This window comes from Helianthus annuus, chromosome 5 (genome assembly GCF_002127325.2).
Source record: "Helianthus annuus cultivar XRQ/B chromosome 5, HanXRQr2.0-SUNRISE, whole genome shotgun sequence".
In the NCBI taxonomy this organism is placed as follows: Eukaryota; Viridiplantae; Streptophyta; class Magnoliopsida; order Asterales; family Asteraceae; genus Helianthus; species Helianthus annuus.
The window spans coordinates 173657646-173729734 of record NC_035437.2 but is presented as its reverse complement, the minus strand read 5'-3'; the positions used below and the strand labels follow the sequence as shown (position 1 = coordinate 173729734).

General features: G+C 36.7%; 1 protein-coding gene and 2 long non-coding RNA genes across 14 annotated transcripts; 1 reads left to right on the top strand and 2 right to left on the bottom strand.

Moving 5' to 3' along the window:
- Positions 1–46253: 46253 nt before the first annotated feature.
- Positions 46254–48125, bottom strand: LOC118492425. Its single transcript, XR_004893655.1, has 5 exons — positions 47834–48125; positions 47645–47764; positions 47385–47517; positions 46674–46805; positions 46254–46578 (listed from the first exon to the last, which is right to left on the bottom strand). It is a non-coding gene; the product is annotated as an uncharacterized LOC118492425 (long non-coding RNA).
- Positions 48126–48678: 553 nt separating this feature from the next.
- LOC118492424 lies at positions 48679–54621 on the bottom strand. 12 transcript variants are annotated; one of them, XR_004893648.1, is made up of 13 exons: positions 54337–54621; positions 53893–54059; positions 53751–53821; positions 53448–53500; positions 53133–53357; positions 52492–52621; positions 51473–51628; positions 51306–51403; positions 50922–51023; positions 50688–50848; positions 50511–50607; positions 49062–49149; positions 48679–48802 (listed from the first exon to the last, which is right to left on the bottom strand). It is a non-coding gene; the product is annotated as an uncharacterized LOC118492424 (long non-coding RNA). The 12 variants fall into 12 exon arrangements; XR_004893649.1 differs by having other exon boundaries at positions 50688–50773; XR_004893653.1 differs by having other exon boundaries at positions 50688–51023; positions 53448–53568.
- Positions 54622–55825: 1204 nt separating this feature from the next.
- LOC110944152 lies at positions 55826–57662 on the top strand. Its single transcript, XM_035990071.1, has 3 exons — positions 55826–56204; positions 56359–56457; positions 57619–57662. Exons 1-3 carry the CDS (start codon positions 55826–55828, stop codon positions 57660–57662), a joined length of 522 nt encoding a protein of 173 aa, XP_035845964.1.
- The last annotated feature ends 14427 nt before the right edge of the window (positions 57663–72089 follow it).

Here is a 72089-nt window from a genome sequence, read left to right as displayed (position 1 = left end):
GCTAAGCTAGGGGTGAAACCCTAACCTTGGCAGTTATTCCAACTTTAATTTTATCTCGCCAAGGCAATTGACGGACTCCAACGACTCGAACTCACGAGTATGACCTAGAATGCGCATGTATAATGCCCAAGAATCGAGGCAGAAACATGTCCCCTAGAGTCGAAAGTGACGACAAGTCAACTGTGAATAGTTAAATTGCCATGGTTAGTCAAAGTCTAGTAGCCGCAGACAATCCATTTTCCGATTTTGAGTGTTGTTTTGTTGATTTTGTATGAATTACCTGTTTACGTGTTTTGAGATTTGTTGGTTACTCCATTTGTTATCAATCTACGTGACCTTTGTTGATATCCTATCTCGATTCAAATCCCTGTTGATGTGATCTAAACGAAACCAGTGTGCTATGCTACGCTATACGACTAAAATAGACGATACAATGTGATGCTATCCGATACGCAAAACGAACGACACTCGACTTGTGGTTATAGGTTTCTGTTTTCTGACCGCCTCTGTGATAAAAATTGCGTACGTGTTTAGGAAATTAAGTGCTCTACTTGCTTAATTGCTTATGTGCTCTAATTGCTTCTGTGCTTATGTGCCCTATGATTATGTGCTTATGTGACTATGTGTGATACGTGACGAGAAATGCGACGTGATTCTAAGCTTTAGAGATCTAAGAACGTGTGAGACTCAAATTCGTTGTGTTGAGCCTGTGACGATGTCTATTGCAGACCATGTCGTCATCTGGACAACCTAGATCACGCTCGCGTCTTACCCGCCAGGAGAAAAGAGATCGACGTCTGGCCGCTATCATCTCTAAGACCCTGGCAAAAGCCGTCAGCGATGTGTTCGAGAACGCAAGCAAGTCATCTGAGGAATCCCGAACCCTCACGCCCAAAGATCCCAACAAAGCTACTTTTAGCTTCAAACAATTCAAGGCATGTGGGCCAAAAGGGTTTACCGGTGAAGATGGCCCTACGGCTCTATTTCATTGGTTTGACTCGGTAGAAGTCACCCTTCGTCAAAGCGGATGCCCAGATCACCTCCGTACTCTCAATGCTACCGGTGTCTTCCAGTCACGAGCTTTGGACTGGTGGACCGCAGAAAGGAACAAGCGCGGGAACGACGCTGCATACGAGCTGACGTGGAAGGAATTGAAAGCGATCATGATGGACGAGTTCTGTCCTCCCCACGAACGCCAAAAGTTGGAGGATGAGTTCTGGGGTATCAAGCAAAAGGAGGGAGACAATGCTGGTCTCACCGCCCGTTTCAAGCAATTGAGTATCATATGTCCCGACCAGGTCAAGACTTCTGACATGACCATCAAGAAATACATCCGTGCTCTTCCGGATTGTGTCGCAGATTTTGTTCACGCCGCCAAGCCCGCAACGATCGAGGAAACCTACCTACTCGCTGCCGAGATTAACGACAAGCGAGTTAAGGCTGGCGTCTGGGATAAGCCATCCAAATCGCTGCATCAAGTTACTGCCGCATCGACCGATAACACCACTGCCCAAACCTCCAAGTCTTCGAGAAGAAGAAAGAAGAACAAGAATTGCGCCGCCACAACCAATGCTGCTCCTCTTCAGTCAATACCGCCACAACAGCAGCAACCACAGCGTTCAGCGCCAGTGATCAATGCGCCGCCAGCAAAGCGTGCGTACACCGGCCCCCACCCACTCTGTGCTACATGTTCCTATCATCACCCAGTGGGTGTGGCCTGCCGATTCTGTGCTCACTGTAACGTCTACGGGCATTTCACTGCGAGTTGTCGCTATGGTCCCCGTCAAACGCAAGCTCAGGCTGCTGTTAACCAAGCTCTACTCCCTGCTCCTCAAGCTCCTCAAGCTGCACAGGCCCCGGCAAACAATGTTCGGACCTGCTTTGCATGTGGTGACCCTAACCACTTCGCAAACCGATGCCCGAACAGAGTGGTGAAACAAGAAGCTCAACAACCCCAGCAACAACAACAACAGCCTCAACAGCAAGCAGCTCACGCCAGAACCTTCAACATCAATGCACGTCAGGCTCAAGCTGACAACAACGTGGTCAATGGTACGTTCCTTGTGCATGGTATATATGCATCATGTTTGTTTGATACTGGAGCCGATAACTGCTTTGTGTCATTTGAATTTGAGAAGCTTCTTAGACGTAAGCGCTCTTATCTTTCGACGCCTTTCGAAGTAGAAGTCGCTACCGGAAGAACCATTGCTGTCAATTCTGTGCTCCGTGATTGTACTCTCAAGCTCAACAATCATATATTTCCGATTAATCTCATCCCAATGCAACTCGGAAGTTTCGATGTCATAGTAGGCATGGACTTTCTTCGTGAAAACCATGCTGAAGTTGTGTGTGCCGATAAGATGATTCGATTTGTGTTAGCTAGTGGTGATATTCTATGTGTTTATGGTGAAACTACTGCGAAAGATCTCAAGCTCATGTCCTGTCTCCAAGCTCGCAAATATCTCCGCAAGGAATATCGAGCCTTCTTGGCCAACATTGTTGTAGCAGAGACGGACAAGAAAAAGAAAGTTGAAGTCAATGATGTTCCTGTTGTCCGAGAATTTCCTCAGGTGTTCCCTGATGATCTTCCTGGATTACCCCCAAGTCGTGATATCGACTTTCGAATCGACCTTATTCCAGGAGCTAACCCAGTGGCCAAAGCTCCGTATCGACTCGCTCCATCTGAGATGCGAGAACTCTCAAACCAACTCCAAGAGTTACTTGAAAAAGGCTTTATTCGCCCGAGCACTTCTCCTTGGGGCGCACCAGTCCTTTTCGTCAAAAAGAAGGACGGGTCGTTCCGAATGTGCATCGATTACCGGGAATTGAACAAGCTGACCATCAAGAACCGATACCCCTTACCAAGAATAGATGATCTGTTTGACCAACTACAAGGTGCTCAGTGCTTCTCCAAGATTGATCTACGTTCAGGCTATCATCAGCTGCGGATTCAAGAGGAAGACATACCCAAAACCGCTTTTCGAACCCGATACGGCCACTACGAATTTGTTGTCATGCCTTTTGGTCTGACCAACGCACCCGCGGTCTTTATGGATCTGATGAATCGCGTGTGTAAACCGTTCTTAGACCGTTTTGTCATTGTATTTATCGACGATGTCCTGATCTATTCCAGATCGAGGGCCGAACATGCGCAGCATTTGCGATTGGTTCTCGAGTTGCTTCAGGGAAACCAACTCTACGCCAAATTCTCCAAGTGTGAGTTCTGGTTAGAGGAGGTTCAATTTCTGGGTCACATTGTGAATAGTCGAGGTATACACGTTGATCCTGCAAAGATTGAGGCAGTCAAGGGATGGGTTACGCCAAGGAATCCGTCAGAAGTTCGCTCTTTTCTCGGATTGGCTGGTTACTACCGGCGATTCATCGAAGGATTCTCCAAGATTGCTGTACCACTTACCTCCCTTACTCATAAAGACAAGCCTTTTGTGTGGGGAACCGCGCAGGAGACTGCTTTCCAAACCCTCAAACATATGCTGTGCCATGCACCAGTTCTTACACTGCCGGACGGAAGCGATGACTTCGTCGTCTATTGTGATGCTTCAAACCTTGGACTTGGCTGTGTTCTCATGCAACGAGACAAGGTTATAGCTTACGCGTCTCGACAGCTCAAAATCCACGAGAAGAACTATACAACCCATGACCTCGAGCTAGGCGCAGTTGTCTTTGCCTTAAAGATTTGGCGACACTACCTGTATGGTACAAAGTGTACGATCTTCACTGATCACAAGAGCCTACAACATATCTTTAACCAGAGAGAACTCAATATGCGTCAACGCCGATGGGTAGAACTTCTCAATGATTACGACTGTGAGATCCGTTATCACCCAGGCAAGGCGAATGTAGTTGCAGACGCCCTCAGCAGAAAGAATTACGTGATAGGTGTTCGAAACACCCAGGCTCAGTATAACCTCGAAGCTCTCATCCGCGAAGCACAACACGCTTGCTTTAACGAGCGTACGTTGAAGAAGGAACGAATCCATCACGATGGAACTCAGCTCATGAGCAAAGCCAACGGGATATTCTATTATCTGGACCGAATCTGGGTTCCGAGGAGGACAGATTTGCGAAAGATCATCATGAACGAAGCCCACAAATCCCGATATTCCATTCATCCCGGTGCGGACAAAATGTACCAGGACCTTCGCTACAAGTACTGGTGGCCTGGGATGAAAAGGGATATTGCTCTATATGTTGGTAGCTGTTTAACTTGTGCAAGAGTCAAAGCTGAACACCAAAGACCTTCAGGCTTACTCGAACAACCGCCGATACCCGTATGGAAGTGGGAAAGCATAGCTATGGATTTCATAACTAAGCTTCCGACCACGCCATCAGGTCACGACAGTATTTGGGTGATAGTCGACCGTCTAACCAAATCAGCCCACTTTTTGCCAATACGAGAAGACTACAAGGTGGCCAAGCTAGCCCAAATCTACACCGACGAGATCATTAAGAATCATGGTACGCCTCGAGACATCATTTCGGATCGCGATGCTCGGTTTACATCGAGATTGTGGGAAACTTTTCAAGCAGCTCTTGGTACGACGCTGAATCTGAGTACCGCATTCCACCCGCAAACCGACGGGCAGACTGAAAGAACGATTCGTACTATTGAAGACATGCTCCGTGCGTGTGTTATTGATTTTGGTGGTAGTTGGAGCAAACACCTACCATTGGTCGAATTTTCGTACAATAATAGCTATCACTCCAGCATCGAAATGGCACCTTTCGAAGCCTTGTATGGTAGGAGATGTCGCTCGCCTATTGTATGGCACGAGGTCGGTCATTCACAATTGACTGGGCCCGAGATTCTGCAAGAAACGACTGACAAGATCCACCAGATAAGGGAAAATTTGGTAAAGGCCCGGGATAGACAAAAGATGTACGCCGATAAACGACGCAGGCCCCGCGAATTTGCAATTGGCGACTACGTGCTCCTAAAGGTATCACCTTGGAAGGGAGTAGTCCGATTCGGCAAAAGAGGGAAACTTGCGCCTCGATTTGTTGGACCTTTTAAGATTCTGGAAAGGATCGGTAAAGTCGCCTACAAACTCGAATTACCGGAGGAACTCAGCAATGTCCACCCGACTTTCCATATTTCAAACCTTCGGAAATGCGTAGCCGACCACGACGCAATAATACCACTCGACGATCTTCAGGTCAATGAGACGCTACACTACGTGGAAAAGCCTGTCGAAATCATGGACCGACAGACCAAGCAACTCAGACGCTCTCGCATTCCTATTGTAAAAGTACGATGGGAAGGCAAACGAGGCGCGAAGTTCACTTGGGAACTCGAAAGTGACATGAAGGCCAAGTACCCGCAGTTGTTCAGATAGATTTGAAGCATCAAATAGGTAAAATCACACGGCGATGTACGGTTCTCGGCCTAATTTCGGGACGAAATTCCCTAAAGGAGGGGAGACTGTAACACCCCGTGTTTTCCAAAGTCAAAGTCAAAGTCAAGTGTTGACTGTTATTGGAATTAAAGATTAATAAAGATTAATTTCACTTTAGTTTCATTTTGATTTTCGTATTATTTGGAGTAAGTGTTGTATAATCAAACTAATCGACCGATAATCGAACTGTGAATCAACGACCAACTGTGGATGGTAGGAAGTAACAACGCAATAAAGCTAGTCAATCAGTAATCAAGCTAATCAAATCAATCATCGAACTCAAGTGTGGGGATTTTTGTACTTTTTATACGTGTGTGTGTGCCTTATGTGTTACTTGTGCATGTTTACTTTTATGTTAAGGTGTGTGGTGAATCAATCAAATCAATCAAGACTCAAAGGTGAATCAAACCCAATGGAAATCGAACCCGAAATGGTTGTAAGGATGCTTGTATGTAGATATAGTAGTTGGAACTAAAAGTAATTTGATTAGGAATTCTATCATCCTCAAATCATCGTTCATCGAACTCGAAATATCGAAAATCATCGCAAAACACTCAAAAACCAGGCAAGCCGATCGAACAGGGCAACCTGATCGAACAGGCTAGCCGATCGAACAGGCTGTTCGATCGGACAGCTGCTCGATCAGGGATGCTGTTCGATCAGCAGACCCTTTCCTCTTTTGGAAGCCTATAAATAGGGCTGTCCTTGTCAAGCTTTCCACTTTTGGAAAAGCTCTGACCGACCAGCCTCTTCTTCTCACTAAATCTCAGATTTCTCTCAAACCGGTAAGTATTTCGTTCTAATCCTTGTACGTTTTTGTTCATTAATCGATTCTCCATCTTTCTATCTTTCAAAACTTGGATTTCATCCATGAAATCACCAAGATCTAGGTGTTCTTGAGTGATGTCATCATGGTGTTCTTGGTGTTCATCAAGAACTTCATGTTCTTGACTTCATTCAACCATGAATAAGCTAGATCTAACCGATTTCCACATAAATAACCTAAAATCTTCCAAAGATCTTAACATTTCACGGTAGAAAAGGATTGGAAGATGAGTTTTCATCTATCTTTCAACTCTTTTACACTCAAACCGGTGAAAACGAAGCTTGAACCGATTTACAAATCAATCTAAACGAACACATGGTTCAAGATTCGGGTTCTACCGAGAGATATACCGATTCCGGGTTAAACGTTAAACTTGGGTTCCAAACCGTCTCTGACCGAGTTTGGGTGATTCCTGCTCGAGTCAGTAGACTAAATAGGGACTTCAGCTTGGTGGTTCAACTCGTAGTCAAAATATCTCTAAAACATCAACAATTCACGGGAAGAAACAAGTGTTAAGTGATAGGTTAACCAAATCGAGAAGCTGGCCGAACGGCTAGGCTGTTCGATCGAACAGCCCAACCGAACGACTATGCCAGCCGATCGGTTAGGCTAACCGATCGACTAGCACTTAGACCCACCAACTCACCAAAAGTGTAGTATTGACGAGGTACTGTTCGATCGACTACGCCACTCGATTGTAATCATTACTGCTCGGATCATGAGATACTATACTTTAAAACACTTAGACTTTTCGAAACATTGGAATGTCACCCGATCGAACATGCCAACCGATCGAGTGACATATTTGAAAACAATGCAATGCTAACCGATCGGTTGGGCTAACCGATCGAACAGCTGTTCGATCGGCCAACTTGAAAGGTAGTACAAACCATCGTACACAAACACATCCTTCACATCAAAGGAAGAAACAATCCACTTGAAGGAACCAGCCGATCGAGCCAGCCAGCCGATTGAATGGATGTTCGAACGGACCTTCAAACCAATCGAACAGCCCACTCGATCGAACTGCTGTCCGATCGAATGGCCTACTCGATCCAAGTACATTGTTTACTTTTCCGCGTTACTCATCGTTGTGTTATCGAACTATTCAGGCTAACCTATTCTCAGTGCTCCCTTCAATCCACAACCAATCACTGTGAGTATACTCGATCCCTTTTTGCTTTCAGCACTTTTGGGTGTTACATACGTAATCTATCAAAATCACAAGCAACACAAACTATTTGAACGCTAACCTACTTGCATGTATTACTTGTCTAAATGATTGCTGTTTATTATGTTTACACGTGGAGTGCTATCTGCCTGCTTTAGCAACGTAGTACTATAGTTTGGACTCAGCACCCGTTCACACGGGGGTTGCTAAGGACAATTACTTGCATGGATTACGGTGGTAATCATGTATTGCGAACTGTCTCGGACAGTCAACCCGAAGTCATTGGTATCGATGGTCCCATGTTGATAATTTACATGCATCGTTTGCCCTTGTGTACGTGCTTGGTTATGCGTAAACTATTCGAACTCTATATGCTGTATCAAACTTGTGTACTCACCTTTACATTATATGTATTGACTGTTATTTTAACGTATGTGACAGGTGTTTAAGCTACTAGCGTGCTAGGGAAGCGAGGCAATAATAAGCTTCTAGGAGCCAGTGACCTTAGGACAGTGTCCACGTACCTGTTCCAGGGCCATAATTATCTGTAGATCTTGTACTGGCACCTGTAGTCAGTAAGATTTACGGATAAACGTCTAGAGGTCTTAAAACAATATTTACGTTCGGTTTGTAATAATTAAGAATTTGAGTTGTCGGAACAGTTCCCATATTGTTTGGTTGATTTCTATGATAACTTGTTATTATTTGGGACACGGTATGGGACGTGTTATATAACTGAATTGTATGATAGTTGTTGTGGAAACTTCTGAACAATCTGTTTCGCTCAGTGCCGCGCCCCGATGATTCCGCCATCGGTTGGGGTGTGACATACCAGGCTCGTTATCTTAATGTTTTTAACACCCTAGTTTTGTTGGTTTGCGTTTTCCATTCCATATTCTTTTACGACCTATCACATTGGTTCAGTAATATTTCACACTTTCATTATTCGGGTTGCGCTTACTTGGAATATCAAGTATTATACTTTATTCGGCCCGTCCAATATTAAAATAGTTGAACATAACTATCGTAATTCTGTTTTTGCGAAATTTTATTGTCCTTTAGTCATAACTCTCAATCTATGTCTTTTGACTTTTAATTTGCGCCACCGTCTCTTGGTTTACGTATAGATCCGTATCCCTACCCATCTGTTGGGTATTTTACCGAAGTCATTATCAAAGTAGCCATTCCGGCATGTATCAAGACTTTGTTTTGATTTATTCAGTAGTATTAGCGTATTCCGTCGCCCTTATTCCACCAAGTCTTTTATTCTTTCATTCTTCTTGTTTGACTTGTTCGCGTGTACTTCATTGCTTATGATAGTCAAACTTTACCCCTAGTCCCAACATTCTTGTTTATTGGTTTATATTTTTATTTTCCTTAATTCTTATCCCTTCCCTTGGGCTTATTACCTTAATGTAACACACTCCCGTCATCCGGCTTCCGTTTACCTTTATTATCAAGCATTTTGCTTATTTGATCCGAACACCACCTTTCAGTTATTAGCGACCTTTAGATCTGTTTCTTTTACAAATGTTCCGAAGGCCCATTTCTTAAGTCTTATTTAGTAAAATCACTGTTATGGTTATACGGCTTTTGGGGTTTACTTGTTCTTATTCTAAAACTTTCATAAAGTTTTATTTACTAGGCTTTTATATAATCACATTCATCACTGCGATCATCTTTCTTCCTCATGAGGATTTGATTAATAATGTATTACTTGGATGGTTACCCATACCCAAGTTTCTAAATTTGCATTTATTGATACTTTATTATTCATAGTAGCGAATAATACATATCATCTATTTAACTTCTTTTTTCGTGGATATTCTCGGTCTGAGTCTTAATTTCTCATCTTCAACCTTAATCCTATTGTAACAATAACAGAATTAATTCATTTAATTTTATTATTGGTTATCGTGCATGAAATTTGTCTACATCATTTATTGATGTAAATGACGCTCCTACGCGTTTTATTTAGTTCGGCCCCAAGTCTATAACCTTGTCCTCGCTATTTATTATTATTGTAATTTCCGGGTTCGAGTGTAATTACACTCCTTCCCAACACAAAATTTATTCACTTCATTTATTTCCCGGGTTCGAGTGTACACACACTCCTTCCCATTATGACACTTGTCTTTCATTGCTTCTTACAAACAATAGAACTTTTATTATTACCTATTTTTTTTATTTCTCAAAGCATAGGTAATTTCGTTAACGCGAATGTAGGCTGTTGAATAAATCGATATAAAATAAACGATTTATTTGCACTCGTAATAATTAAAAATTCATGCTGAAATTTAATTTACAAAAGTATACCTGAAGCGACATCAGGTTCAGCTTTAGCCTCTGTGGCTGTTATATGAAACAACTTTGTCCTTGATTTCTGGGCATCAGACTTTGTGTCGGTTGTGTCCTTGATTCCAAGCCTCTCTAGACATTTAGACTTCTTATGTCTCGGTTTACCACATGTGCCCTTGTGAATTTTTCCACAAAATTTACACTGATGTACTACACTTCTTGTAACCCCTTTCTTGGGAGCTTTATTAGACTTGGATTTCTTTACGGAACTTGGATTCATATCCAACACCCTCCTATCTTCTATTTCTTGTAATATGCTGTCTTTCAATTCAGCCATCATATCGTCCACCACCGGCACGATTGTGGTTTGTAATCTATCAATATACTGTGATAGACTATTTTCTAGAGCTTTTCCGACTGCCTCGGAAATCTTAGCTTTCATTTGTTCAGTCAATTGAGATGTCGAATCATCTCCGGTTAATCCAGACATTTCTTTAACTGAAACATCCATCATGGTTAATCAATAATCATTTAATTCATTTCCATTTTATTATTCGGAAATTTATATCACTCTCATTTAATCATAAGTAATGTGTTATTCTTTTTTTTTTATTTGGTCAAGTACATACCTTGTCTTACCTTTCTTACTTAGTGTATTTCCCAGGTTCAAGCGTATTTACACACTCCTCCTATACACTTTTCACATATTTCATATCACTTAATTTTAATAATAATTTTTTTTTTATCTAAACTCAATTATAAGTAACTCTTACCGGATGTCTTGAAACTGAAGTGTTTACATCAATTATTAAACATCTCATTTGTAACATAACTTTGTTTGCTTCGGTTTAGCCAAGTTCGTAACTTGTTTTGACCGTTCTCATTTAGTGCACTTTCCGGGTTTGAGTGTATTAACGCACTCTTCCCGTGCACATAAATTTCCATCTCTTTTACTTACATAGGATAAGATCTACTGAAATAAATAATTAATCCTTACCGGAAGATCGATCAAGCTTGAACCAAACACTTTGTTGACAACCTTAAGCTCTGATTACCAACTTGTAACACCCGTATAATTACTATTTGAATTTAATAATAATTCATATGATTTATCTTTTTTTTTAGAGACATCCAATTAAAACATAAGTTCCAAAGGTAAAGTTTTAAAGTAACAAAACATTAGTCAACTACCGACTAATTCAAATATTCATAAGTTGTTTAGCAACTTGTTTACATCCCAAAAAAAAACATAGTCTATTAAAGTTAGATATCGCGGAAGCTTCAAAAGTGTGTTCGATTCTTCAAAAACTTGCTTGATCGTCATCCGCAAGATCCCCATTCTCACCTAAGGTCAAAACCACTAAGAATGTTAGTTTTGACATTGATATAGTACATGTAAACAAGTTCCGACATCGAAACATGAAAAATAAAATAAAATTTCAAAAGTTACCCTGCCGCGTGTCGCGGCAGGTTCTATTCATTATGTCGCGTATTGCGGCACCTGTCGTGTGTTGCGGTGGATCTAAAAGATCCTGCCGCGTGGCGCAGGAGAAACGCTTTTCCAGCAAGTGCAGGTTTGTGACCTGCATTTGTTGCCAGCTCCGGAAATTCAGATTGTCAACTTCGTTTGGCCATAACTTTTGACTCGTAAGTCTGTTTTAGGTGATTCTTTTTCCTATCTGTCTGTAAATTCATTACCGACGTGCCCATTACAATTATCATACCGAAAATTCAATCCACGGGCCGAACGACTAAATGTCACTATGCATTTATTCGACATGTTCTAACTTTACCCTTTTTACTACCATTTCGCTAGTAAGCCTATGGTGCCTTATGCCCATCATCCAGGGGTTAGCATCACTTGCATTTCCTTACCAATCCCATGGTTTAATGCTCTTATGATTAATGTCGCCTTTGCTAACGAATTGAAACACTAATACTACAATTTACAATATTATTCGACCCGTTGGCTCATCTTGTGGGAATGCTCCAATATGATGACTACCAAACGGTTCTTTATCAATTCTAACCCTATTAATTCAAGTAACGATCATGGTCACTAAAATCAACACAACTTCTAATCTACAATGCAACTACACATACTTTAACAACAATTCCTTTAATGTAACGGGTCAAGTTACATATTTGGGTAATTCATCGATATTGGTTTCTAACCATAATTACCCATTCCCGGGCTTGTCAATCTTAGCGTATCACGTCCATTCCATGGATTACGTTTTTATAACTCAATTTTAATAAGTGATGTTTTAATCACTTCAACACTACAAAATTCGATCATTATTTGACCCGTTTGGTTGTTTAATGGGAACCACCATTTTACAACATACCAAACTTGTTCTAACTAACATTTAACACATTTCTTTATCTAGTGAGCTACATCACTTTATTTACATTCCAAAATAACTAATTAGCCATATCGTCAACCAACATACCTACTAACTTTTTGACCCGTTTGGTTCGTCGAGTGAACTTCGTCACTTCTATGACATACCAAACTTACATTCGACACTACAATCTCATCAACATTTCTAAGACTATTTTTTATGCATATTGTAACGAAACCGAAAGTTACGTACCTTCAAAGCGTTCCTTTCAAGCGCGTATCACCACTAGCTTATGTTCCGATTTTCTTGCCTGTAGAGTTCAACCATAGACGTTTAGAACTCTCTTATAGTATATAACGCATAATTTACCACACTAATCAAATATGCGTTTTTAGTCCAATTACTCAACACTTGTCTTCTCTTAGGCATTATATCAAACACCTAATGAGCATGATTTCTTACAATTCAAAGTCAAGTTCTTGACTAACTATTTAACCAAAATTTAAACATTATTTCACATGTTCATGATAATTTTTCATATCAACCAAATCTGGATTTGCTCCATAGAGCTCAAATACACTAAGTTAACAAAGGTAATCCTAGTGTTTAACATAATTCTACAAAACCACTTATCACCTTCAATTGTACTCATGAAATTTACAGAATTTAGGCATGACTTCACATGTTATTGTCTAGGTTTTACTCCTAGACACTATATCATCTCTATTCTATCCAAATAGCAAACATGCAACATCAAATTTCGGATTTCCCAAATTCATGAGAATCTCAAACAGAGAATTAACATCAAATTTTACATACCTTACAACCCCCTTGCAACGAGGATCAGTAATCTACGCTCGATTTTCGATTTTAACTTGGTTTGAGCCTTCAATTTGAGAGATTAGTGAGTTATTAGGGTTTTGGAGAGTGGGGGTCGCCCTTCTCTTGCTTTGATCGAACCAGACACCTTAATGGTGTATTTGGTTTTTATGTTTATTAAACTTAGTAATATAAGTTTAGATTTTAACAACATAGGCCCCTTCACTTCCATTTAGATTATATCCTTGCCATTTCTAATTCATTCATGTTTCAACACGGGACAATTAACTAACTAGGTTATTTATTCCTAGTTAGCTCATTCTCATTTATTTTATACTTTATAATTCTAATATAAAATTTTATATTTTCGGGGTGTTACAGTTTCCCCTCCACGACGCGCGGGGGCACCCTATTTTGGCAAATATTGTTTTATTTGTTATTTTAAACGTGTTTGACCGTTTAACTTAAACACTAATTGTTTTTTGGTGTTTACGATAGGCTTTCTTAAAGGTGGGAGCCGGACGGAGACGAAGCACGCGAAGAACCTAACACTATTAAACCGATATATCTTTGGAGACGTACACGGGAATGTTTTGATCATGCACGACAAAGATCTCAAGTTTTCAAACTTTATTATTTTTAAACTGTAAATTAACTATAATAATCAATTATGTCGGTTCGTTTGGGTTATTAGTTAATCCAGACTTGTAAGATTTTGTTTTAAAAAATCTGGGACCAAATCGTTCGAACATGTAAGATATTCGGTATAAACAGGATAGAGTGTTACACGCGCGTTGTTTCATGCCACACATGCGAGCAAACCTACGGGACCGTGTTGCTCTGATGCGTACACGCCACTTCATCCGCGAGCCTATATGAACATACCACACAGTCGCGCCATATAGAACCCTCTTTGTACGCCACACCCACGCCATCCAAAGGCTGTCACGCAACTACCTTGTCATGCGCCATCTGTACCCGCGTACCACTCGGCATGCCATGTTATCCGCCAACGCTGACACGCTACCTAGTCCATATATTTTCTTTACTGAACGACATGCATGTGATCACAAATATAAAGGCGGCTCTCAAGTGGTTCGCAGTGATGCGCGTGTGCAAGTGCGCCATCAAAGCACCACATTGTGCCCACGCACACACGTGTGTGTGAATGCGAGTTCAGGTTAGGGTACCCCACACCCTTCGCGACTTCACTCGTGTGTGCTTCCATGCAACAATAAGGAAGGAAAGTTCTTATTTATATACACCTCAAGTTTTTTCTCTCCTCCTATGTGGGATAAGTTCCCACTTTCCCTTTCCACTTCAATATTTTAGCATTTTTTGATTCAAACGTTAATCTTTGAGCATCAGTATCTCATTAATGATCATATTAGCTCCGTTTTGGACGTGTTTTAGTTCGTTGCGACACATCAGAGAACATAAACCCACAATGATATGTATATATATAGGATTCAGTTCAATTAAGAACCACCACGAGTTGTGAGAACCTTGAAAACACCTACTTCCCCCACAAGTTGAGCCACCATTTTGTGTAGAAATGTAAATGAAAATGTTATAAACACATTTGTAAAATAAAAAGAACACAAAGATTGTCAAGTCGAGAGTTATGCCTGACGTAAATATTGTGTACGACTGATGTAAATTTGTATACGACGATGTAAATTTTCTACAACTAATGTAAATTTTTGCATGCGACATTTTTTTTAAATTTTTCGATGGAACAAGTGATTTTTTTAAGATTTTTGAGAAAACCTTTTGGAATGCTTAGTTCTAATGGTTCTCACAACTCAAAGTGGTTCATTTTACCCTTTCCAAGGGTAAAATGAAAACTTATACGAGTTTTGAGAACTTAGAGAACTCAGCCTTATGAAATGTTTTTTCAAAAAAAAAATTGTACCAAAATCCTAAAAAATCAACTTTTAAAAAAAAAAAACCTTACGACAACCATAAATGTTGTAAAAAGTGATGTCATGCTTATGTCAGTAGCCTTTTACAGCTGCTGTAATAGGCCGAAAAACACCACTTCGAAAATTTTTTTATTTTTTTTACGGAACTCCTTCTAAACATTTTAGTTTAGGGGTGTGAAAAAATGGGGCAAAACTCACACAGAAAGGCTGAGTTCTCTAAGTTCTCATAACTTGGGAGGGTTTTCCCTTGATCTTGATCATTTTGTTCAATTAAGAACCACCACGAGTTGTTAACCTTGAGAACTCCTACTTCCCGCGCGAGTTGAGCCACCATTTTGTGCACAAACGTAAATGAATATGTTATAAAAAGATCTGTAAAAAAAGAAAAAAATATTGTCAAATCGATAGTTATGCCTTGCGTAAATATTGTGTACGACTAATGTAAATTTGTTTACGGCGATATAAATAATTTTACAACTGATGTAAATTTTTGCATGCGACATTTTTTTATGGAACTACTGATTTTTTTTAAATTTTTGAGAAAACCTTTTGGAATGCTTAGTTCTAATGGTACTCATAACTCAAGGTGGTTCTCATTTTACCCGGCTATTGTACAAATTACCTTAACGTACGATGCGTATGAGATGTAGTATCAACATCGGAATAATGGTTCATAACATGCGAGTTTGGTTTTTATGAACATGCGATTTTCTTTATATAATATGCGAACTTTTTTTTCCTTCATAACATGAGACTTTTTTTTATAACATGCGACCTTTGGTTTTTACAACATGCGAGATTTCTTATATGGAGTGTGAACTTGACTTTGTGTACGCTCGTACGTTAAGGCAAAATGTACAATACACTTTCACTATATATATATAGAGAGAGAGAGGATGAGGATCATTACAGAACACTAATTATTGCGAGAACAAAAGGAACAACTCTAAATCACTAAATTTTGGGATTTAAGGTTCATATTTTTTTAATTATTTTGTTTCTTACATTCATATATAGAGGAAGGTTAAGGTACATTACGGCTTAACGTACATCACGTATGCGACCAAATTACGCATGTTCATTTGAAAATCACGCACGTTATAAACTCAAAAAACCAATATGCGTGATTATTTCATATAACATGCGTGATTATATCAAAATTTCATTTAGCTTGGGTCTGATCAATTTCATCGAATTGGGTTCAAATTTCTTTTCGTTTCACTTCAAACTGGCTATTGTTCGGTTAATTTCATCGAATTGGGTTCAAATTCATCGTTGATTTTGAAATGTTTCATCAAAATATCGACTCTCGAAATCAAACCGTAGAACAGAGGATGAACAAAACATGACCAATCTTTGATTCAGACCTTAGAACAGAGGATGAAGAAACATGACCAAGCTTTGATTCAGACCGTAGAACAGAGAATGCATGAACATGACTAAGCTTTGATTCGATAAGAGTCAGATGGCAGTAACAGTGGTTTCAGATCGTAGAACAGGGATGCGATTTTTGAACTAGGAGGTAGGGCATGCGTGATATAGTGCGTGATTATTTATTTCAACATGCGTGATTAGGTTTTGTTGAGATTATAACGTGCATGATTTCCAACATAACTTGCGTAATTTGGTCGCGTACGTGATGTACGTTAAGCCGTAATGTATTTTACACTTTCTCTCTCTCTCTCTCTCTCTATATATATATATATATATATATATATATATAGGGCAAGGATAAATCGAAACCCACTTGAGTTGAGAAAACCCAAGAAACTCAACATCTACCATTGATTAGAAGAGATGGATGGTTGTGATGTGTTTGGAAATTATCTCTCTTACTTTTTGTTATATTAATCAGTAAATAGTACATGTAAGGGTAAAATGGGGATAGAGTGTTACAAATATGTTCTTGGGAGAATGCAACTACATCTCTGACTTCCTTTGAATATTTCAAATTACATATTAGAAAAAAAGAAAAGAAAAATGTGTCAACTTCTTCATCTGACTTCCTTTGATGAATTCCTTTTCCAATGTGTCATCATGACAAATCCCCTCTTTCTCGTGCATCTTTTTCTTATTAAAAAAACACTAAAACCTGTATATCACTCTTAGTTCCATTCATGAAATGATTGCCTTTTTTTAATTCATATATATTAACGAAAAAAAGTGTCAACTTCTTCATAAAGGTTACATTCTATAAAATGAGCAATAAGTATTACATTATATGTAAGATTTTACAAAAAAAAAGTATAAAAAATAACATTACATTTTCTATATAATTTCAAAAAATGTAAACACCCAGTAAACAAGAAAAATGCTTGTTTTTTTTACCATTTAAAGGATATCCATATACATAAAAGTGTAACGCGTTTTCTTTTCTTTCTCGTCCGACACAAAGTGTTATATTACATCACATTGTTACAAAATTCGGCTTCCTACTAAAAGATGTTACATGTTGGTACGTACACTGCAATTTTTATATGATCAATTTTACGTCACATATGTAACACTTTTTTTGTAACACAAAAAAAATGTAACACTTTGTTTCTGTAACATGCACTTTATTTTTACAATAATCTGAAAAAATAATTAATAACAAACTTAATTTTTACAATAATCTAAAAAAGTGTGACAATGCACTTTATTTTCTGTAACGGGCATTATTTCTGTAACACAAAAAAATGTAACAGACATTTTTGCTTTGATTGATTATTACATTTCTAACACAAAAAAAAATGTAACAACACACTTTGTTTCTCTAATAATCACTTTATTTTTACTATAATCTAGAAAAAAAATGTAACAACACACTTTATTTTTACAACAATCTAAAAAAGTGTAACAATGCACTTTATTTTTAGTAACATGCATAATTTATGTAACACGAAAAAATGTAAAATGCATTTTTTCTTTGATTGTTACATTTCGTAACTAAGACGCAAAAGAATTGTTATGAGAATTGTTACATCAAAAATAAACTTCATTAACAATAATCCAACATAAGTAAAACTAGCAATGTTACAAAATGTATATAAAAAATATAACTTCATTAACAAGAATCCAACAACAATAGATTTTTTAGATTCAATCATAAAATCAGTAATAAAAAAACCACATATCCAAAAAACAAGAACTTAATAACATTCATCTTCTTAAACAAAAAAATAAAAATAAAAAGTTCAAATCTACAAAACACAAAAAAATGAAGATCTACAAAACATAAATTGCAAATCTGAAAATTGCAAATCTGGAGTACCTTTTAGATCTGGAACACAAAAAAATTGCAAATCTGAATATTACAAAAAGTTGGAGATCTACAAAACACAAAAAACTGAAGATCTACAAAAACACAAACATACTTATGGATCTGGAGGATCTTTTAGATCTGGAACATCATGTTCAACATCAAACATCTTTTGGATCATCTTCAACATCGGATTTGTTGACCACCGCCGGATCTTGAAACCACCATCGGATCTATTAAACATTGCCGGATCATGACTCTGACGCACTAGATCTAGTAACCACAGTTGCGATGGTGGTGGTGGTGGGTATTGTTTTTAATCTTGAACAAACTTTTGGTGGTGGTGGGTATTTTTTTTAATCTGGAACAAAAGCCTTTTTATGAAGCTTGATGTAAATTTGGTTGAGATGAGAGAGATAAAGTTTGTCAAAAATGATAATGATGGAGGTAACAGATTTCTTTATGGAGCATATTGAATTCATTAAATGGGATTAAAAAATAGGGTCATTTGTCAACGTACTATACATAAAAAGGTGTCAGACACCAATTTTTAAATTATTACATTAATTGGTGGTTTGATGGTAAATTTCCAGATTTACCCTTTAAGTTATCTTTTTCAAAAAACACGTGGAAGCTTATTGTCCACCTATTTAGGTTTCTTGGGTTTTCTCATTATAATTAGCATATATATATAGTGGAAGGTTCAAATGAGAAGAAATTTTTTATAAGAAGAAAAAAAGAATAAGTTTCAACCAATAAGAAAGTTTCATTTTACATCATTTAATATTTGCATTTAATTTTAATGTAAGGGTATATTTGTAAACATACATAGATCATTAATTTCTAGTCTTCCTTTTTAATAGCTAACTACATTAAATTTGTAACTTATTTTCAAAATATATATTTTTTCAAAAAATAAAAAAAATTAGTTTAGAGTGTAGGACAAATTACTAGTTGTGTAGGATAAACTACAAGTTGTGTAGGATAAATTTAAGTATGTGTAGGATAATTTTCGAAATGTGTAAGATAATTTTTTATGTGTGTAGGCAATGAAAATTAGTGTATAGAATAATAGTCTTTATGAGTAATTAATTACTTAAAGATTGTAATAAATGAGATGAAAGAATAACTATTTGATATTTTACAATTATACCCTTTGTTCTTTTTATTCTCAATTAAATTTTCTTCTCAAATAAACATTCCCCTATATATATATATAGGGTTAGGTTCATTAGTGAACAACTCCCTTGTTTGTGAACCTAGTGAACTAATCTTAGCCATTCATTTATTTTTTAGATAAAAGGATAGGATTGTAATTTAACATTTAATTATTTGTTAATTCATTATTCTTTATTAATGCACAATCAGTTACATGTTACTATAATTAAGCTAATTTAAATTATCTTTTAATTTATTCCAAGAATCTAGTCTTCCTTTTTGAGACAACATTTTCGAAAATTAATTAAAAATCAATTCATAGCAACATAACATGATTGACAATTGTTTTTATATTTCCTTCGTTCCAAAATAGTTCTGTAATCGTACACAAGTGTATAAATTGATTTGTTTCATAAATATTGTTGTTTTATGTGTTCCACTTGGTTTTACACATATGTATCATGTAGCTTCTGTATTAATCGTTGATACACATGTGTACACTTGTTTGGTTTTAATTAATCTCAAAATTTTATATGAATCTACTCGTGTGCATGCATGCATAGTATACTATATGTTGTTAATATGCACAAATGTAACAATTTCTGAATATGATACACAGATGTATAAAAGCTTGTACATATGTGTAAACTAATAGCTGTATATTTTGTATAAACAGATAGTTTGCGAGACTGTACACATGTGTATAAACTAATAGCTGTTATCTTGTGTAAACGGAAACTAGCGAGATTTTAGGGATTTTTCATTATATTGTTTAAACAATGCAATTTATAAATGACAAAAATACCCTCATGTCATTTATTTTAAAAGAAAGTTATAACATTATATTTACAATCTTGCCATTGATAAAAAGCTCTAGATCTTCTAAATGAATGGACAAGATTTGTTCACTTGGTTCACAAATAAACTAGTGTTCACTCTAGAACCCCACCCTATATATATATATATATATATATATATATATATATATATATATCTAGGATTAGATTCAAGAGTGAACACTGGTGTATTTGCGAATTTAGCGAACTAATCCTGGCCATACACGTGTGTAAATCAATGGCCAGGATTTGATGATGAAGTACACTTGTGTATTTTACAATTTGATGATGAAATCCTAGCCATACAAGTGTGTAAATCAATGGCCAGAATTTGTTCACTCAGTTCGCAAATACACTAGTGTTTACTCTGGAACCCTACCATACACACACACACACACACACATATATATATATATATCAACATCTTTTTCCTATATATATTTATAGTAAAAAAAATAGGAAAAACTTATTTCCTATATTTGTGAAATTTTTATTTTCACAAAATTTCCAATAATCTTCTACATGAATGAAGATCGATCTTTACTTACAAGTTTCAACGATATAATTCGATAGTTGAGTATTTCAAGATAGGTAGGTTGTTACCTTTGAACCTTCCATTGTGAAGCATACTTATGGGCTATTTGACAACATCTGGATGGTTAAGTGCTGAACCAGTAAGAGGTCTGAACCACTAAGAGCCAGTATAATGATTAACCACTCAAAGGCAAATGCCTGACTAATTCAGATTAGAGGTCTTAACCATTCAGACTCAGTATATTACTTAACCATTCAGAGGCAAATGTCTGAACCATTCAGAAATCTGTTCGAGAAACAAACGGTCTTAACCATTAAGAGTTGAACTAGTAAGAGGTCTGAATCATTAAGAGTCTCATTAAGAGCTAAACAAACATCCCCTTAGCTTACTAGCGGTTTATAGACTTGGTGTCTTTAAAGATACCCCATTTGTATAAATGATGAAACACTTCACACAACACTCTTCCTACTCTGACCAACCTTTCATTGTTGTGTCCATTATGGTTGTAGAACACTAACTTGGTTCTATGAGAGCTCTAGGATTTGCACACCCCACAAATCCATTCGAAGTGACTCTACTTCTACATAGGTGATTCAAGTGTGTAAAGTGTGTCATCAAAGCTTCACATTATGCCCACGCCACGTGCAAGTGCAGGTGCGGACTTCGCGATTATACTATGTGTGCTTCCATAGAACATTAAAGAAGGAGAGTTCCTACTTATATGGCACCTCCTGTTTTGTCTCTCCTCCTATGAGGGGTAAATTCTCATTTTCCCATTCTACTTCCGTATTCTAGTATTCATAGTTCCAAACACCAATCTTTGAAGATCAATATTCATTCATCTTATCTCTGTTTTGGACGTGCTCCAAACACCAATCTTTGAAGATCAATATTCATTCATCTTATCTCTGTTTTGGACGTGCTCCAAACACCAATCTTTGAAGATCAATATTCATTCATCTTATCTCTGTTTTGGACGTGCTTTAATTCATTACGAAACTCTCACATCATAGAAAATAAACCCACGAAGTATTAACATTAGTTTCCTGTATATATATTTATAGTACAAATAAGGAAAAACTCATTTCTTATGTTTGTGAATATTCTATTTTCATTTATTTCCAACAGACTTTACTAAATTATGATTTAGAATTTAAATATGTAAAATTACGCGTACCAAAAAAAATGTAAAATTATGGGTACCAAAAAGAGTTTGTAATTACTCTAATAGTTATAACTACAATTCACGAACATGGTAAACAGAAAAGAACATCAATATACAAGTATCTCAGATACCTTTACCTTGATTAATCTTTAATTTTTGTAGTATTATTATGCCGTCCAATATGTTATTTTCATTTATGAAAAATTAATATGTGGTACTGAATACTGATTTTACAATGAAAATGTTTCATGTTGGGACAGGTTTTGAAAAACTGAACATTACCCATTACCCATTAAAATAGAAGATAAAACTCGGAAAGACGTGCCTTTTGTGGAGATTATGTGGAAACAAGCGAACGCCTTTTTGTTTCGTGTCAATTCACCCAAACAATCTGGTCCCTTATTGCATAGTGGGTAAAAATCCTCATGTTTTATGCGTTTAGCATAAGGGTCATTCTTGACCTTCACAAATACTTGTCATTATCTGTTGGAAATTTGGTGAAATGGATATTTAGTGAATTATAATTTAATGAAATTATAATTATTAATAAACTCTTTATATGGTGAATTAAAGACTAAACTCTTAAGTAGAGTTTTAATGTCTTTTAATTTGAGTCTTTATGTCTCAAATTAAGTCTATAATTAAGTGAGACTTTTCACTCATCCTCAACTCTTGTATAATAATAGGCTATGTGTCTCATTTGAGAAAAAGAACATCTAGAAAAATACAAGAGAAAATACAAGAAAATTACATGAATATATGGAGAGTTATTGAAAAGAAAAAATACTTGAAGACCCTCACATCTTTATTTGTTCCATAAGTTCAAACACTATAATTACCCGGTGTAACCACGGGCGCGTGGCCATCTTCGGCACTACAGACTGCTTCGGCTGTTGTACCCTGGGAGACAGACGCGTCGTCTTTGGTAGAGGTGTGAAATCTGTTTTAAGGGAAACGTGTTGAACACGTGCCTCAACCAAAATCGTCAACGTCTTAGTGTGCTCTTTGTTGCAGACAAGGAGTATTTTTCAAGACTCAAGACGATGAATACTCGAGTCTAAGATGCTATCAAGTGCGCATGAAGGACCCACCAGAGATGCGGCTTGAATCAAGATTGGTATATATAATTATATTTTATACTCCTTTTATTTAGTTACTGCAACCGGTATTGAACTATGATATTTCCTACGAATAACGAGAGTCTCGTTATTATATATTTTGTAATTATATTTTATAAAAGGTGAACCTAGTTCCTACAAACTTAAAACGGATTTCAGTGAGATTGTTGCTACAATCTTAAAACCTTATTTATAAGGATTTTGGGTTCACAAAAGGATTTATAATAAAAAAAATATTTTTAAATATTATGATCTTATAAATATTTTCTTTTGGGAAATATGTATGTAGTACAACTTGTTGTGTTTGGATTTCTTGAGATACAATCTTAAATGCTATACCGTGGTACAAAATGAATAGTTTTGGTTCAACCGTTTGCTTTTTTAAACGATTTTGGGAATCGTTAATTTTTCTAACTTTTGTGTTAGATCGGGTTTATTAGTGTAAACCATACGTTTTTTGTAAACGTTAAATTCTCTATCATGTGTGTTAGACCGGAATTATTGGTGTAAACCATACATTTTTTGTAAATGATAAATTCTCTTAAGTAGAGTTTTTTTTATGTCTTTAAATAAGAGTTTTATATTACTTGATTAGAGTTTTATGTCTCTAATTAAGCCTCTATTTAAAGTAGACTTTTCATTCACCCATTGATTGATATGAACAAATAAGTCTTATAATGATTTTTATAATCATTTGTCTTCTAACATGTGTGTTAGAAACGTTCTTAAAAAGCGTTAGTTTGGAAGCAATTTTTTTAATTGTTTAGTTTCTAACGTACGTATTAGAAATAACTTATTTATTTGAACCATATATGTGGTTTTAGCAAGTCGAATTAACATTTTGTGGAAATGTTAATATTTCGAACGTGATTGTTAAAAATGGTTAAAATACAAATGCTTTGAATTTTTTTATGTAAACATTTTATATAAGTAATTTGTTGTAGCATTGATTTTAATTCTTTGTATGATTTGAAATAAAAGGTTATACATTGAAGTTGATGTTTGATTGGCTTCAAGAATTAAATCACCATAAAGTGATGGTGTAGTTGTGTGAGATTTATCACCAACTTTAATTTGTGATTTCTAAATCCATTTGAGTGAAATTTTAATTACTAATTAAACTCTTCATATGGTGAAACTCTTGAGTAGAGTTTTAATGATGACATTTGATGAGTTTTATTAGAGTCTAAGTCTATAATTATTGAGACTCTTAACTCTTCATATGGTGAAACTCTTGAGTAGAGTTTTATTGATAACATTTGATGAGTTTTAATGATGACATTTAATGCTTTAATTTGCTCATGTTTTGTATATATAAAATGACTTAAAATTTCTAACACGTGTGTTAGAAAATGTGTATCACGAATACGAGGTTATAGATTGTTCATAATGAACAGAAATGTTTTATGTAAACATTTAATTGCCTATGTGTGCATTAAAAATGATGAGAAATTGTTTATTTTATAAACTATATCTTTGGAAAACGTTTTATGTAAACGTTCGATTCTATAATGTGTTTGTTATAACATTTTTTTTCTAACATGCATGTTAGAAAATGTTTAGTACATGTGTAGTAAGACTAAACAATATAAAACCATTTGATATTTTGGGTTGGATCTATGTTTTCATAACCCTAATTGATATTATTAATATTATATATTGCAAAACTAAGAAACTGTTTTGAATTATTTTTAAAACAAAGTTTTGCATAACATTGATAATTCAAATGGTAGGGCTGGCAATAGATATCTGTATAAGACACGATTAGACCTGCTTACTGAAAAAGTACACAATGTGATTTTTTTACTTTTTTAAAAATAAATAAAATTATGAGGTTAGGATCCATCATTTCTTTTGCTTGGTACATAAAACATAAAACTGTGTTATAGACATGAGATATCAAGTAGTTAAATGAGTTGTATTAATATTTAATACTTGTGTTATACGCGTCATCAGAGACTTGTTAAACCCGATAAGACACGATTTGTCAGCCCTATCAAATGGCTTGCTACTCTTGCTAGAAGTAGCATATGGTGAACAAAGTAACAGTCTGGTGGATGTTATTGGATGAAAAACAACTTGGTGTTGTTGTGAACAAATTTAATTGTTCAAGTTTACTACTTAAATGTAGTATTTGTAACAACTTGGTGTTGTTTTGAGCATAATTGTCCAAGTTTAAAGTTTCAAGATGAAATGAGGAACTTGTACTTACAAGTGCATGGAGTCTTATTGAGGGAGTACCTCAAGACATGCCATGGGACGATATTGTTGAGAAGATTTCGGTCAGATTATAAAGTGTTGAAGATAAAAGCACTTTGCTACTTGATGTCTACATATTGTCTATGCTTCCGTTTAAAGTGTTGAAGATAAAAGCACGTTCCATGCCCTTTGGGTTATTATAGGCACCAAAGGAGGAGATGCGAGAATGTTCAACCTCTGGTGCAAGAGGTTGACCTCCCGGAGACACCCTTCCAGTCCCACCGTTAGATGATTGATACGGTCGACCAATGCTTCTTCCACCCCCGTCATTTCATCAATAGCTTCTCTTAGGGCGTAAACATAGTTTACAAGAGAGTCTTCCGCCGTTGATGACCTCCTCCCCTGTCGGTTGTTCCTTGAGTGCGATGAAGACGTTCCGCTTGTTCTGCTCGCCATTCTGGGAAAACAGACCGAAAAGAGCTCAATTTTTACGAAACAGTCCCTCGGACACGGCCCCGTGTTCAATGAACACGGCCCCGTGTCCAGTCGTCTGCAGGTTTTCAAAGCAAAGGATCTTGGAGTTTTAAATTTTTTTCTTGGTTCATAGGTAAATTTTAAGCATAAATAATTCAAAACAAAGTTGCATAACTTATTTTAAACAAGATCCCTTGAATAATAACCTAACAAACTTCACAATAAAGGTTGGAATCAAGAACCTTCCAAACTTTAATGGAGGTAGTGATTGAAAATTGAGGAAGAAGGCAATGAACAAAAGTGGAAAAGACAAGATGGCTCTTGAGAACCTTCTTTTAGAACATACCTAGGATAGTATGAGTGAAGATCTCAGGAATCTCTGTCTTTTGAAGGGGTCCAAATGAGCAGGAATCCTGCTGTAATTATAGAAAATGACAGCACGCTGGACACGGCCCCGTGTTGGCTGGGCACGGCCCCGTGTGCAGACAGAATCCTGACACATTTTTGTCCGTATTCTGATGAAATCAGAAGAGAATCTTTTGGTGGACACGGGGGCGTGTTGACCTAGGCATGACCCCGTGTCTGGAAGCTGTCTTATGGAAGTTGCCTATTTTTAAGGAACTTATCCGGATCGGGCGGTTCCTTACTGGATGGGACAACCCCAAAGTGCCTAAGATACCTTAATTGCTCTAGATTAAGACGAGAACACAAGAGGTTGTCGGTGAGGGTGATTCCTATGCTAAATGTAGGTGGACAAGTACAACCCTTTTCCGGGCTCTCGTTAAAGAAGGTGTATGCCGAATCGCTCAGGTCTATGTATGCATCGAACGAAGTCGATGGGGAGTCCTTCACGGCACAATCGGCACAGGGACGACTATCGTCCAAGTCTTCGCTAGAGGGGAAGGTATTGTTGGGAGCAACGAGGTTGTTTTTATTTGAATGCGAACCCAACAATTCTTCTTGGTCATCGTCTTGAGATGAATTAAGGAAATCCATCTTAAGTTCTTTTAACCAACTAAGAACTAGATCTTCTAGTTGAAATAGCTCGTCGAGGAGCATTTCTCCTAGAATATCCGGTTGAGCGCATTCGAGGGAGAGATAAGGATTATTTTTACTTTCGCCCCTCTTAAGACTACAGGAAAACGATGGGTCTATATAGTGGGGCTTATAGTTTAGAAAATAGCATTCTAATTCTTTATGACCGCCTCCACATAATTGACACCACGTACCATAAGAGTGCCGAAAGTAAAAAAGTATCAGTATCACTCATGTTTGTGTCAGAAATTACCAACCATCGGGATCTTACGGTTCTGTTTTCAGTAACTGAATCTTGGGCACGGGGGCGTGTTGAGTGGGCACGACCCCGTGTTCAGCTTACTGTCTGACTTAAAACAGGATTGCCAGTTCTAATGATTGGGCACGGGGCGTGTTTAGCGGGCACGGCCCGTGCTGAGTTCTAGAGAAGCTGAAAAACTAAGAAAATCCTAAAAAATAAAAATAAAATAGAAAAAATGATTAGGCCGCTGATTCCTAACTTTCTTAAAATCCTTGTGTCCCCGGCAGCGGCGCCAAATACTTGATGTGCGTTAGGTGTAATATATTTTAGGTGTATATTTTAAGCCCTTTTTACACTTTTTAGCCAAGTTTTAAATTTATAAACACGATATTCACTAACACTAAACACACATATGGGCAAGTGCACCCATCGTGGACGTAGTATAGTGTTGGTAAGATACCGAGGTCGTCCAAGGACACAAGAGCTTTTAGTACCGGTTTATCCTCAACGTCTAATCAAATCAAAATGTTAGAAAACGATTTTTAAACTAGAAAAATAAAACTAACTAAAATGCTGAAAAAGAAAAATAAAAGTAAAAACAGATAGACAAGATGAATCACTTGGATCCGACTCGTGTGTAGTGTAACCTTTGATTATTTTCGCAATTTTGCACTTGTTTAAGAGATTATCTTAGTTATTATAGTGGGCCCCTCTTTTGAAGGAGAAGTTACCCTCAACCCAGTAGTTTGAGTCAGCAAGGATACAATTCTAAAGGGTCGGATTATTGAAAGATAATTAATTAAGTTATTAATGCATAATGTGGTAGGCCCCTCTTTTGAAGGCGACGTTACCCTCGGCTAAGTAGTCTGAGTCAGCAAGGATACAGTCCTAAGTAGCCGGGTTAAAGTTTTAATAGTAGTTTAACTTATGAGGGGATTAAAGAGTTTGGACCCCTGCCATCAAATACCGTTGGGTATTGAAGGAGGTCCTACTAAATTTGACCCAGGTCCTTTGCAGGATCTATACACTGAACAATGGCAAGACTCTTACCAAACCGTTCCCTTAACCCCCGACCAGGTAGCCAACATACCTCCATATAGACCGTGGAGATATGAATGGTGATAATCTTTTATTTTATATAAACAGTAAAATAATGCCAAGACACCACGGACAAACGATAAGGAAGAATCGCCTTCAACATAAGAAACTAGTATTTAAAGTCATTAATACAAAACCAATTAAAAAGTGCAAAATATTAAAAATAAAAAGTATTACACTAAACACTTGTCTTCACCAAGTGATGTAAGAGACTTAGGAAAAATGGCCTTTGATTGTCAAGAACTCTTACGATCAATCTTGGATCCCGAGACGACTCATACACTCTATGATGGACAATGGATGATGGTGGTGGATGATGGTGTTGTGATGGTGGTGGGTGGTGGGTAAAGTGTGAGAGAGGTGGTGTGCCAAGGGATGAGTTGCAAGAGCTCCAAGCACTCCTATTTATAGGCTGAACAGAAGCCTGGGCACGGCCCCGTGTCCACTGGGCACGGCCCCGTGTCCATCCGAGTCTCTCTCTTCATTAATTGCAATTCTCAATTTCATTAAATGCGTCTGCAACAGTTGACCACGCCCCCGTGTCCGCTGAGCACGGGCCCCGTGGTGGGCAGTAGAAGCTTCTATCACTTTGTCTTTTCTGCTAACACTTGGGCACGCCCCCGTGCTCACTGAGCACGGGGCGTGTTCAGCCTTCTATCTTCTTGTTTTGCTTTGGAAAGATGTTGTCGGGGGGTCGGGCATGCCACGTTTGTTCCTTTTCTTGTATTTATGTTAGATTTAGCTGTCTTTTTGCTTCTTTTGTTCATTTGAGCTCATTTAATCCTGAAAATACAAAAGGAAGACAAAAGCACACTTTTTCCAACATTAGTACTAAAAGGGGGTTAGTTTTATGCCACAATTGATGTAATTTATATGTTTCATTTTGTGCACATCAATCTATATGGAGATTTTACCTTCATTTGGGAGAGCATCCTAAATATACATATCTCCTAATGAATAACAATAGATGTGTGCAAATCACTTATGGCAAAATTATGAATGCTATGTTGTTGAGTGTCGATCTAGTTGACTCTATCTCACGCATAATAGTGATTGTAGACGAGAAACACTCATCTTGTTGGTGATGAATGTGTTCACCAAGTGACATGGATTAAGACTTATGTTTAAGTACTTATGAGTCAATGGTAAATTGTTGGAGATCAAAGGTAAACAAGTTATGATCCTTAAATGAATGATGAAATTTAGCTATGTGCTATATAAAATAATTTGTGAGACCTTCCTAAATATTGATGTTTTAGGATTATGAATAAGTCTCTTTATTTTGTCTTAACAAGGGATGAATATTGCAAAGTGAAATTATGATATCCTTAGTGCTGTGAAGAATCAGTGATGTATCTTCTGTTCACATGCTAAAGTATTGTAGTCTAAAGCATGCTAGACTAGTACTTGGTTAATTATGGGTCTTGACGGAGACTAATTAACTCTAAACATTCAAATGTGTATGAACACAAAAAGAATTTGTGTATAGACAAAGCTGAAGGAGACTTTTAATTCATTATAAGGAAAAGACATGTAACTTTTTAAGAGTTTGTTCGAAAAGCTAATGAGGAGAACTCATTGTCTAAGCTTATTCTAGATGTTAAATTAGAATTATTCTAAGTTGGTGACAAACTTATGACAATGGCATGTGTTGGTTTGGTCAGCTTGGAAGCTTATGTAAGCTAATGCAATATGAGTTGAATTCCTTGATACAATGAGTTTGATCTTGTTCAATCATATGTTTATAAATGTCGCCATAAGTGGTGTTACGGAAATGTTGATCAAATGGCAAGAAATGTGGGGGAGGTCTATTTAAGAAACAACCCTTTAAGGGTATGTAGAAATGGTTCTCATTAACCCATCTAGATGTTATCCAATAACACTTAAATGTGGGGGTGTCTTGCATTTGTTTTTGGCAATAAGGGTTTTGTAATCCAATCTAACATTGCAAATAGATGACTAAGTGGAGGACACAAAGGTCGTAGTGCATAATGGAGATGTGTTTGCCTTAAATGATACATGTATCTTACAAAGACATATGTTATAACCAGATTCAGATGGCCACTGAGGTTACAGTCTTAGAAGTTGACAATAGGCAAAATTAACTTATGAGTTAAGAACACATCATGACAACTGATCTCAAATACGCAAAGTTATTTGTTAATGTTATGGATCCAACAACCTGAGGGTTTATTAGAGATCAAGTTGTGGAATGAGACTGAAGCCCGTGGAAAAGGGCGTGTGAAGAAAACCTAACTTAGTTGACTGGAGATCCCAAGATCTAAGTTCAATAGGACAACTAACTCATATGCCTAAGGGTGCTCACTGTGGGGGCATAAATGATATGCATAAGCTAGTATATATGGTTATACGTACCCCCAAAGTATAAAAGGGTGTTTACATACGTCCTAGTCTATTCCCATGATATTTAGTGATAAAGAGTGAGGCTAAGCATAATATGTGGTAAATGATTTGGATAAATCACGATAACCACAATGCTTTTAATGATCTAACGAGAATCACCTATGTTAGAGAGAAGTGGGGTCGCTTCGAATGGAATTGAGGGCACAATTCCTGGAGCTCTCGCAGAACCAGGAAAGTGTTCCACGACCATTATTGGACACGACTATGAGGAGATGACCCGGCTAAGGAGAGTCTTGTGTGAAGCGTATTGTCGTCTACACAAACGGTAGACGAGTTCAAAGACATCGAGATCTACTCAGAGCTAGTGGGCTAAGTGCATTTCATGAGCGAAGGTTCAAAGGGGAACACCTACCTATCGTATGCAAAACTCAACTGTAGAGGTTCCATTGGAAACTTTATATGTTTTGAACAATCTCCATTCATGTGGGGGATTGTTGGAAATTTCGTGAATGGATATTTAGTGAATTATAATTTAATGAAATTATAATTATTAATAAACTCTTCATATGGTGAATTAAAGACTAAACTCTTAAGTAGAGTTTTAATGTCTTTTAATTTAAGTCTGTGTGTCTCTAATTAAGTCTCTAATTAAGTGAGATTTTTCACTCATCCTCAACTCTTGTATAATAATAGGCTATGTGCCTCGTTTGAGAAAAAGAACATCTAGAAAAATACAAGAGAAGATACAAGAAAATTAGGGGTGTGCAAAAAAATCTGAATCCGAAACCCAATCCGAATTATCCGAAAATCCGAATTATCTGGAAATTCGGATATCCGAATTTTCGGATTCGGATTCGGATAGCGATTTTCAAGATTTTCGGATATTTCGGATATCCGATATCCGAAATATTAAATATATAAAATATATTTTCATTCAAAAACCCTAGATCTACACTTCTACTACTCGTTCCTTTTCCGCCCCAACTTCCCATCAACGGATCTGGATCCAAGCCTCCCATCATTCCTTCGAATCTTCGATCTAAGGTTCGAAACTTGAAGTGTTCGACAACAAGTAACCAGTATATCATCGTTCGAGTGTTCAATCTAGGGCTGTATCAATCGACCATCGCTAGGAGCTCGAGTCTCGACATTGTTCAAGCTCCACGATTTTAGTAGTTCAAGTTAGTAGCTATATTTGATCTTATTGAAACTCCACTTTTAGTTGATTCAAAATGTTCGCGAGTGGGACTGTCTGTGATCTTGTACGGGGACCAAGATGAACCATTCATGGGTTTAATTGGTTTTTATTTTGTTAGTTTTAGAGATAGAAAGAAAGATACAGATTTATGGGATTAATTGTTTTTTAATTTTATAATACCATATTTTCATTTGCAGCTTTCAATATGCAAGTTCTTTTGTTTTGAAAGAAATACCATATTTACATTTGCAGGTATCAGTTTGCTTGGAAAAATGATATTGGATATTTTAAGTATTCGAAATTTTCAATGCCATATTAAATATTTTGTTTTTCGGATTGGATATTTGGATGGATAAGAAAGATGGGTTGTGAATTTGTGATAATACTTTTGTTTTGCAACATTTATTTCTTATAACTTTGGATATCCGTTTTATTATCTGAATCCGTATCCGAAATTTAGATATCCGAATTTCAGATATCCAAAATTTCAGATATCCGAAATTTCGGATACGGATTCGGATAGTATAAATTAACTATCCGAATATTTCGGATATCTGAATTTCCGGATATCCGGTTTTGAACACCACTAAAGAAAATTACATGAATATATGGAGAGTTATTGAAAAGAAAAAAATACTTGAAGACCCATGTGTTGGGTACTTAGTGAGATATGTTTTCTCTATTTGATTTCACCACCCTCACATCTTTATTTGTTCCATAAGTTCAAACACTACAATTATCCAGTGTAACCTCGAGCGCGTGGCCATCTTCGGTAGTACAGACTGCTTCGGCTGTTGTACCCTGGGAGACAAACGCGTCGTCTTTGGTAGAGGCGTGAAATCTGTTTTAAGGGAAACATGTTGAACACGTGCCTCAACCAAAATCGTCAACGTCTTAGTGTGCTCTTTGTTGCAGACAACGAGTATTTTTCAAGACTCAAGATAATGAATACTCGAGTCTAAGATGCTATCAAGTGCACGTGAAGGACCCACCAGAGATGCGGCTTGAATCAACATTGGTATATATAATTATATTTTATATTCCTTCTATTTAGTTACTACAACCGGTATTGTACTATGATATTTTCTACGAATAACGAGAGTCTCGTTATTATTATTTTGTAATTATATTTTATAAAAGGTGAACCTAGTTCCTACATTATCTGCAAATAAGAAATGGTGTTTCCAAGCCGTCACCCAAGTAACAATCTGGAGTGTTTGGACTGCTAGGAATAAATTAATTTTTAACGGCACGTATCCCTAGATTTCGACGCTCATGGAGGAAGTAAAGGCCATGAGTTTCTTATGGGTGAGAAATCGCTCTAAAAATCCGGCAATAATCTGGGAAAATTATAGAAGGTTCGAGGGCTTTGGTTGAGTAGTTCTGGTTCAGCTTTGTTTTCAATTTGTTTCATTTTGGAGTGCAGCTTTTAGGCAGTAATGTTTATGTTCCAGGTTTGTTTTTTGTTTTCTTTGGTGGACATGTTGGTGGCTTTGATTTATGTTTGGTGTAGCGACTTGCTAACTAATAAAGAGTTTTTGTTGACCGTTAAAAAATAGAAGACACGGGTAGCATTTTGATCATAAAATTTAACTTTTTCTATGATTACAAAGTTATATATATTTTATCATTACTTTCATAACGTAAGAATTATGACTTTTTAATTATCTTATTATATTTTCATCGCCCATCATCGATGTGTTAAAATTGTATAGCTGGCTACCATAAACTTTGGATGATTTTGTTTTATGCAAAAAAAAAAAAAAAAAAAAAAAAAATTGGGTTTTTGTTTTCTCTTCCTCCATTTCGGTTTATTATATATATAATTTATTAATTTTTTAGCTATAGTAATTTTTGTCTTTTTGTGAATTTTTTTATCTTTCCTTTTTTTTCTATTTTTTAGTTTTTGTTTTTCTTTTTTAAGTTTCAATCGAACTTGTTGTACATGTAACAAACGAACGGTGTAATACTAACCGAATAACGTCAGTACTAGAATTAATATTCGTTTTTATTGTTCCAATTGATGTAAACACATCTCGATATTTTTTTGGTCGAATCATGACCTTTTTTTTTGTTTCTCTTTCGGTAAGTGTTGGTATCTCAATGAACCGAACCAATATCAAACGAATTCCTGTAATTAACTTTATTTTTACTACTGCGTTTACATTTCCATTAAATTTTGGGTCGCCCCGCCACAGAGCATGGTGTAAACCCACTAGTTATATTATATATAGAGTAAACTGCCATTTTGGTCCCTGTGGTTTGGTCACTTTTGCCACTTTAGTTCAAAACTCAAACTTTTTGCATCTGGGTCCCTGTGGTTTCAGTTTTATTGCTATTTTGGTCCATAAATGAAATTAGGTCATATTTGTCTTATAAAATCCTACTATTTTGTCTTTTTCCGCAGGGGCAAAATGATCATTTCTTTTTTATAAATAAATACCATATTTTATAAGACAAATATGACCTGATTTTCCTCTGAGGAAAATGACAAAATTGTAGTATTTTATAAGACAAATATGACCTGATTTCATTTTTGGACTAAAATGGCAATAAAACTGAAACCACAAGGACCCAAATGCAAAAGGCTTGAGTTTAGACTAAAATGGCAAAAGTGACCAAACCTCAGGGACTAAAATGGCAGTTTACTCTTATATATACCTTTATAAAGCAACTTGTTTTTTATTACACCAACACAAAAACATAAATTTTTCTCCTTTCCTATATTAGGTTGCGTTTGGTATGAAGGGCCACGGTCCGTGCAAGTTTTTCGGCCGTAGTGCTAATTTTCCGCATTTCGATCGAAATTTTTTATATATACTATGTTTGGCCCGGGCTTGCCCGGGCTTTTTTTAGTGCCCGTGTCTTTCGGCTCTCTGGCACGTTCAACGGGCAAAATCCGCCACTGATAGAATGTGTAATAGAATGGATCATTCTGATGGAAAGAAAACAAACATGTTTGGTTATAATTTGGTAATGGAATGGAACATTCCAAAGGAATGTAACTCCTTTCAAGTATAACAATTTACATTCTTTGGTAAGGGTGTGTTTTTTTTTTCATTACTTCAAGGAATGGAAAGAAATATATTATTATTATTATTAGAGTTAATTACATAGTTAGTCCCTGTGGTTTGCACAAAATAACATACTTAGGTATTAATAGTTTAAAATCACCTTCCAGAGTATTAACTTTTCATTTTGTAACATTTAGAGGTATTAACTTCTAGGGCATTAACATAGTTAGTCCCTGTGGTTTGCACAAAATAACATACTTAGGTACTAATAGAATGTGATTTTAAACCTACAAATAACGTTAATACCTCCAAACGTTACGAAATGAAAAGTTAATACCCTAGAATGTGATTTTAAACTATTAGTACCTAAGTATGTTACTTTGTGCAAACCACAGGGACTAACTATGTAATTAACTCTTATTATTATTATTATTTACATTTATATTATTAATACTAATATTAATATATATCAAAATTTTATTATTAATTTTTTTACAAATTTTTTATTATTATTATTATTATTATTATTATTATTATTATTGTTAATACAATTGTGTTTCGTTACTTCGTCTTTTTTTGTTTATCAAATTGTATAAAGTAATAAGAAAAAATTACATCGTTGGTCCTTGTGGTTTCTGCTAAATTTCAATGTATGGTACTAGTAATTTTTTGTTGCAAAATCAGGTATTAACTTTCTAATTTGTCACAATGTTGAGTACTAATGCCAAACCTTGTTAACTTTTTTTGTTAAGTCTTAGTAAAATAACTAAAATGCCATTTAATAACTAGAGTGTCTATTTTTTAATTAATTATATTTGACTAAAATAATTTAAAGTTTTATTTATATTTATATGTTTTATATTTTTTGTTTTATTTATATGTTTTATAAAATTAAATGTATTTGAAGTTTATTATTTATAAACTTTGAGTTTATATATAATATTATTTAGACTAAGTTTAAAAGTTTATTATACTAGCATATTATTATATATAAACTCAAAGTTTATAAATAATAAACTTCAAATCCATTTAATTTTATAAAAAAATATAAATAAAACAGAAAAATATAAAAATATAAATAAAACTTTAAATTATTTTAGTCAAATATAATTAATTAAAAAATAGACTCTATAGATATTAAAGGGCATTTTAATCATTTTAGTAAGACTTAACAAAAAAAGTTATCAAGGTTTATCCTTAGTACTCAACATTGTGACAAGATTTGGCCTTAATACTCAACATTGTAACAAATTAAAACACTAATACCTGATTTTGCATCAAAAAACTATTATTACCCGACACTGAAATTTGCAGAAATCACAAGGACAAACGGTGTAATTTTTTCAAGTAATAATTCATTCTATTCACATACGAGTAACCAAACAACACAATGAAATGAAAAGATTCATTTTCATTATCTTTCTTTCCCAATATTCGTTAAAAGAATGTCGATATATTTATAAATATAAATTGTTTTGTTATCTATATTCACATACGATTGTATCGTTTCTATCATTTCCACACATTTGTAACATTAGTGCGGGTGACGTACTAATGTAGTGACAAATCGAACTACAAGTAATTGATAGGGAAAGCGAGTGTTTCAAGAAAACCTGGGTTAATCGGTACATATGAAAGGAATCAGAGAAGAATTGATTGTTTTTAATACATTCAAACTTATTTAGTTACCGGGTTAACCCGAACCTAATTTGTTTCTAAAATCAGGTCAACCATGTTTGATGGTGTTAGGAATTGTCGCCCCAGACCTAGGATAGTTAGAGTTATGAATAGTATTTAGTATTTACTTTTCATTCACATTTTTATGTTGAATACAAATGGTTAGGGATAATAACACAAAAAGATGCCGCAACACAGTGGTTTGTGCAGGCGTTGCTTCCATGAGACCCACTTTCTCGTCCCAAACATACATTGCCACATAAAACAAATGTCGGTGTCATTTTAGGTTAGGGTTTTTTTCTTAGGTGTTGATATTGGTACACCATCCCTTTTTTTCTTGGGTGTACACACATAAATATATAGAGTGAAAATGGGTGTGCAAATAAGATTTTAGGGTGTACCAATAAGATGATCCATTTTCTTTCGGTTATTATAATGAGTGTCGATACTGTAACAAATCGAGCCGATACCGACCGAATTCCTACCACGAAGCAGGAGGTAATCCCACTAGTTATATTATATTCTACTTTAAAATGTCCATATCCAAGTTTGTTTTACTCTATAACAAGTGGAATTCCTCATCACAGTGCGTCAGAAATTCAGTTGGTATTGGTTCTTTTGTTGCGGTACCCGGTATTTGCTATAGCATTTGAAAGAGCAAACCCAAAAAAAATTTGTGATATGCTTAAAAGGATATCGACATGATTTAGTTAGCCACAATACTGATACTCATGTAGTTTAAAGTTGTGATATGTCCAAAAGAATAATACACTTGTTTATGGAAATTAATAATGTTATAAAGAATATGTTTATCTAGCATTTGAAAATAAACTATATAGAAATTTTCAATATTTTATTTTTAATAATTGCAATTTACTTTATAACAAAGAAAGTGCTTGGGAGAAAGCAATACACAACTCTAACCTGTTTGAATATAATATCGATCAAGATTTGTATATATGTATCAAGCTGATCTGTCGCAGAAAAAAGCCATAACGGTTTTTTGTATTATGTGTTTGCTGTCTTTGTCTTCCAGCGACGTGCTGGCTGTGTTGCTCAATGAATGGTTGCCTTAAAAAAAGAAAAAAAGCCATAACAAATTCCAAAAGTAACATTTATATTTATATTTATATTTATATTTATATTTATATTTATATTTATGAAGTTTCGTGAATAGTAGTTCACCTGTTTTGGGCCCAATTATTTTACGATTTTGTCCCTGTTTTAAAATTACGTTTTCGTCATCAGTTTAAAATTAAATTTTTACCTCCAGTTCAAAATAAAATTATGTTTTTGTCTCTAGTTAAAATTTACAATTTTGTCCTCGGCTCAAAATTACGATTTTGCCCCGTTTAAATTTACAGTTTCGCCATTAGTTTTGTTTTGTTTCTCCCAGCTAAATTACGATCTTGCCCTCAATTTAAATTTATTTTTTGTCATCGTTTTTGTTTGCTTTCCCAGTAAAATTATGATTTTGCCCTCAATGTATAACTACAGACACAGGATGGGGGAATAGTGTCAGGAAGCTGCCTAGCACTCCTCCATTGGCCCAACCAATTTACGATTTTATCTCCGCTTAAAAATTACTATTTTGCCATCATTTCAAAATTATGTTTTTACCCCTCAGTTCAAAATAAAATTATGCTTTTGCTCCCATCTAAAAATTACCATTTTGCCCTCGGTTCAAAATTACGATTTTTACCTGTTTAAATTTACAGTTTTGCCATTAGTTATGTTTTTCCCCACCCAGCCAAATTATGATTTTGCCCTCAATTTAAATTTACATTTTTTGCCATCATTTTCATTTGCTTTCCCAATTAAATTACGATTTTGTCCCAGTGTAAAATTACAGCCATGCCATCGTTTTAGGTTTTTTTTTTTTTTTTTTTTTTTTGACAAAACTATAGAAGTGCTTTGTTTTGATTGTTTGACTCAGTGCAATTTTATTCGTGCCAGGGGGCTACCTGGAACACGCTCATTTATTCTGAAAATTTACAATTTTGCCCCCTGCTTAAAATTATTGCTTTTATATCGTTTTTGTTTTTCTTAAGCAAAAGTATGATAGTGTTTAAATTTACTTGGTTGACTCAATGTAATTTTTTTGAGATCACATTATGAGTAGTATATACAAGTAACCGAAACACAGACGTACATGTTATGAGAGAGAAACATTCGTCTTAGTGCCCCGCAACGCGGGCGAGGCAAAATCTAGTTATATATAATATAAAAGTAAAAAACGTGGTTTCTACAGTATTTTTTTATTATTATATTATTATTATAATAATTATTATTTCGTCTTTTAGTTTTTTTTGTCATTTACTGTAAACTTTTATTTGCACCCTATTTAATTTAATTATTATATTTTTTTTCTTTTAATTTAAACAAATTATTTTTATACCCCTAAACATGAATAAAGTTATTATACAACTTCTAAACCGATCGAATTCCTATCGTTTTCTTTTCCGTTTTTACCTTTGTTATTTATTACATTGTTTTATTTTTACTTATTTTTTAGCTTTAAAGCCGAGTTACGACAAAAATATCATAACACATTTAGATATTATTTTCTCATAATGTGCGATATGTTTTGAATTTCAACGACGTCTTTGCACAACACACGGATAACTACCACCCTAGTTGTTTTTTAACATAAAACTAATAATAGGGTCTATATATTACACTTGATTACACGTGGAAAAGAACACGCTATTCCTCAAGACGATGTATGTAACACCCCCAAAATTCCACCTGCGGAAACCCCGCGGGGCGTGTTATGCATCAGAGTTCGAGCCACCAATCACATTAAACCAATAATAAATATTTAAATAAGTCATGACATTAATTACTAAAATAAGATGTCAACATGTTATCAATTCTCAAAAGTTGTGTAGCGGAAGCATGTAATCGTTTAGCAATCGTTTCATAATAATAATCAAAATCAATGCATTGTTTATAAGTGAATCCAAGAGTCTCGATCCATGACCACTCCAGCACTCCCAGATAGCAAATCCATGTTCCAAACGTTAATGACCTACAAGCATGCAAACAAGTGTGTCAGACTACGCTGGTGAGTTCAAGGTTTTGTTAACGTGTTGAGTTACCAGATGTATGTTAATGCGATTCAATGTTGCGTTACGATGTTTCTCATGTTAGATACCCTAGGGAGTGTGCCCATGTGTATCCGGGGAGTGGGTACCCCTTAACGACTGATTGCTATGTTGCCTTCGTTAGATACCCTAAGGAGTGTGCCCATATGTATCCGAGGAGTGTGCCTCTAACAACCATAGCCATACCCAGATAATTAGTTCACGCCCGTCCTTACGGCCCGGTGTGAGGTTTCCCACCTAATAGCGCTATCAACTAATTACCCCATTGCCCTCCAGGCAATAACCAAAACCGATTAAGTTGTTTACCCAATATTTCCCTTCCAAATGTTTACTAGTTGTCCCCAAACCACTGGGACGCATGCTTGAGAAAATGCATTGAACTCACCTGGGGTTGCTCGGTATGATACACGAAAAGGTTCAGTTAAGCTACAATGTGATCAACCACGTCCTAGCATGTTTATCATACAAGTCAGGTTGGGTTCAAGTAAAGCACGTACGATTGCACAGAGTTAACACGTTACATACACGTAGAGATCATGGTAAACACGTATCACATATTAACAGTCAAGTTCATATCATACTAACGCTTATACACACCCAAAGATAAAGCCCGATAACAAGCGGCCCAACCGATTGTGCGATCAGCACAACTTGTGCGATCCACAATGGGTTGTGCGATCAGTCATGTGCCCGGCCCAAATCATATGACCAGCCCAACAACATTCTCGGCCCAAATAAATAACACATGAGTACCTTGTGCGATTCATGCAATTCATATAGTCTTGTGTGATTAGTGTCCTTTGTGTAATAGGTATGTACGGCCCAATACACGGCCCTGACAGATTTTGCCCAAATGTGTGATCCAACAAAGTGGGCCTTGTGCGACTGGACTGCACTTGTGCAATTGGAACTGGTTTGTGCGATTGCACTCCCTTGTGCGATTCTAGTTCTGTTGTGCGATTATTAACTTGTGCGCTTGGGGTGGTTTGTGCGATTGGAACTAGTTCAGCCCAATTTATATGTCCGGCCCAGCAGGTAAACAAACACACAAGATCTGATCTTGTGCGACCAGGAGTCTTGTGCGACCGACAAATTTGGTGATTAGTTAAGACTCCCTAATTTCATGCAATCATTTACCAATTTCCAAATCAATTCGTTTGACCCACAATAACAGTTTCCATTCATGAAAATTCTCGATCAAGCCAAGGTTGTTACAACCAAATCGCATAAACCCTAATCGGATCATAATCATGAACAACTATCATATTAACATTCGATTCACATAATCAATTCAATGATTCCCAATTAACAACAACCCAAGTTCTTGTGTAACATACTTCTGGCAGTAGAATTAATCTAGAAATCATGTATCATCTCCTCATATCATCACACACACATACAACATACGGCCGATTTATCAAGCATTCGGTTTTCATACACCATGAACATTAACAACTACACCTATGAGCCGATTATGTTATCATTAAAATTATATCACCATACATTCGATATCCTTCCAAGGTTATCATGTAAAACATACATATATCGCACATCATGAAATCATACAATCAAAACAATCACAACATCATCTAATATAAATTAGCCGATTATAACATCGACATCACCAAGCATGCAATCGGTAAGCATATACTAACCAGATTAGAGGATTGGAACAAGTAAGGTCTCGAATGAACAAAGGGCTTCTGCCGGCTTCAAGGGGAAAGACTTCGAGAGAGAGAGAGAGGTATTAGGGTTTTTGTGTGTGTCTTATGTTTTGCAACAAGTGTGAAGTGTGACCCTCAATCATGAGGTTATGCGTAGGAGAAGTAGGCCGAACCCATCATGGGCTGCCTATGTGTTCCGAGTTCAAGGAGGAATGGGCCGAGGATTGTATGAGTCAAAGCCCACCGGCTTGTGCGATCAGGTGTGCGTGTGTTGTTGTGCGATCCGGGTTTCAACCAAACATGTATAACACACATTCACATATAATAAAACACAACATTCAATTAACATAGTTCACGTAAGCACGTAACGTTACAGAAAGTAGGTTCAAATTACGAGTTGTCACAGTATCCCCAACTAAAAGAAATTTCGTCCCGAAATTTGGTACGCACTCACTGAGAAAGTTAGATAAGTTAAAGCTAGGTAAGTTATATCGTTTGCTGGTTTTCCTGGGGTGTCACATCCTCCCCAACTTGAAAGAGATTTCGTCCCGAAATTTACCAGTGATATCAAGAGTTGGTTCAATCCCTTGAACAATTGAGAACATTGAAGTTTTAACATATCCTTCCATTCCTATGTGAACTTCAGTCCACGTACTGAAGTTTACCAAGCCCTCACGATTGTCATGCTAGCGAACCTTGACTTCTTAGCCCATGCTTTCGATAGATTCCCTGATATATACAACTGATCCGATGACCTCAAATTCCGGTAAGGATATCACCAGGGTTTCATCGGGCAACCACTGCCTTAAACCTAGGGCATACATACCATTACGATAGTTATCCCGTTTCATCAATTAGCTTGAGTTTGTGAGCCAAGTCACCGTTTGTTCCAGTAATCCGAATGTCTCACGCGTCGTAAAGTAAGCTTGCCATGTTTTCTATAGCATACCGCACCCCCCCCCCAGGGTGATGCTTTCGATTATGACACGTTTGCCTACAACAAACTCCCAGTGTTTCCTAAGCTAATCAGCTTTCCTAGCGCTCATGCGCTGCCATCAAACAATTTCCGATCTAAGCAATGTTCGAGAGTTTTGAGCTCAGGTCCTGGACCTGCGATTACGTTGTCAACTACATTAGTCCAACAAGGAGATTAGAGTTACTGTCCAGGTTATGCCTCAGCATGGGCTGTATGCATACTATCATGGTGCAGCTGCATTAGAGCTTCTCCCCAAGATAAGTGTCCTTCCCAAACGTTTACTAAAGTCAGTTATGCACATACTTACAACATGCCTTCGTGTGCTCAGAGGGTTCGTCACTTTGCTCGATTGTCCTACAGTAATAAGCGAGGTTCATGTCAAGACGTGAGTCAAAGGTGTGCGCCATGCCCGCCTTAAATTAGGTATAGTCCAATAGGTAATAGGAGTTGGCACCTCATGCCTATAATCCGTCTCTTCCAGAGAAATTTTTCACAAGCTGAGAAGACTCATCAGTTCCCTTGACTGCAAGGAGGTGTGCTGGTCACATTCAGCGATCAACGATTGTTTCTGTTTGTGTTTCCATTTCGAGTTGTAAATAGACTAGTGGCAGCATTCATAGCAGCCTGCTCCCATCTTCCACATAGGTGTCGCCAGTTCCTTATACTTCGCCTTGACTTTTCCCAAAGTCAAAAGTCATACCCATACATTGTTAGACGGGTTTTCATGCCCAACATCAGTACAATATTTACATGTCCAAACGTCTTTCCTTAGAATTTTCGAAGTCGGTGTGTTTGCTAACCACAACTTCCCTACCGTTGCTGTGAAGTGAGATTTATAGTTGTTCTATGAGTTAATGAATATCGTTCGTTTCACCAAGATTGCTCTTCCATGCCCCGCATGGACTCAACTTGAAAATTCTCTCCCGTTAGTTCCCTAGTTTGTGCAAACGAGTTGTGTCAGGTGGGTTAGAGTCGATGGCGAGCTGCAAAGTCTATACACGTTCAGGTTCCACAGTCGTAATCCATCCAGAAGTTCCATCCAACGATACCATTTACTGATTTAGCTCCTTCGAAACCAGAGTACACGGAAGGCCCTTGTGATCGGTCTAAGTAACGCATTTGGTACCGTCCAAGTAATTCCTCCGTGTAACTCCAAAGACCACGGTTTCCACCACCAGTTGTGTGTCATGCAGTTCTTCTTAAGTCGTTACTCTCTCGTGTTGCGTCGACGTGTAACTGGGACTCTGATGATATACCACTGTATTACCCATGCCCTTGGGTAAAAATGAGGCTCAGTACCTTACTGAATTAGGATTCGAAAGCTGAAGAGACGCCCTCATGTTCTGTCTTTCGCGAGCACGGCACCCCGCTGTGCTAAAGGGATCTAAGCTATGCGGCCTTCGAAATTCCTGTGATAAATCAAACGGAACCAAGAAATCGTTGTATCCTCGAAGGACTTTTAGTGTCGATCAATTTCCAAAGAAAACGGGTCTTAGCGAGATTCACGTGCATTCCCACTTTGTTGATTACATTACCCAAAAGGTACCTCTCGAATTCAGAAGCTACAATTATCAAGACTTCGCGTGATGTGGCTCCTCCGTCAGGACCTCCTAAATAGGATAGAAAGTTGTCCATGTTGTTGCTTTCCCCCCGAAAAGGGTTCAAAATGTCACCCAATAGCATGGTCGGTTCACATGATCCATGAGGCTGCTGGTGTGATGATCGCTCTAATGGTCATGGGGTACAAAGTTGTATGGCCGAATTGCGTCTGGTAAGCTTCTTTAGGAACATCCTCCGCTTGGACTGCCGTCTGATGAAGGTTCGCTCAGAATTATTCCTCGAATGAAAGCGCGTCTCTTGTAACTAGTTGATCGGTTTTCGATACATGGCCGCGGCAAACGGTTCTCAACTGTCGTCTCGATGGGTGCTCGATAATTGGTACGTACACACAAAAAGGCTTATCTTCACGGATCAAACTGGGGCTTCCCAAAGTGAGAATTAGGTCCAACAACTCTTGTGCAACAATTCTCGTAGTAGATTACACAGTTCTTGCAACCCTCCTGGTGTAAGACGGTAAGAGTATGAGTATTCGGAGCTCCCTCTAATAGATAGGTTGACATGTTTAGTTTTAGTAGAGCCCAAACACGATCTATTTAATTAAACAAGCTACCCTAAACACGTAACGTGTACAACCTTAACATGGTCTATTTAATTAAACAAGCTAGCCTAAACACGCAATGTGTAATTAAAGGTTAGATTCACAATCTAAAACGTATTCTATTCATAAGAAACTAGCTTAAGACCCCGTGTGTTACACGGGTTGATTAAAGATAATATCTTATCATCATCATCGTTTACATAAATGTTATAATTGAATACACGTTAAAACACAAACGAATTTCTAAGATTACCGCGACAAATTGAAATACATGAATATGCAACGATCACAATTCGTTGAAAATCTCCTTGAAAACACATTGGTTGTTTTATATGTAGTGTTAACGTCCTACGTTAAATACTGCTATATACACCACAAGTCGTTAAAAGACTTCTTTATACACTTATTTAGAACCAACCTTTTAAAATTCTACATGTTGAAACGGGTCAGGTCAAAACCAATACAATTCACTTGCATATTAGTTTTAGTAAAGCTTTACAGTGTAGCGCCCAGTTAGTTTGACTACTCAAGCTCAAGCTGAAAAAATGGGCAAAAAATGATAATTCTGAAAACTACAAAGTGTATCAATTGTCTTTTAAAGAAATGATATTAAGCATACATGGCTTAAGAATCTTTTCGTCATTTCTAAAGAGACGATAATATCTTTTCTTTGCAAGGTGTCTTTGTTGGGTTTTTTAAACCATGTTCAGAAACCAAGGAGACTAAACTTTAACGCGGGGCAAGATGTGTGCGGCCGGTAACGGGCCAAAGCCAGACCATGTTGAAATTGACCATCATTTAGTATGGGCCAAAATGGGTTAAGTTAATGGCCCGATATAATTTTTTAACCAAACTCAAAACAATGTTATTACACTAACCATATAAATCTATAAATAAAACCGATTTAGAAGATTATATGCTTTAAAAATAGACTTCAGACAACTTTCAAGTATGAACCCATTTGAACCGTAAATTCAATGAAAAGAGTTCAAAAACATATATTAAAAAAGCAAGAATGCAATAACAAAGAGTCATTAATCATTCATGATACTCAAACACTCCTAAACGTATATTTTTTTATCATATCATCAGAATAAACAAATGAAGATTGCAATTTTTCATCAAACCCATAAGGCTACAAAATTAAATATCATTGCAAAAAACCTAGCTATTATTGATTTTGCAGTAAAATAACTCTAACTTACAAATTGAGCCCTAATTCTACAAAACTAATATAATACGTCAGTCGAATCGCATATAATCAATCAAACAGAAGAATATTAATCAAATTGTAAACTACGCCACTATAAAGTATTTATTAAAATACGTAACCTGTAAGTTACATTCTGTTGAAGTTACTTCAACAACCTTCTAACCAAAAAACAAAATCTATATAAGAATATTATATGGATCATGATCAAACATTGCAAATAAAGTACTTTTGTTTACATTTACATCATGTAATAATGGCATTTAGAATAAGATTTTAGAGTTATCAACTAACATAATGGGGATATAAAAACCACAATGAATTTAATTTTAATGACGTGCTATTTAAAATCTAAACAAACCTTAAATGAAGATTAATAAATTGGCAAGTTAGTACATCATTTTAAAGTTTTTAAACTGAAATCAAGTGCCCGAAATCCCAAGAGCTGGTGATCTGACCCATACTGGGTCATATGACCAGTACACACACATATATATAGTACATTGGCATTCCTTAATCATGTATTGCCTTAAATTGAAGGACAAATTTATAAAATATAAATCAAATCACCAATTTTTATAATAATTTTTTTGAAAAATAATTTATAAGTTTACATAAGAAGTTACCTTCTCTACGTTGAGACTTGATGAGAACATATATGTTTTCCAAATGGGTTAAGATAAACTGGAACACACTGAGTGCTTTGCTTCTGTTAGGCTCAATGTGTGCTTAACATATATTTCATTAGCCTTTCGCTCAAAGTTAAGAGTGTTTTTTTTTTTTTTTTTTTTTTTTTTTTTGCAACACAAACATAATATTACCAATAACCGTGTCAGCCTGCATGGCATAAACCGAGTCAGCCACCAATTACATATGCATAAACAAACCAAAAACAAAACAATAGTATAGTAATATTACCATTTACCGGTAGCTGATTGTCCAGTATCATTGGTACCCATATCATAATTAAACATAAGATATGATTAAATTAATTAAAAATAAGATATGATTAAACAGTCAATGATGAATAAACAAAGAAATGATATGACTTTTCCACTTGACCATCTATGAACTTTGACCATTCCACTGACCATCAGTTTAATTTACTCCAAAACATTTTTTAAGATTAGGCATAATGATACTCAAAATAGAAGGCAACCATGATACTCCTGATCTGTTATAACTTAACACTTATCCGACCCATTCAAGCTATTTGGCTCCATAACCAGGCCCGTACATGTTGACCCATCATACGTGTCCCGCTAATATCCTGATCCATGACCGACTTGTCCCGTATTCGACCCGAAACGACCTGAAACATCAAGATTAACCCAACAACAACTGCAGAAATAGCACCAAACATCAATAATTAAGAATTCGTTCCCAAGTGGACAGGTGTGCGCTTACCTTGAATTGGAAGGACTTTTAATGTCGGAATAGCTACTGCAGCCTGTGTTCCACCAGACAGAAACTCGGTTTTCTAGTTTTTCTTTTTCTTTTGCTCTTTTTTTCTCTCTGACTCCCTCTTGAGATCAGCCTCTATTAAAAATAAATAAACAATGATGCGTAGAACACATAGGTAGGGGTGGGGTCAACAACATTTACAGTGCGTTACTTGTATCATCATAATAGTCAGCCATGTGCCCATTTCATAACCTTGGGGATCAAAAACGTGTTTGCTGAAGCAAGATCCAATCTGACAAATGTACTAATGGGTTCAACACAACAGTGTGTGAGTTAATGATGAGGCCAAGTGCAAGCTACAATGTGCTAGAAGAAAAGTACAAATTCATACTAAAAAAATTGACTCGATAAGCTAATATCAAGAGCAGCTTAAGATCATTTAAACATTAACCCATCATAAACTGATGATTCATATTCTACTAAAAAGATTTGATCCTCATAAACCGCTTTAATGACATAGGCCACAACCATTGCAATGGCTTTGTGCCTTTCACACACAAAGCAAAACCTCATGTATAACAGACTAAAATATATTACATGTAAATTTAACCTAAAATCTTTTTTTTTTTCAAACGAATCACTGATTTTCAATTACTAAATGGAATCAAATCAAGAAAAAACGATTAGAGAAATTAAAATCAAATTAAAGGTCACCTGAAGGCAGATCCTGATACCGATTTGTTGTTCAATTTTATATTTTTAGGTTGGTTGGCTACCCATTACGATGGTTGTGGGCTAGCCGCTAATGATTCCGCCACCAAAGACACCACTCGAGTCTTCTTTCTACCTGAAGAATTATAGGGAGTTGACTTATTAACATTTGTCTCTCTGCATCAACTCCACGAAAATCTTACCTTGGTTTTAGTATGTGATAAGGATTGTGGACATTAATATGAATATTTAAAAAGATTTACCTGAGTCATGTTGGGCGATAACCATGCTAATGTTTCTGGCGTTCATTTTATTGGATTCTTCATGCTCAACAGCCCAGGCATGAGATCAACTGTCCTATTGAGCTTTTCAGTTTTAGTTGCCTTCAAAAAAACAGCATCATGCGATCAGATAGCAAAATAAAAACAAACAACATTCTAAGTATGTCTTACTCATAAAGTAGGGCTGGGAAGGGTGAGATGTGGCAGACGTTTCCTCCATCCCAATAGATCGCTATTAGAAAGATGATAGTATAAATAGATAATTAGATTACAAAAGGGGTTATTCCTTTTGAGTCACTAATGTCGAGATTAAGCCTCGCCTTCCGAAGTTCATCAAGATATGCAACATTGACCGTGCCAACAACATAAAGCAAGTTCATTGACATGTTTGGATCTCCATCTACACTCTCTTCACCACCATCCAATAATAAGTCTCCCAAGTCCAGAACTTTTAGCTTCTTGTGATGATGTGGAGTAAAAATTGATAGTTCAAAACTCTAGCATAATGTACATAAAGGGTGATTATGTGACACTTCATACTATATAGCATCCAAAATTTTTCTACTCAAGGTTTAGATTTTAATCATAACTAACGCATTCATCATATTTATAATTTAACAATGAAAACAAAATAAACATTTCAATCCTGTAATAAAAGACGACCCCTTTCAACCTGAACCAATTTTGAACCATTACCCAAACCACCTATCTTGCTACCTACACACCACCTAAGCGGTTATTTTGTGCACCTCTACCTACACATTATAAATCAAAAAAAAACCCATCAAACTATCACACTCAACAAAATCAAGCAAATCTTTAAAATCAACCTCTTAATAACCTAGATCTAAAAAACCTATATCTAGCACACCAGATATGGTCTCGAGCTTCAATTCCCACACTTGGACCAACTTGAAATTCCCAATGTAAATAATTATTACTGATATGATATATCTGTATATGATATCACAATAATTAGTTAATAAATATAGAGAATTAGTAGGAAAAAACATGTCCAGGCATAACTTCTTCGTTGGTTCCACTGATGTTAATTCCGGCATATAAGCAAGCCTTGTAATGTGCATCTGATATGTCTCTTCCAAATGACTTATCCGCTCCAGCACCACAGTAGTATAGACCCTGTAGTTTTAATATATATATATATATATATATATATATATATATATATATATATATATATATATATATATATATATATATATATATATATATATATATATATAAGTTAATTAAAATAACAACTGTTGTTTCTATATGTGGCAAAATGGGCATGTCAAAATGGGTTTGGATCAAAACTGAAGCTTCTTGTCCAAAATATTTTAAACTTTATATGTATAAGTGGTGTGTCAAATTTGATTAAAAAAATGATGAATAGTACCTGTGGACCAGGGTAGCCTCCAACAGGGCATCCCAAAGGCCACTTCACATCTGGTTGAAGCAAAGTGTACTCTTGCTCAACTCCAAACCTAAAATCAGATTCGGTTAACCAAATTAATCAGTTAGTCTGAATACAGAATATTAAGATACACCGACTTCTCTCTATTTGTTTTTTCAAATGAATTAATACCCTTCTATATAGAAAGAAGATATAGACGAACATGTTAAAACAATAAAATCGTCTCGTTAAAGCTCAATTTGCCCACAATCAATTAACTAAACACAGATTGAAAATAAAATAGATGAAGATCCATATTAAGGAATTTCATGATCAATCAATTTCCCTACACTTTTTTTACCAGAATCTCATACTTATTACCCACAATTTTTAACTTCTTATTATCAAAATCTCATACAAAGTTTGACATGGAAATTAGTAGTGACCATTAAAATCAAATGCCTGACTAAATATATTACGTAATGTGAACAAATTATGAGGAAAATAATAGTATAACCTATGAAGTAAGAACCCTAGGGATGAAATTAGGGCATATCGAAGTAAAACCATAAAAAACTACTAAAGGCAAGAAGACAATTAAATCGGGTAATACATTGAAATGACACGATGAAGTTTGCATGTTAAATATTAAAGTTCCATCAAACTCACCCTATGACTCATGATTGAGTTATCTATTTAAAAAGACATGAGCATCATATATTAGCGTTTTATAAATGAATCAAAGTTTATGTTTATTGTTCTTGTTTTAAAAATTATGCAATTTTTTCAACAAAAAACACCAAAACGGCTGCTTTTTTTGACAAAAAAATGCCGTTTTTGCCGGAAAAAAACTGCCCAAAATACTGCAGTTTTTTCAACTAAAAATGCCCAAAACTCTGCATGTTTTTTCGTGTAAAAACTACCAAAAAATCTGCAGATTTTTACAACTAAAAACCCCCAAAAACTGCATGTCTTTTCGACTAAAAACAGCCCAAAACTCTGCAATTTTTCGTGTAAAAACTGCCCAAAACTCTGCAGATTTTTGCGACTAAAAACACCCCAAAACTGATTGTTTTTTTGCTTGAAAAATGCCCAACAAAATGTAGTTTTTTTCGACGAAATATGCAACGTTTTAAATAAATTCTGCAGACCGGTTTTTTTCTGCATGTTTATTTCTGCAAACCAGTTTTTTTCGACAAAACTGCCCAGCACGTTTTTTCTGCTTTCGACTAAAAACTGCCCAAAACTGCATGTTTTTTCGACTAAAAGCTACCACTTAAATGGGTTGAAGATTGCTCAAACTCTATATTCAATGGACACACACGCCTTAATCTTTTTATTAAAAGAGTTAGATTGTAATTATAATTGTAATAGTAATAGTATTGTTTTAGTAATCATAATAATGCATTAGTTATTTATATAAAAAAATAGAAAAAAAGTTAGTGAGCTAACCCAACCCGGCCGGTTGTTAGCCGTACCAAAATATAACCCATTTCCATCGGCACCCGTTTTCCAGCTCAACCCACTAACTACTGGTAATTTTCATGCCCTGTAGCGTAGTTAAATTTGTGAGATAATTTAAAGAGTTTTAAGAAGTTATGTATCACATACACGTCCTCAATAACTTACCATCTCCCTTGAACCGAGTCAATTAGGTGGTGAGGTATTAAGAAGGCTGGTACTAAAGCCTGAAGAGAATCCTCTGCTTGGCCATGCTGGTAAATGATGTAGCTTTAAAGTTGATTCTATCCAGCTAATACTTGGCGATTAAACAATTTTTAAGGGCATGCCTACATCTCATTTAGTTGACTTGTTGATGAATGACATACATTGGATAAGCTCTATAAGCTGCAGCATACATACTTGGGTCATTGAGTGGCGTCATCGCGTACTCATAGCCATCATAAATATGCCCTCCATAGTATAGTGTGGCCTGGCCCACCGGTTCCCAAAACCGTTCCTCATCTGCAAATTTTTATATAAATTTTGAGATATCGGTTTAAAGAATGTGTGAACGTGACATCCTCCGTTAACATAAAAGAAATTAATAAAATGGTCAATGTTTTAACGTAGTCAAAGATAAATGATTCAAACGGGCCGAGCAGGTTTCATTGGGTCAAAGTCGCCTATGTTCATGTAAATGCTTATCTTATCTTAAATCATTTTATTTAGAAGAAGTTAATATATAATTTAGGCTAAACTAATCAGAATCAATCGAATTCAGTAATCCATAGACATCGAACTTACACTTGAAACTACAACATCCGCGTAGAGCCAAACCAGTTTCGAATTTTGATTTTTCTTTCAAGCTTCAAGTCTGGTGATTTTTTTTAAGTATGGCCAAACTAAGAACGATATATATTAATTATCAACTAACTTCAAATATAAGGATCATGGACAACACAAAGACCAACCTATATTCTGCCACATCTATGTCTTCTCATATCGTTGAGTCTAACCTTCAACCACTTGCACCTTGAGCAACGGTGATGCCATGTCACCAGCCCACTAAGCATTTGGAATTTGAGCAGATCATTGGTCACCCATACCAAGTGCACCTGCTGCAGGAACTGCCACATAATCATCGACATGTTCAATTACCAGAGAATTGTGCAAATAATTGAGCATATTAGTGAAAAAAAATTACTAACTTTCATGTAATCATGATATTTGAAGTAATGTTTTGTAAATACTTGATCCCTAGAGGTTTAAATGAACACTCTGAATGAAACTTAACGTTATAAAAACGAAAAGGTTTTATATTTTTGAACCCGCAACAAATATATTTCTAACGAATTGCACCAAGTTGCTATCATCAAACCACAGATATAGCCAAAGACAACCCTATGCAAAAAACTTGTGTTCAATACATATAAAGATCAAAAGAGCATTAAGTGACAATTGACTAATTAACCGTAAGGGATCGCAAACATCTTTTAAATTAAGAAAAAGTTCAATTGTAAATAAATTAAAACAGAGGCATATAAACAGCTTAGTTATATCAAATAAACCTTTGTTTATTATCTTGCAACCCCCTAGAACTGCAGATAAACATAAGCACATGAAGAAGCTAAATCACTAAAGTATTAGTTTTCCAATAATTCCATCAATCAACTCGATATGTACGCTTGTGTATGGCTAAATATATGAAACTGAAAGCGCCCAACTATAATATATTAACTATGAACCCTAATTTACTCTAGAACATGCTTCCACATAGAAAAAAACATAATCATATCTTCAGGATCATAAGATTTAAACAAACATAAGCATTAACATCAGGGTGGTATTTATAATTGATTATTTAAAGTTATCAGAACCTAGCACACAATTGGAGGGTCTTAAGTCCGACTTACAATTAGTTTTCACGTGTTCAACAATTAAACTATGAAATAGAGGGAAAAAATAAAATAAGAATAGCAGATAAACTGACCTTGATTACAGGCAATGAGTAGTATAAGTGAATGCCAAGTGGCCAAAGATGTTTTGTTTTAATATAAGGTATAGATGATTGTACTACACACCTATGTCCCAATAGGGAAGGTATACTTCCATAAGTACTACTGCAAGGAAAAAAAACAAATTAGAAACAACATTAAACCATGCCTTATCCATAATAAACTAATACTTTATATTATGTGTTATTTTTAAAAACAACCAGAGTTCAAGTGTGTACATCATAGGATGAGACATAGGCCTATTCAGATAGTTTAAATACTGTTTTACACTATCTGTGGAGACCAAAATTTCAATTTCCCAGTTTACACAGAATTATCTCAGCTTCACCAATTTTGCAGGAGAATGCAAACTTTAATCAGTATTGATTTGAGATAAAGAAGTGCATAATCGATCAAATAACAAAGTAAATGGCAGTACAAATAACAAAGTAAATGGCAGTACAAATAACAAAATAAAAAGTTTTACCAGGTCAATGAGGTAAAATTTCAAGACTCAACTTTTGCATTTAGAGTTCTTAACGAAAAGAACAGGCGTATGATTAATATCCCAATCAACTGTTACCTAATTCCTCTAGGTTTGATAAACTGCTAATACAAAGATGAGAATAGAAATGACCTGTAGACCGCGATATCATTTTTAAGAAGGCAGATGTAAACGCAAAGCTGGGCCCCAAATATTAATATTCCAACGGACATTTTTAACACCATAAGTCGGGCTCATGATAACCCAATAAAACCGAAATAACCCCCCTATAATTTTACCATGCATGAGTTAAACTATTTCTTAGACCATCAATCATCATAGTGCACGCCAGGCCCTAAGCTTTCTTCTAACAATCACCTGAGAGTAGTGAACAAATAGTGTTAACACATGTAATAGTTTGCCATAAAAACAACACAGAAAATAAAAAATAACCATATATTTACAAACCTCGAACCCTTTAGCTCCATTGTCCATAACAAACCTCAGAAAACCATAGCAAGCTGGCGAAAACAGGTCAACATAGCATCAACTGATAGATTCTTATCAAGCTTTACCTGCTTTATTAGACCTATTAAACTCATAAACCGTTAATGACAACTTAGATCATGATGGATTAGCATTTTATTGGTTGGGAGAAAAAGCTTGTAACGCAAAGACTCAGCAAGGTGTCCAAGAATCTTGTATATTATGATTGAAATAAAATGTCTGAATACTTCATAGTTAAGAACTATGAAAATTTAGATGGTTCACCTCAAGGAGGTATTTAGCACACCAGATATGGTCTCTAGCTTCAATTTCCACAATTGGACAAACTTTTCCCACTGAAAATAATTGCTGATATGATATTTATGTTTAAATTTATTAATAAATAAGGAGAATGAGTAGGAAAAACCTGTACGGGCATGGCTTCTCTGTTGATCAGTGCTCTCAATTTCTGTCGTGACCTAGATTTGCCTCAAATCTACCACCGTGCCACCTTTAAATCGACCCCATCGCAACTGCAACCCACTAAATAACGATGATTGAAAGTCTGATTTGTTACCAGCTCCATCACTCAGCCTAAACGATGAACAAATCGAACCGGCGAATTATTCAAATGTGAAACACAAATCAAGTTTCTAAAACCCTAAACAATGAATAAATCCGAAACAAAAATATTGTTTATAAACCCTAAACGATGGAAAAAAATGAACAAATGAAAAAAAAACACTGGAAATAGAGAAATTTATAGATCACATAACCATATACATCATACACACTATAACCACAAAAACAGACAACACGAATCATAGCAGAAATATAATAAAAAATGCATCTACAGATAGAAATTACTAACCTTCGGAATCAACCAGGTGACCGATGATTAGGGTTTTTGAATTGATGGTCTGTAGTTGAACACGAACATCCCTGTCATCAATTAGACTTAGATGGAAAACCTAGGATTTGAAAAATCGCCATAGATGCAATCAACAATACTGGAATGGAAGAACCCTAAAATTGGAATCAGTATTTTCTGAAAATCAAGATGAGAGAGAAAGCGGTGGAAGATGAATGTGAATAATGTGCGTGTATGGAAGATGAAATAAAAATGGAAAAAGAAGAGAGAGAGATGGCGGTTTGAAGAAACGTACATGAGAAGGATTGATGGAGTATAGAGGAAAAGAGATTGCCGCCCATAGTGAATTATCAGCCTTTAGAGCATGTCCACATCATCAAAATGATTGGCTAAGAATAGCCTTGTGGCCTAAGAGAATTCATTTAGTATAATAGATAGATTTTACCATCCAACTAATATCACCATATATAGGCAAAACCTTAATATAGAAATACAATTTCAATATTTTTAATAAACTCGTTAGAAAAATTAAGTGTCAATTACACCATGGTTTAATATAACAAGCACCGATGAAGGATACAAAAATTAAAAAAAAACAAAACACCGCTATCCAAAATATTGGAACACCAATCAGCTTCACCGGTTGACGTTCAAGAATTCGAAACGGACATGAAACGATGATGACAGCCACAGGCCAACAACGAATAATAGTGGCTCAAAAAAATATTCAATTCAATTCAATTCATTCAATTCAACTAAATTACAAAACTCAAATAATTCATGATGCTTTGAAGGCGAGTTTTTTTTTCCCATAATGGTGTTATGGAAAAAATATTTATCAAAATGGTGTTAAAGTTTCACTAGTTTAGTTGTGTTTAGATTTTATTAAAAAAATTTAATACATAATAAATTAATGGGTCCATTTACAATTTATGAGAAAAGAATTAAATGGTGTTTTTTATGACAAAATTGGATCACTGAAGGATCATTGGAGTATCATCGTATCATCAGGGTAACCACACGATCATATCCATATCCACTAGCCTATGATGCCTATACACCAATTTGGAGGAAATCCAATATATCTAGGAAAACCCCCTTGTGGGAATCGAACCCAAGACCTAATATGGTCCCTAATCTTTATCTCACCCCAATATGTTTTGATGTTGTTGGGGGTTAAGGACACAATTGTTAGACTGCCCGTAGTGGGGCGTTTTTTTTAAAAAAAATTGCATTATAACGCCCGAAAACGCCCAAAAGCCCATTACATGGGGCGTTTTGCGGCGTTTTTTTTGAAAAAAAATTCCCCCGGCGTGACTATTAAAACGCCAAACAATTGTTGACCAACCAATCAAAAGCCTTAACGGCTATAATCTTTTTTTTTAACCTTTTTCCTTTATATATATATATACAAACTCAATCAAATCTTACTCATTTTCAACCACAACTCTCAAAAACTCTCTAAAAAAATACCACCATTTTATAAAAAATGGATTCTCCTAGTTCTTCATCCATGATAAATTTTTACTACAACGAGTATTTTGCGGATGGTGATGGTTCGACCGATGAGGAGCTCGAGCAAGAGGCGGTTACGAGTGCATGTCAACTAGTGGTGCGATATGTCAAGCATTCTAGTCGGCCCCAAGCACAAAAAAATAAAAGAGGCTATGTTGAACGAGTCCGACGCGCGGCACACGATCGTTTGATGAAAGATTATTTTGACGAGGCGCCAACATTCTCAAACGAATTTTTTAGGCGGCGTTTCCGAATGAGTAAGCGGTTGTTTCTACGCATAGTCAACGATTTGGAAGCGAACTACGATTATTTTAAACAAAAACCGGATGCGAGAGGGGCACTTGGATTTACGGGTATCTAAAAATGGCGGAGAAAACAACACGAGATAGCTTGGAACATTTTTGTCGCGGTATAATTCTTATACTTTACTTTTATTTTTTTTAAACGACGAGTATGCTTAGAAATTTTTTTTTGAATCTTATGTTTATCTATATTTTTTTTATATAGGTATAATTGATGTGTACGGTGCGCGTTATCTTAGAACGCCTACATGGGAGGACCTTCAAAAGATCTACGAGGTACATAACGCCGAGCATGGTTTGCCTGGTATGATCGGGAGCATAGATTGCATGCATTGGCGTTGGGATAACTGCCCGACTGCATGGCGAGGCCAACACACACGTGGTGACCAAAAAGGACCCACTATTATTCTTCAGGCGGTTGCTTCACAGGACCTTTGGGTTTGGTCGGCTTACTTTGGCGTGGTCGGGTCATGCAATGATATCAATGTTTTTGAACAATCGCCGTTGTTAAAGGAGTGGATTTCTGGCAAAGCTCCAAAAGCGTCGTTTTACGCAAATGGAAACTACTACCCCCATGGATATTATTTGAGCGATGGAATTTATCCTAGGTATTCGATTTTTGTGAAGACGTTTAGTGATCCTATTGATGACAAAAGAGCATACTTTAAAAAGGTTCAAGAGTCTTCACGAAAAGACATTGAGAGATGCTTTGGGGTTCTTAAACAACGCTGGCAATACTTGAGAAATCCTTGTCGTGCATGGAGCAAGCAAAAAATGAGAGATGCTATGTACGCTTGTATAATCATGCACAACATGATTTTGGAAGACGAAGGAAAGGCGATATGCCAGAATTACGTGCAAGAAGCCGTTCAACAGGAGCATCCGCAGGCGTCAATGGAAGAAAGAGTGAATAATGCGCGAGAGTTGCGTTACGAACCGTACCATTCCCAGTTAATGGTTGATTTGGTACACCACGCATGGTCGGTTCGGTACGTACCACCTGAGGGAGAGGAAGAAACGGAGGACGAGGAAGACGAAGTGGGCGAGGGTGAAGAAAGCGAAGACGAAAACTAGTTTTTTTTTTTTTAATTTAATCGGATGTTTTTTTTTATTTCTAGTATTGTTTTTTTTTTATTTTCTTTTTTTTCAGTTTTTTTTCAAGTAATGTAATTTTTATTTTTAAATTAATGAAGTTTTTTTTATGTTTTAAATTAAAAAAAATAATTGGGAAATGATTGTAAAATGATTGAATGGGGGTTATGGCATAATGCCCCACTACACCACTTTTGCTATAATGCCCCCTTGCTGACTAGGACGCCACGTGTCGTATAATGCCCCATGGTGGGGGCATTATAACCTTCTACCACTACACATGGTCTTAAAAGAATAAATTTGACATTTAAAATAATGTAGTTCGGATAGTATCAGTTAGTTTTTTTTTTTTTTTTTTTTTTTTTTGTGATAGATCCAGGATTTTTGATCAATGTGGGACAAGCCGAGTTAGGTTAGAATGGTTGGATCAAAACAACTCAGGTCATAACGGGTGGAACTAACAGTTATGATTTCAATCAAAATATAAGTTAGATGATTATTGCTCAATCATTGTGGTTGTATTCATTTGTTGAGTTTTAAGAACAAAGGGTATGGGAGGATAGTCCTCAAAGGGATCATCCGTCACATAGGCGCCAACTAAGCATTGGTGGAGGAGTATCCTTTTTTGAAGGTTCAGGTTGCGTTTCTGGCACAACCTCTACGTCATCATCTTGTTCCTTGATTTGTGTTGGATGTGCTTGTGGCGGTGGTTGATATGATATATTTAGCGGGTTTTGCATTAGTTGCTGCATTTGATATAGCATTTGGTTGAACGGCATGTTGGGTTGTTGCATTTGCATTGGGTTGAACGGGTATCAGTTTCGTTGGTTGAAAGCGTTGGGCATTTGTTGGTAACCCGCAAAAGCTATATCATTTCAATGTATTATTTTATTTGTTTATACATTTAAATATAGAGTTAGTATTATTTTACAAGTGCTTTGATCTTCTTTTAAGCACACATAACTATTGAATAATTATTCAGTGTAAAGATTTAAAAAAAAAAGATACTTTGATATAAAACTCAAATCAAACATTAAACCTTCAAGCTACATTGTTTCTCAATGCCTTCGCACATAACCATACAACATGATATTATTAAAGAAGTATCAAATTGTTTGATAAATTAATATATTTAAAAAAAAGAAAAACGAATAATTAAAAAATAGTAAAGGAGATATATGGTTTTAAAAAAGAAAAAAATAAAAACATGTTTTTAAAAGTAAGTATAATAATAAACTTTATTATAGCTTTTTTAATACTATATTATTTAATATTATAGTAATTTTTATTATATCTAGTTTAATTTTTAGCATATTTTTATTTTATTTTACTATTTTTAAAACCTTATTTCCTTTCTCATTTATTTTTTCTTTTATTAATTCTTTTTCCTTTTTTGTATATCATATTTCCTTCATCAATTAATTAGATATTTCTTTAATAACCAACCTTCGTTAATTTGTTTCTAAAAACTTAAGTATGTAGTTGTATTTAATCTTTTTCCTCAACATTCCTGTATGAGTTTTGTTAAAAATGAAGTTGTATTTAAAATAGAGTATTTATTTGGTATAGTAAAACGGTATGATTATAACTAAACAAATTCTGATGGTTTGGCTTTCTAAATAACATACTTCATTATTTTCAAATAACGTATTTTTATATTATTATTTACTTTGTATCACCGCAACGCGCAACACCAGCAAAACTATACATATGATTGGAGAAGCTTGATGAATAGTTCTTGCCTTTCATTGGACGAAGTGGACGGTGGTTTGTTGTGGTTGGCAGAGGTTGGTGGTGGCCCAATCTGCGAATGTCGTGTGGCATACACTAACCTGCATATTTTTTTCTGTTTCACAATTCGGCTTATTTTATCTACAAACGGAAATAAAAAAACACAAAATGTGACGTGGTGCATAGGCTTTTTGTATTTGGATTGAGGGACTCGGGTTTAATTCCCCCTCTTTACAACCTTCTTTTCCTTTCTTCATTTCCCATTTTCTTTTTCCTTTTGGTTTTTAATACAATTGAAATTCAAAATATGATATGATAAAGTTTTTAATATAATTCAAATTCAAAATATGATACTGATAAAGTCTCAACCACGTTACCTGCTCTAACATGCGGGCAAAATATATGGTCTAAAAAACTAAGCACATAGTTTTGCTTAATTTTTTTCCTAAACATTTTTGTATATTTTTTTCTTATAAACGAAGGTACTCAAAATGGTACATGATGAACTAAACCAACTATGAAGGTTTGGTTTTCTAAACAATAGCTTTATTTTCAAATAACGTTGGTTTTACATTGTCATTTGCTTCGTTTTACCATGCGTCGTCAACAAAGCTAGTATACACTAACACATACATCAACCATAATTAAATTCATTGATTGCATTTTTTAATATATATATGGGAGGGTTAAAATAAAAGAGTGTACGTTAGGAATGATAGGAATGGAGAGCATGCCAAAAGTGTCAATGAAAAATAGGGTAAAAGTGTCCAGAAAAAATAAAAATACACACATGCCACTTACATGCAAGTTCCCTATCTTTTTAAATGTAGGTAACTTTTTTTATAAGTCAATTAGAAAAACATGCAAGTTCCCTATTTTTTAAATGTTCGTAACCTTTTTTATAAGTCAAATAAAAAAATTATACAATAAGATAATTGAGCATAGTAATGCTTTACTTTTAAAAGAAAAATCGAACACCCATATGTGTGAAACACCATGTGTAACCCTTTATCATATATAAAGAGACCATATGTAACCCTTACAGCCGTTTAATCACCCCCTCTTTGACGTAGCGCGCTTATCACCGTACGATACCAAAACCGATGAACGGGATTGCTTCTGATATTTTTAAGATTTTAATCTTTTTTTATTCAAACCCTATATATAAATACACGAATATACACAATATTATAATACCTGTAAGGAGGAAAAAAAAGGTAATTTTACATAATTTCAATAGTTTAAGTGATTACAAATTTTAAACATACGGTACAATCTTTTTAAACATAGTATTCAGTTTTAAATGGTCATAATTTTTTCATACATGTAGGGTGAGATTCTGAGGAAAGCGCTCACCTTCGTGAAAACAAAACCTTCATACTATATATATATAGAAAGTATAATGGACTTCAAAGCTTAACCTACATTAACATACATGACAAAAAATATAACGTGCGTTATTATCATATAACGTGCGTGATTTTATATATATATATATATATAGGGATCGCTAAAATAAAAACCACCTCTAGTTGTAAAAACCATGAGAACCACTTTATGGCCCTTAGATCAACTAGATGGATGGATGTGATTAAAAGTAATTAATATTAAAAGCTTTTTGTCTTATTATGTCTTTAATATTATAATCCAAAAGGGTATTTAAGTAAAATAACTCTATTTTGTCTTTTTATATATATATTAATTTTAAATTACCTTTTTTGTCCTATTCATTAATTACTTTTTATTACTTTTATTTTTTAAACATAATTTCTTTATTAAAAACATTTTTAAATTCAGATTTTTTTTAAAAGATTTTTATACTTTTTACAATATAAGTTTTACGTTAAACTTTTTACGTTTTTTTGACGCGCCGTTTTTAACGCCGTTTTTTAACGCGACGTTTTTTTTACGCGTCGTTTTTCAAGCGTAACGCGCCGTTTGAACGCTGTTTTTTAACGCCGTTTTTTTAACGCGCCATTTTTAACGCCGTTTTTTACGCGCCGTTTTTCACGCGCCGCTTTTTACGCGCCGTTTTTACGCGTCGTTTTTTTTAAGGCGTCGTTTTTCTCAAATCGGCGTTTTTTTAACACGCCGTTTCTAACGCGCCGTTTTTAACACGCCGTTTTTTAGCGCCGTTTTTTAACGCGCCGTTTTTAACGCGCCGTTTTTTAACGCACCGTTCTCAATCGGTGTTTTTTTAAACGCGCCGTTTTTAACGCATCGATTTTTTAACCCGCTGTTTTTTAACGACGCTTTTTAACGCGCCGTTTTTTAAAGCCGTTTTTTACGCGCCGTTTTTCACGCGCCGTTTTTTACGCGCCGTTTTTCACGCGCCTTTTTTCGCGCCGTTTTTTAAAGGCGTCGTTTTTCTCAATCGGCGTTTTTTTAACGCGCCGTTTAAGTCGTCGTTTTTCTCAATCGGCGTTTTTTTAACGCGCGGTTTTTTACACGTTTTTTACGCGCCGTTTTTCCAAAGTTTTTTAACGCGCCGTTTTTTTCAAGCGTTGTTTTTTTAACGCGCCGTTTTTCCACGTTTTTTAACGCGCCAAATTTTTTACACGCTTTTTACACGCCGTTTTAACGCGCCGTTTTTTTTGAAGTTTTTTAACGCGCCGTTTTTCCGAAGTTTTTTAACGCGCCGTTTTTTTACGCGTTTTTACGCGCCGTTTTTTCAAGCGTCGTCTTTTTAAAAACGCGCCGTTTCTCCACGTTTTTTAATGCGTCGTTTTTTTACACGCCGTTTTAAACGCGCCGTTTTTTTCACTTTTTTTAAGGCGCCCCTTTTTGTACCCTTTTTACGTTTTGCGTAAAACTTTTTACATTTTACGTTAAAAATTTTACTTTTTACGTTTTACGTAAAAGTTTTTACGTTTTACGTTAAAACTTTCACCTTTTACGTTAAACTTTTTACGTTTTACGTTTTACGTTTTACGTAAAACTTTTTACGTTTTACGTAAAAGTTTTTACGTTTTACGAAAAACTTACGAAAAAGTTTACGTTTACGAAAAAAATTTACGAAAAACTTACGAAAAAGTTTACGAAAAACTTTTTACGTTTTACGTAAAACTTACGAAAAAATTTACGTAACACTTTTTACGCTTCACGTTTTTACGTTTAACGATAAAAAGTTTACGGTTTACGTTAACAAGTTTACGGTTTAATTTTTTTTTTACAAAAACGTTTTTACGCAAAACCGAACGCAACAGAAAATCGCCGTTTTTTTACGTTAAATTTTTTACTTTTTAACGCGCCGTTTTTTTACGTTTTACGTTAAAATTTTTACGTTTTAACGCGCCGTTTTTTTACGTTTTACGTCAAAAAAGTTTACGTTTTATGATAAAAAAAAGTTTACGGTTTACGTTTTACGTAAACTTTTTACGTTTTACATTTCACGTAAAACTTTTTACGTTTCACGTTAAACTTTTTACGTTTTACGTTCTACGTAAAACGTTTAACGTTCTACGTAAAAACGAACGCTCCAAGAAAATCGCGCCAGTTTTACGTTCTACGTAAAACGTTTAACGTTTTTTACGTAAAACGCGCCGGTTTTTTACGTTAACTTTTTTTACGTTTTACGCGCCCGTTTTTTACGGTAACGTTTTTTACGTTTTACGACCCGGTTTTTTACGTTAACGTTTTTTACGTTTTACGCGCCGTTTTTTTTTACGTTAACGTTTTTTACGTTAACATTTTTAAATTCGGGTTTTTTACGTTAACGTTTTTTACGTTTTACTTAAACTTTTTACGTTCTACGTTTTACGTAAAACTTTTTACGTTTTACGTTAAAAAGTTTACGGTTTAACTTTTTTTTTAACAAAAACCTTTTTACGCAAAAACTAACGCACCCAAAAAATCGTTACTTGGGAGATGTCTCAGATATATGGTTATCGTCATCGACTAGGGGGAAAAAAACAAAACAAAGTGTATCTCGAAAAAAACGGGGTTTGGCTCAGATTTTCGGATAATCAAAAGGCTGCAAACTGGGGTTGCAGGTTCAAAAACCTACCCTCCACCATCGTTGCCGCGCCATCGTCATTAAAATCTAGATTTTTTTTTTGCATCATCGCCACCCAATCGAACCGATAAAAAACGAGCATACTTCACTGATCAAAATATCAACAGAAAATCAACGTGAACCATTTAACATACCAAAAAAACCATCATCAGATTCAAGAACACCCAAATCAAACCCCCAACATACCACCATCAAATTCAAGAACAATAGAACATACAAATCAACAGATTAAACCAACAAAATCAACACACATATCAACATTCGAAACAAACCTGAACCAACAGATCAAACCAACAAATCAACAACCAAAACAAACCTGAACCCGTTTAAACCCACCACCACCAGATGCAAATCATCTCTTTTGCCACACCACCAAACCCACCAAACCCGGCGACGGCTTCAAGCAGAAGAAGAAGAAACGACATAACACCGCCGCCGTGAAACAGATGCACCACCGCCGCCGTGAAACAGATCGGGCCACCGCCGCCGTGAAACAGGGTGAAACAGATCGGGCCACCCCCCACCACCACCGTTCATCGTCATCGTCATCGAATCAACAGGGTGGTGCGGTAGGTTGTAGGTGGCGGAGAAGGGTGGTTGTGGGCGGCGGAGAAGGGTGTTTTTGGGCGGCGGAGGAGGGTGTTTGTGGGCGGCGGAATGATGGGAGAACAGATCTTCAAGAGAGAGCACCAAAGATTTCATGGTGGGTGACACAGATCTTCAATATTTTCTCATGGTGGTGAAACAGATGTGGGGATATGATGGGTGAACAAATCTTCAATATTTTCAAGAACACCTACCAAAAAAACCATCGGTCTCCCCCACAAAAACCACCCAAGAAAAGATGGAGAGGGTGTTTAAAACAGATTCTGGGGAGAGAAGGGGTGTTTAAAACAAGAGAGAGGAGAGAGGAGAGAGGAGAGATATATATTAAATGAAGAGAGAGGGAAGATATGACACTTGGGGTAAAAGACCAAAATACCCTTTGTGTTGGCTTAATCTGATTGGCTTAGAGTGGTTCTCGCGGTTCTTACAACTGGAGGTGGTTTTCATTCTAGCGGCTCCCTATATATATATATATATATATATATATATATAGAGTAAGGTTAACATACAAAAAGCCTTATCATACATCACGTAGGAGACAATGGTAACCGTTGGATCAGGGGTATAATCACGCATGGGACCACATAATCACGCATGGGACTATAATCACGCACGTTCTATGATAATAACGCACGTTATATTTTTTGTCATGTATGTTAATGTAGGTTAAGCCTTGAAGTACATTATACTTTCTCTCTCTCTCTCTCTCTCTCTCTCTATATATATATATATATATATATATATATATATATATATAGGGAGCCACTAAAATAGGAACCACCTCCAGTTGTAAGAACCACGAGAACCACTTTCAACCAATCAGATTATGCCAACTAAAAGGGTGTTTTGGTCTATTACCCCAAATGTCTAATCTCTCACACTCTCTCTCTTCATTTATTTCCACCAGAAATGTCTATTCCTCTTTTTTATTGTCTCTCTCTTCTCTCATCCTTTATTCAAATAGCAGAACTTCATTTTTTGAAACCCATTTTCATCTCTCTCCTAACTGATGAAGAAATCTTCATCATCTTCACTGATGAAACCCTCAGCCTCATTCTTCGGCGAACCCTCATACTCTGGCGAACCCTCATACTCTGGCGATCCCACTCCTACTCCGGCGACCCCCCCACTCCTACTCCGGCGACCACCGCTGCCATCATCACCGCTCCGATTTGGGGGTAGTGACCACCGCCGCCATCATCACCGCCATCATCACTGCCCTCGTTTATCGGAGATTAAACCTTGGTCGCCGCCGCCGCCGTCTCCTCCGCCACCGTCCGACGCCAGCCAGGTAGTCGTAATGTGTGTTTTTTTTTTCTTGTTTTCAAAGACCAGTTCTTCTGGTTGTTCTTCATCTGAGAGATTTAATGGAGATGATGATGTGGAAATCCACACATGAGCCTTGTTCTTCATCTGAGAGATTAATGGCGATGATGATGTCTGTCACACCCCAACCGATGGCGGAATCATCGGGGCGCGGCACTAGGCGAATCAGATTGCTCAAGAGAATCCATAACAACTATATTGCGATAATGTTTATTACATTCGTTATCCCATACTAACAAATAATACAATCACATAAGTCATCACAGATTTCTTGTCCTCTCGAACAATTCAAATCCGACAACCTAGATTTTAGGTGAGTTTCTAGACTTCCTAGCTTGATTTGATGTAGGCTTCAACTAGTCCTGCAACATACGTTAAAATAATGTCAATACTTGGTTAGAAAACATAGATTTAGACGGGATTTATGTAGAATCGTATGGAAACCTTTCGGATCTGAGTTGTTCTTCTCGGGATGACATCACTCTTGAAGAACTCCATGGTGACATCACCCTAGAACACTCCAAATCCGTTGATTTCACGGTTAAAAGTCGAAAATCGAAAGGTAGAAAGATGAAAGAATACATATAGATCAAGGAAGTACAAGATTTGGGTTGAAAACATACAAGAATCGCGAGAAATCGAGAGATTAAGGGGTTGGGACGTCTTGGTCGAGCAGCAGCAGTAACAACAAGGGTTTGGGGTGAATGAGGGGTATTTATAGGCAAGGGAGGAGGGTAAAGGAGGAGAAGTGGGCTGGATCGGTTGGCCCGCTCGATCGGCCGGCCCAACCGATCGACTGGCCTGTCCGATCGGCCGGCCCAGCCTATCGGCTGGCCAGTTCGATCGGGCGGCCCAGCCGGTTGGCTGGCCTGTCCGATCGGCCGGCCCAGCCGATCGGCTGGCCCGTTCGATCGGCCGGCCCAGCCGATCTGCTGGTCCGTTCGATCGACTGGCCCAGCCGTTTGGCTGGCCCGTCCGTACGGAAGCCCTTCGACTCTCGTTTTTGGTGCGTTTACGACTGTTTGGGCCATATATTCATATATTTATATTATTTATTTATTTATTTATTATAATTAATCATGAAAGGGTCGCATATATATATATATATATATATATATATATATATATCCAATATTCGGTGTGATGATCGAGTTACGCGTGCCTTCGAGTGCGTTCTTCGACGTGATGTGCCACAATGATTATCGGGGCACTACTTGCTCGTGTTGCCGTCATCGTCACGATGGCTGGAGACATGGTACGCACCCGATAGTCTTTGTTAGCGTTGCTTGTTTACGTTTTGACATCTCACGGTTATCGAGGAGGGTAGATTAAGCCCTCACTCAACATCATCGTGAGTGTTATAATTTATGAAAATAGGTTTGTAATAACGATAGAATATGCGTAATTATTCGATTATACTTCGATTTAGCGATATATCTGATATAGTTACATTATGATCCCAATCTCTGGTGCTAGGCGTAACGAGTGTATCGAGAAGTAACAATGCACGAAAGTGCGGGTTGTTACAGTCTCCCCTGCTTTAGGAAATTTCGTCCCGAAATTAATCCAATAGTAGGGTCGTAAGAGTTGATGCGATTAAGAGCGTCCAGATAAGCGAGCGATCGATTAAGATTTGACGAGCGAGAGGGATGAGAAGATACGACTTGAATATCCAACACAAAAACGATTCCACAACGTTTTAAATTTTCCGATAATCGATTAATCTTCGAAGTTAAAAATCTTCTCATGGCGCGGCGTTGACTGCATCGATGTCCATACCAGCGCTAGGGGAAGGGTTTTTGTTAGTTTGATAACAGATTTTGAGTTGTACATTTTAAAAGAATTCGGCGGCAAACTAAGTTTTAAGAAAATTTTCCTACAACGTGAGTTCGAGCTGAAACTCGATTGTCGAACCATCGTTTTCAGGAAGATTTCTTTTTTGTCATTGCAAAAGTTTCAAGGAAAAACTGGACTTATGAAACTTCCATTGGGCATGGAGCTAAACTGATCCGATGTTTTCTCCATGTTGTAAGGAAATTTCACTTGTCCAACGGTTTTAACAAAATTTTATAAAAAAAAAAATTGATTTTCTTTAACAGTACGGAAAAATAATTTACATCGAGCCCCACGTGGCACTTTCCCACGAAAGTTTGCTAATATGATTAAAACACTTATTTATAGGAAGTACCAGCGGCGTATCCACCATGTTTTGCCCATATTACCTCTGTTTCGTGAGGCGGTGTCACGTGCGTCGACAAGACACAGGTAGAATTTCGTTCCAGACCAAGTCGTGAATGGGAGCGAGTCGGATGCAACAAAGCATAAATAGCGAGTGCGAGTAGTTCGATCATACGAAACATTGATATGGCACACAGGGTTAGATGACGATTGATAAGCGATAGCGAATGACGCGATTTTCGATTCGACTAGATGCGATTTCGATTTGTTCCCACGTAAAACCCACATGGCATGTTTCCACGAGAGTTGCTAACATGGAAAAACACCACGTTTCCCATATTAGTTTTGTCCCGTGAAGCGATGTCATGTGCCCTAATTCTACACAACTGCGACGACTTCCAAGCGATAACCGAATATCGATAGGCAATAGACCCTGATAGTTGATAAGTGACGATTGTTGCGTTGCGAACGATATGAGATTCGATTGAGTTGATTATACCACAAACAGTAACTAATGCTAGCCCACATGGCCTTTTTCCACGAAAATCTGCTAATATGGTCAAAACACCATCATGTTTTGACCCTATTCGTTTTGTCTCGTGAAGCGAGGTCGTGCGTGCTAACATAACACAGATAACACGAGTATCGATGAGTGATAGCGACACGCGATGAGAGTATCGAGTTGATAAAATAGGCGCGAAATGCGTTAAAGCGAAAAGCGGCGAGTGATTTTCGATACTCGTCTAGCGATCCACAATAAGCGATCCACACCAGGCGGTAGAAGTTCACACAATAGTTTAATAGCCAGCGTTAGAGATTGCGAGATAAACACATGATGCGATTGCGATTTCGAGCCACATATCGAGTGATTTTGATTACGAGATAGATCTAGCAAAACTACGATTGAGTTGCGAAGTAGACTCGCGTCCAGTCCTGCGTTGCTCCAATTGCTCTTCGGGGTGAACTTACCCAAGTCCATCGATGTGGCAATTGTGTTGCGTACGCAGACTTACGAGAAGTCCTGCAGTGATGCGATTTAGTTTTGTTACGCCTTGCGGTCGATTTGTATTGTGTCGAAAATAACCATTATAATATAATAGGTCTAATAACGTTCAACTCCACATGGCACTTTCTTCACGAAGCTTCGGTAGTATGGTAAAGCACACCTTGCGTTACCCCTACTACTTATGCCCCGTGCTTTGGTGTCACGCTTTGTTGACATGGCCAAGACCCTTGACCATGCTTTTAAACGTTATGGCACCATTAGAACTTCACTACGATCTCCGTGCACTGATCAAAGTAATCCCGTGTGCACCCGCGATTAGTTGTTCCTTGCACGTACATCGTACCTCATTCTAAGAGTGTTGTAAGGGTAAAATACATTATATAGTACTTAGTGCTAGCGTTTAGATGGTGCTCGAGTATGAGAGAAATAGAGTCCACATGCGACGATAGATGAAACAAGCTCCACACATAAAAGAAAACGATAGCGATAAGTCGGATTATTACAACAACATTAGAAGCAAAATAACGTTGCTGTGGAGGACACCTACGGAGACTGCGGTTGTTGCTGACTCCCTTCAGAGTTGCGGTCCTGCGCGGCAGTGCTGTGTATGATGACCATACAAGTTGAAATTTGTGCAATAGCGACAATTTGCTTCTGGCGGGTGATGATACGTGCACGTGAAACACAGGGGATGAGGCCCATTGTAAGCACGTTTTGGTTGAACTAGTACTGATCGGAGAGGTTCGGGTTGCGGCAGCCCAGTTGTTGAAGAGTCTGGGCTCACGGTCTTTCGTTTGCGGCTAGGTTGAGCTTTCTGAGATGATGCAGTGTCGTCGGATTTTCCTGATGATTTGACGGAGACATTGTCGGAGCAATCCTTAGAAGAACCTTCAGAGGAGCTGTCAGATGAACCATCGACCGATTCGCCAGAGGAATCGTTGGATGAGTTGATGATGATTGCTTGATGAGCTTGTTTGACAGGCTTCTTGGAGAAGAACCCGTCCAAGACTCGTTTACTGTTGATCTCTGCGGCTAAACGGTAGGCTTCTTCGATGGTAGCAGGCCTTGCAGCTTCGACAAAATCACCCACACTCTCAGGTAAGCCGCGGAGGTACTTCGCGATGGCTTTCCTTGGAGTGTCAACTTGACTTGGGCAGATTGCACGAAGCTGCTTGAACCTTGCCGTATAGCCAGCATTGTCACCTTCGGTTTGCTTGATTTCCCAAAATTTGTTTTCTAGCTTCTGGACTTCGTGGGGTGGACAATATTCTTCCTTCATGAGTTCCTTCAGCTCGTCCCAAGAGAGGGCGTAAGCTACGGAGATCCCACGTTTGTTGCGTTCGGCGGTCCACCAGTCGAGTGCTCGTGATTGAAATACCCCGGTAGCACAAGTTGTACAGAAACTATCGGGACACCCACTTTGTCGAAGGGTGACTTCGATAGAATCGAACCACTGGAGCAGTTGGGTCACACCTCCTTCACCTGTGAATTCCATCGGATCACAGGCTTTGAAGTGTTTGTAGAGGAAAGTAGGTTGCGGCTCTTCCGTCTTAGAGTCCTTCGCGGCTCGAGCGTTGCTGAGAGAGTGCACTTGAGCGACAATTTGATGAATGAGCTTGACCACTTCCTTGGTCACAAGCGAGGCATCTTCTTATCGGCGCTTCGTTTGGCTCTTCTCCTAGCTATTCATCTCGAGATAGAGTTGTTGGAAGGCATCTAGACAGAGAGAGAGATTTGGAATGAGATTCGATCATAATGATTTCGAGTTTACGATGTGATTGAGCGCGGTCGAAACTTGTAACGTGCAATATAAATAGACTTCACATAGGAGCCACATAGGAGACACGAAATTTCCTAGATTTTCACACAATGTCTTGATTGTACTTAGATATAGATAGTTGTAGTTCATACTTACACACATATATTATGGTTTAGAATGCGCGAGGACGCGTTGAGAGAGAGAATGCGAGAGAAAAGCGGGTAATTAGACATTAGTTTTGTTGCGAACATCCGGTCTTTGTTTTGGATTGCGATGGCTGTGCGAGTTGTGCGTTTTGTGAAACAGGGAGCGAAAAATCGATAATCGCGATTAAACGCATAAAACATAATTGAGTTCATCAAATCGTAAATCCGGCGGGTTGTAGGCTTAGTAAAATACTCGGAATGCCTCGGGTGTTTAGGCGTCGACTACCCAAGGTAACTCAATCACACTCAACAAGTTCGTGCAAACGCGTTGACTCTGGAGGTTTATGCTTCCACTAGGATGCAGCTCATGGCATTCATCCTCCAAGTCATCGCGTGGCTCGAGTCATTGTGATGGTCGAGTCCCTGGAGAGAGCTTTTTGAAAAATATTTTAGGGAGTGGAACGGTTCATTAAGGTACGGGTTTCACCCCTGACTTAACAGTTTCATTCCCAATTTGTGGTTATGCTCATCGAATGAATCCGAGAGCTCCACTAGAATTTCGAAAGGGAGGCTTTCGTCGAGGTATGGATGTCACTCCTGACTCAACGAAAGATTCTCGTGCTAGAAAAATGCGCTGAGTGAGCAATCCTATCGAGAGTTACTGGTTTTAACACCTGGTCTCGACTGGATTGCTCGGTTGTGAGATGCGAGTATTTTTGAAAACATGTGTATTTGTCTGCCTTAGGAAAGGCTAAGTAGCATTCCAGCCTTAGGAAAGGCTTCTTCGTGTGAAGTTGTAGTATGCGGGGTAAACACAAAGTCATAGTTTTTGCAATTTCGACCAGAAGCATCAGGTAGGCGCAATACAAACCCTACTGGGTTCGTACGAGGCAGCCTGTGGGTGCTTAGACTATAGACTAGGTCGTTCTCTAAGACGTCGACCCGGACTAGGTCGAGTCTTGCCTAATTCCCTATAGTTATGGCTCTGATACCAATCTGTCACACCCCAACCGATGGCGGAATCATCGGGGCGCGGCACTAGGCGAATCAGATTGCTCAAGAGAATCCATAACAACTATATTGCGATAATGTTTATTACATTCGTTATCCCATACTAACAAATAATACAATCACATAAGTCATCACAGATTTCTTGTCCTCTCGAACAATTCAAATCCGACAACCTAGATTTTAGGTGAGTTTCTAGACTTCCTAGCTTGATTTGATGTAGGCTTCAACTAGTCCTGCAACATACGTTAAAATAATGTCAATACAAAAGTATTGGCGAGTATACAGGTTTGATATGTAATAAAATAATAGATTAAAAAGTGCGGCGAATTTCCATATGCATAAACGTAATACACGACATATATACTCCCAAAACTGATACTACCAGTTAAGTCCTCGATGCTCGACTCTTCGATGGCATAACTAGACCCCGTCGGGCGCAATAGTACTATACTAGTCGTGGTGGGATGTCACGAGTATAAGTCCTAGCATACATGCAACTAGCATCACGTATATCTATGCAACAGTTATTCGCAAGTGATAAATTGACAATTTGAATCATTCGTTTAATAAGTTCGATTTATAGGGAACGTATGTTACACCCAAAATTCAATAAAAAGGGGTCAAGTATACTCACAGAGCGTAATTGGTTGGATTGACGGGATGATGCCTGAGAATGCCCTGATTTCAGACTGATTACATGAGTATTGGATTACGCGTTAAATGGTATCTGAATATGCGAAATTGGATGAAGTTAGAACGAAAGTTGCCCCATTCGGATAGGCTGTTCGATCGAATGGTCAGCTCGATCGAGTGGGCTGCCCGATCGGCCAGCCCGTCCGATCGGCTAGCCTGGCCGATCGGCTGGACTGCTCGGTCGACTGGGCCGCTCGATCGGCCAGCCTATCCAGCTGTTTTTCGATGATTTTCGCGTGTTTTCGGTGGTTTGGTCGGGACGTTGTTGTGACGTGTTGAACAACTGAAATCCCATCAATTCCGACCTGTTCTAATGGTCGGGAATCACCCCGTTCCATCAGGACTTGCCGTTCTTGACGGTTTTCCTTTGTTT

What these genes read in the sequence shown, in the direction of transcription:
- LOC110944152 (XM_035990071.1), top strand. Translation starts at nt 55,826, where the DNA reads ATGGATTCTCCTAGTTCTTCATCCATGATAAATTTTTACTACAACGAG. An exon ending in AGGGGCACTTGGATTTACGG is followed by an intron (nt 56,205 to 56,358) that starts GTATCTAAAAAT and finishes TTTTTTATATAG; the next exon opens with GTATAATTGATGTGTACGGT. An exon ending in CGCCGAGCATGGTTTGCCTG is followed by an intron (nt 56,458 to 57,618) that starts GTATGATCGGGA and finishes TTTTTGTGATAG; the next exon opens with ATCCAGGATTTTTGATCAAT.